The 72,089-nt window shown below is 38.5% G+C and overlaps 1 protein-coding gene and 1 long non-coding RNA gene across 2 annotated transcripts; one reads left to right on the top strand and one right to left on the bottom strand.

Annotated features, from left to right (window-relative positions):
* Positions 1-52,481: 52,481 nt before the first annotated feature.
* On the bottom strand, positions 52,482-55,265 carry LOC107782166 (uncharacterized). The gene is made up of 2 exons (XR_012698202.1): positions 55,038-55,265; positions 52,482-52,974 (listed from the first exon to the last, which is right to left on the bottom strand). It is a non-coding gene; the product is annotated as an uncharacterized LOC107782166 (long non-coding RNA).
* Positions 55,266-65,459: 10,194 nt separating this feature from the next.
* Positions 65,460-66,416, top strand: LOC107782168 (uncharacterized). Its single transcript, XM_016603011.1, has one exon. It carries the CDS (start codon positions 65,460-65,462, stop codon positions 66,414-66,416), a length of 957 nt encoding a protein of 318 aa, XP_016458497.1.
* Positions 66,417-72,089: the final 5,673 nt, after the last annotated feature.

The raw sequence follows: 72,089 nt of genomic DNA, 5'->3' as shown, positions 1-72,089 counted from the left end.
GAATGAATAGGGTGACTCATATAATCCCTACCATGGCGACCTGCAGCTGGGGCACGGGCACCGGAATAATGGCCCGACTCTCGAGACCTCTTGGCCTCCCTCTCCTCTCTCTCCCTATCATGCATACCCTCAATCCTCCTAGCAATGCTCACCACCTGCTGGTAAGAAATATCCATCTCCAACTCACGAGCCATGCTAGATCTGATGCTAGGAATAAAGACCTCAACAAACCGACGAACCATCTCGCGGACAGTAGAAACCAAGGCTGGAGCATGCCTAGCCAAACTAGTGTAACAGACAGCATACTCTGAAACAGTCATAGCACCCTGGCGCAAATGCTCAAACTCTACACGCCATGCGTCCCTAAGGCTCTGAGGGACATACTCCCTCAGGAACAGATCTGAAAACTGAGCCCAAGTTAGTGAAGCAGCCTCATCTGGACTGTCTAACTCATAGGTGCGCCACCACTCATAGGCAGCCCCTTGAAGCTGGAAAGTAGTGAAAGAAACCCCGCTCGATCCTAAGATACCCATGGTACGGAGAATGCAGTAATAGTGATCAAGAAATCCCAGAGCATTCTTCGATACTAGACCACTGAATACAGGAGGCTTGTACCTCTTGAACCTCTCAAGCCTCAGTTGCTCCTCCTCACAAGCCGCTTCCCTGACCTCGGGCTGAACTGGCACTGTAGGAGGTACAGGAATAATCTCAGGGACCTGCTCAACATGCACTCGCTACTCAAGAGTGCGGGCGGCGGGAGTCTGTGCTCCTCCCCAAGCCTGGGATGTGGCTGCTGTCACACCTCTTTTTTCCGCACCCGCGAGGGTACAAGGGAGTTTTTTCCAATTAAAGGACAATCGAAACGGGATTAGTTTATTTATGTCAGAGTCGCCACTTGGGAGATTTAGGGTGTCCCAAGTCACCAATTTTAATCCCGAATCGAGGAAAAGAATGACTCCATATTACAGTCTGCGTACCAGAAATCCGGATAAGGAATTCTGTTAACCCGGGAGAAGGTGTTAGGCATTCCCGAGTTCCGTGGTTCTAGCACGGTCGCTCAACTGTTATATTTGGCTTGATTATCCGATTTTATACGAATATGAACTTATGTGCAAATTTTAACTTTTAACCGCTTTTATCATTTACTATTATTTTTGTCAAGAATTGCAACGTTGTGAAAGTGTATCTCAAACCACGTTACAATCAATGTACCCGTGGTCGTCGACACACTTTGACTCCGTCGAGATTTGGATTTGGGTCACATCAATGTGCACCCGAGTTTAAGGAAATTAAATTATTAAAGGCGCGCCTAAGGCGACTAGAGTATTTATTTTGGGTAGGACCGTGGAATTTTTCTAAAACGGTCTATCCCGAAATCTAAGCAATTTGAAAGCAAATATTTACTGAGGGCCCCGCAATTTTGTATTTTTATTTGGCGAGGCTCATCTCATTCTTATTTTTTAAAGGAATTTGCAACGTCGTGGACACGCATCTCGAATCACGTCACAATCAATGTACCCGTGATTAGAAACACATTTCGACTCCGTTGAGATTTGGATTTGGGTCACATAAATGTGCACCCGAGTTTAAGAAGGTAAGATTTATTAAGGCGCGTCCTAAAGAGACTAACGTATTGTTATTTTAGGAAGAGGCCGTGAACGTTCATTAAACGGCCAAATCCAAAGTCTAGTAAATGCTTATGTATTTATTGAGGGCCCCAGCGATGTGTGATTTATTTGGCGAGGCTCGTCTCATTTTTATTTTAAGGATAAACCTACAGTGACTATATTTTCTATTAAATTCGTCTCTAAAATAAAAGAAAATCTCTTAATTATTTACATGCTGAAAAACGTAACTTATTAGTTATTAGTTTACGGCTAATGCGAATGAAAAATTGCGATCGAGTTTGTACAAAGAAAAACTGCTTTCATTCTGTTATTTACTAATGCTAGAACATGAGATAGATACATAATAATATCAAAAACAGATTAATTATTCTCCGGTTAATTTAAACTAACATTATTAGATGAAGAAATTATACATATGCAACCTCATTACTCATTAATCATTCAACTACATTTTTATACAAAGAAAAGAAAATTATATTCAACCACAAATCTAAACAGGAGGAATTCAACAGGAACAAAGCCTGATTAATATTTCATTTTTTGCTTCAAGCCGAGATTGTACAAATGTGTACCTGGAAACAGCAGTACAAGAACAAAAGAAGGAGAGTCAGCAGCAATAATACCACAGCAACAGCAGATTCAGCAACACCGCAAACCAGTAACAACCAGTAGAATAACTCAGCAACGGATTGAAAAATCAGCAATGCCAAAGGGCAATCACAGTCAAAGCAGAAGCGAGAAAAGATACAAGATGCAGTAGTTTCTGACTTTGAATCACACTTGAGAAAAGACAAACGGAATTTATTCAAGTAGAAGTTCAAGTTGTCTTTCTCTTTTACTCTCTAACATTCTTGAAATTCTCCAGAATGTATTACTCTCAAAAATATTCTCCCAATAATCTCTAAGTCTTCCTTAATGTTTTTTCATTCAAGTCCTAAAAACTCTCCAAAATGAATTCTGCTCATGTATATTCAGTGTATCCAGAATGTATATCGGGTGTATACTTCTCACTCCGCCCCCTCTTTTTTCTTCTCTCTATCTAGTTTTTCCTCTTTTTTTTCCACCCCTTCTTCCTAAATTTTCTCTTCTATTTATAGCAAAATTTTCGAAATTTTCAGATTTGTTTTTTTTTATTTTATTATTTTTTTAATTAAAAGAAATCCCACTTACAAATTGCTTTTATTTTTTTAGAAAAAGAAATCCCACCTTTATTTACTTTTATTTTTAAAATTCCAACTTTAATTACTTTATCTTATTTAAAATCCCACTTTTTATTTTCTTAAAAGAGAATCTCACTTTATTTAACTTTTCTTTAAAAAACAAACCACTATCTTTTCTTTTTCTTTTAAAAATGCTACTTTCAATTACTTTAAATTTTTTAAATTTTCAGATACCTTTATATTTATTTTTTAATTCCAACCTTATTTTACTTTTAAATTTTTTAAAACTTTTTACTTTTTTTAAATTTTCTACATTCTTTTACTTTTTTTTTATTTTTTTATTTTTTATTTTTTTAAAATCATTAACTAAAATAAATATATATATATTTTTTAAAATAAAAATAATAAATAAAATAAAATATTTTCGGATTTTTTTATATATATAAAAAAACAAAAAATAAAACTATTAATAGTGATAATTCACTTTTTATTTTTTATTTTTTCGGTTTTGTTTTGTGTTGGACAAAAATGAAGAAGGGGTGTTGAGTTAATGGAGCGGACCGGATCGACCCGGTTTGAAACGGACCAGGTCATGGGGAAAGTTGGGCAATTATTTGGGCCTGTGGTTTGAAATTGAAGAAGTGGCCCAATCCGATTTTTCTTTGTATTTTTGTTCTCTTTTATTCTTTTATTTTTCTAAAACTAAATTATAAAAGTACTTAAATTATTATTAAGAACTAAATTAAGTTATAAAAGCGCAAATTAACTTCCAATAACAATTAACGCACAATTAAGTAATAATTAAGCATAAAATTGTTCATATGGGCATTAAATGCTAAAAATGCAAAAGATGCCTATTTTTGTATTTTTTTATTAATTTAACAAATAAACATGCATAGACAAACATACAAATAGTTACACAAAATATCAAAAAAATTGCACACCAAGAAAAATTATTTTATTTTTGAATTTTTTGGGAGTAATTCTCATATAGGGCAAAAATCACGTGCTTACAGCTGCAACAAGGGGAAACAACCCTGCCTGAGCCAAAGTGGTGTACATGTTCATGAACTATGCCAGAGTCTCCTAAAGTGCTGGAATAGTAGTAGTAGTAGGCGTATCAGGCGCCTAGACTCCGGCTGGAACTGCTGGTGGTACCTCGGTGGCAGCTCGCGTAGGTGCTCTGGCTGCACCACGTGCGCGTCCTCGGCCTCTACCCTGGTCATGGCCTCTGATGGCTGCAATAGGGGGCATAGGTGCCTGATCATCTTGGGTAGCACGTGTCCTCACCATCTATGAGAGAATAAAAGACAGAAGTTTAGAATTATGATGTCAAAATATCGCACGACAGGGAAATCAAATGAAGTGAAAATTTTCCTAACAGTTACATAGCCTCTCGTAGATAAGTACAGACATCTCCGTACCGATCAGCGAGACTCTAATAAACCGGCTTGTGATCCGTGACTCCTATGGACCTAGATCTCTAATACCAACTTGTCACGACCCCGGTTCGCCCTCCGTGAACCATCGTGACGGCACCTAGTCTCTACTACTAGGTAAGCCTAAACTTGCGGAAGAAAACCAAAACTTGCGGAAATAAAATAATTAAACTAGAAATAAGGCAATAATAGTGTTAAATGCGCCACTCGGCATACACCATATTTATACAGATCTCAAAACCAATATCTAAATCCAAGATCCGAAAATCCATAAATCACAAGCTAAGACAAGTGTTACATAGCTCTAACTCCGGAATGTCTAATAAAGAACATGAAAGTACAGAAGGGCTAAATACTAAAGGCAGGAATAGAAAGGGACTCCTTGGTCTGCAGACGCGGCAGATGTACCTCGGAGTTTCTAAAGCAGTCGCCTCCCTCAAGGATAGTAAGCCTGATCAGTGGTATCTGGATCTGTACATGAAAAACATGTGCAGAAGGGGCATGAGTACACCACATCGGTACTCAGTAAGTGCCAAACCTAACCTCGGTTGGGTAGTAACGAGGAAGGTTAGGGCCCTACTGAGACTAAATAAAATATAAGGATTAACAATGTGAAATAAAATGGTATAATTAAGTGCAACAGTAAGAATAACATAGATTGGAAAGGATAACAACATCTAGAACAGAGACAAATGAACCACGGAAAGAAATACAGCTCAACACATAAATAACAATCGGGGCTCCTTCTAGGATACCGTCCTATAGTCCCATTTATAACTATCCAATGAATCTCCTAGGATACCGTCCCGTAGTCCATCCTATATGTGTCTGAAGGATCTCTCGGGATCCCGTACCGTAGTCCAACTATCAATGCGCGGGAATCTACCGAAATCTCGATCCGTAGTCCCAAATGTAAATACCCAGTACTAAGGGAATCTACTGGGTGCATTCCCGTAGTTCCATATAACTGTGCAGGGGGATCTACCAGGAATCTAACTCGTAGTCCCAAAGTAAATATGTAGGGGGATCTACTGGGAATCTAACCCGTAGTCCCAAAGTAAACAGACAAGGGGGAGCTATCGGAATCCCACATCTGTAGTCCCAATGTAAATACACAACAGCAACAAGAAAATATTCAGAAAGGGAAACTTCATATTAAGGCAACAAATAATTCTAACCTAGCATGCTGCACAGAGTTCTTGTACATAGATTAAGCATTCAAAGCAATTAAATCATTTAGACACGCTTTCCTAAGCTAACAACATGCTTAATAGTACACGTAATGAAAGCAGGAGAAGAAAGTACTTAAAGAAAACTAGATTTCCAACAATTTGCACAAGTACGCACTCGTTACCTCACGTATAGGGCAATTCAATTACCAATTATACCAAATCCTAAGGGGAAGGTCCCCCACACAAGGTTAGACAAGCCATTTACCTCGAACCAGATCAAAATCAATCCGAAATGGCCCAAATCTATTCAATTCAATTGCATAATGTAAGTAACACTTTAAGTAACTGATTCTACAATTAAATTCTAAGCTAATACACGAAATTATGTAAAATGAACAAAACACCCTTCGGGCCCACATCTCGAAATCGGGTGAAATTTATATTTCCAGAAACCTCGCACTCTCACGAGTCTAACCATACCAAAATTATCGAAATCCCATAACATTTCGACCCTCAAATCATCAAATCTGTCCGAGAGGGTTTTGAAACTCTTCCAACTAAATTCATAGATTTATTGCCAAAACTAGTTATATATTCGAGTAATCTAACCAAAATTAAGTTAATAACACTTACCCTATTGTTTCTCTCAAAAAATCTCCCGAAAATCGCCTCTCCCGAGCTCCAAATTTGTAAAAATGGAAAATGGGAGAACTTAAAACATTCTGTCCAGCAAGTTTCGCATCTGCGACTAGATGAGCCGCACCTACGGTCCCGCAGGTGCGAGAAGAGATCTCGCTTCTGCGGCTGCTTCCGCATCTGCGGACAAAGAGTCCGCTTCTGCGGACACACTTCTATGATGGAGCATCCGGTTCTGCGGTCTATGATGGACCTCCCTTTTTTTTGCTTCTGCAGTGTAATAGCCGCTTCTGTGGCTCCGCATTTGCGTTCCCCAAACCGTAGATGCGAAAATACCAGAAGCAGCAAAGAAAAATACAACAGCTGCACATGTTCCTAATTCGTTAACCATCCGAAATCACCACGAGGCCCCGGGGACCTCAACCAAAAGCACAAACATCACCTATACCTTATTCAAACTCATACCAATCGTTAAAACACTTAAAACAACATTGAAACCTCGAATTAACCAAGTATTTAAGCCTAAGAACTCCAAATTTCCTCAAAATACACTTTCGATCAAAAAGTCTATCAAACCTCGTCCGAATAACCTGAAATTTTGCACAAACGTCACATTAAACACTAAAGAGCTACTCCAACTTCCGGAATTCCATTCCGACCCTCGTATAAAAAATCTCACTATCGGACCGGAACTAAAAAAATTTAATTTTCGGCATTTCATGTCTAAATTAGCTACGAACCTTCAAAACACAGTCCAAACATGCTCCTAACCCCGGAATCACCCAATGGAGCAAACAGAACCATTGGATTTCCATTCTGAGGTCGTCTTCACACCGTTCTGACTACGGTCCACTTTCCAACACTTAAGCTCTCATTTAGGGACTCAGTGTCCCAAAACTCTCCGAAAACTTAAAATTGAACATCCCGGCAAATCAAAATAGCAAAGATAAAATTGGGGAGAGCAGTTAATAGGGGATCAGGGCATAAATTCTTAAGACGACCGGCCGGGTCGTCACAGTAACCGCCAAAGGAAAATAATTATTGTGTCGATCCGCATCAACAAAAGAAAGAACAAGCGATCATTTGCCAAATATGTGGTAAGACTAATCATTCAGCCTTGGAATGTTGGAATTGGTTTGACCATTCTTTTCAACCCGAAGACCAACTTCCTAAGGCCCTTGCTGCAATGAAACTCGAACATGAATATTCTTCACTCTATGCTGATTCTGGAGCGACAACTCACATCTTAAACATTCCAGGTAAAGTTGCCAAAACTACTCTATATAAGGGCAATGAATCTATATTAGTAGGAAATGGTGAAAGCCTTCCCATTTCTCACATTGGTGAAGGAAAACTAAAAACAAGAAATGGTAGCTTAAGTTTGAAAAATATTCTCATTGTTCCTGATATAAAGAAAAATTTACTCTCTTTTGGACGATTGACTCATGACAATCTTTGTTCTGTTGAATTTTTTGCTGATGATTTTGTAGTTAAGTCACAACAGGGCAGGATACTTGCTAAAGGATGCAAAAGGGAGGAATTTATTCTCTTGAAGAAATAAATCAACAAACTCTCAGCGCCTTTAAGAATAAAACCTTGCAAAATATTTGGCACCAAAGGATGGGACATCCCCATTTGCGATATCTAAAGATTCTAAAGTCAAAAATTTGATAAATTTTTCGAGTTGGGAAAAAAGTCCAGCAGTTTTTAGTAGTTGTCGGAAAAAGTTGTTGAATTTCCTTTAATTTTCATTATCAAATAACATTAGGAAATTTTCATTGGATAAACTACATTGTGATTTATGTAGTCCAACACCCATTTTATCCTGGCAACATTTTAAATATTATGTTGTTATTGTCTACGACGGTACGAGATACACATGGTTGTTTCCTTTGAGAAAAAAAATTGATTTTCTTAAAATATTTCTTAATTTTCAAAATATAGTAGAAAATCAGTTTGAGCGTAAAATAAAAGTTCTTCAAAGTGATGGAAGCAGAGAATTTATTTCCACTAATTTTAAAAATCATGTGATTAACTGTGGAATTCATCACCAATTTTCATGGCCAAACACACCTGAGCAAAATGGTGTGACAGAAAGGAAACATCGTCATATTGTAGAAACAGGGCTCACCGCAGCGACCCAACTTGTCGTTTGAGAATTAGCATTCCATTCAGTGACTTAAGGTTTTGAGCAGCTTTGAAATGTGTATTATGACTTACGAGGGCGGTTAAGTTTGGTCTTCGGATGATTCAGGATTTAATTGAAAGAACAATTCTTATTTTGGAAACTTAAGTTGAATTAATTGACCAGATGGTGAATTATGTGTAAACGACCCCAAAATAAAATTCTGATGGCACCAATAGCCTCGTATGGTAATTTCGGACTTAGAAATGTTTCCGAATATTTACTTTGAGGTTCGTAGATAAATTAGGCTTGAAATGGCGTAAAATAGAAAATTTAAGTTTAGAAGTTTGACTGGGGAGTTGACTTTTTATTAAATTGGAACAGCTCCGATATGTCATTTTTGACTTGTGTGCAAAATTTGAGGTCAATCGAAATTGATTTGGTTGGTTTCGGCATCGAATGTAGAAGTTGAAAGTTCTTAATTTCATTAAGCTTGAATTGGGGGTATGATTCATGTTTTTGGTATGGTTTGACGTGGTTTGAGTCCTCGACTAAGTTCGTATTATATTTTCGGACTTTTTGGGTTGAATAATATGTTGGGGAGTTGAATCATTTCGACCTGGCGAAGCCAGGTTTGTAGTGCGCTAGACCATGCTATATCCCTCGCGAAGCCAGGTCTGTAGCTGTAACGACCCGACGGGTCATTTTGAGCAGTTGCACTTCACTCGGTTGTTTAAGGGCATGAGTAGCTCCATGTGATAAATTATGACTTGTGTGAATCGTCAGTTTTGGTTTTCAGGTTATTCGGAATTTATTTGGAAGAATGATTCTTAGATAGAAGCTTTAAATTTGAAAGGCTTGACCGAGTTTGACTTTTCGATAATTGACCTCGGATTGGATTTTTTTGATGGTTCCGTTAGTTCCGTTGAAAATTTTTGGACTTAGGAGCCCGTCCGGATCGTGATTTGAAAGTCTGTAGTACAATTTGGCTTGAAATAGAGAAAGTCGAAATTTTGAAATGTTTGACCGGGAGTGAAAATTTTGATATCAGGGTTGGATTCCGATTCCGGAAGTTGGAGCAAGTCCGTAATGTCAAATATGACTTATGTGCAAAATTTGAGGTTAATCGGACGCGATTTGATAGGTTTCGGCATTGGTTGTGGAAGTTTGAAGTTTCAAGTTCATCGTTTTTGAATTGAGGCGTGATTCGTCGTTTTCAATGTTGTTATATGTGTTTTGAGACCTCGAGTAGGTTCGTGTTATGTTAAGGGACTTGTTGGTATATTTTTACGTGGTCCCGAGGGGCTCGGGAATGTTTTGGATTAATTTCGGAGCATCTTGGAAATTTTGGCTAAGGTTTATTACTACTGGTTCTGGTGTGACCGCACCTGCGGCTGGTTTGCGCAAGTGCGATTGTCGCAAAAGAAACAGTGGAGTTGCAGAGGCGGCAAGTGGTGCATAAGCGAAGGCTATTGGCGCACCAGCGCGTGCGTAGAAGCGAAGGATATCCGCAGGTGCAGAAGGGCCAGCCTCCATGGACTTCGTAGATGCGAGTCATCTTCCGTAGAAGCGGAGGTCACAGATGCGACATTTTAACCGCAAATACGGAATAGTTGAACAGAGTTATAAAAATCGAGGTTTTGGTTCTTTCTTCATATTTTGAGATGTGGGAATCGGATTGAGGCGATTTTTGAAGCAAATTTCATCACAAGGATTGGAGTAAGTGTTCTTTACTCAGTTTTGTTTACATTCAGTGAATCTATCTTTATTTTGTTGGCAATTGGTTGATGAATTTTAAAGAGAAATTGGGGGTTTTGGCCTAAAGTTTCATAATATGAATTTTTGAGTTTTGAACACCGATTTGGAGTCAGATTTAAGTGAAACTAGTATGGTTAGAGTCGTGATTGAATGGTTGTAGAATTTTGTAAGTTTTGTCGAGTTTCGAGGCATGGTCCCGGGGTGTAATTTTTGGCAGGATTTGGGATTTGATCTTTATCATTTGGAATTGATTCCTTGGGCTTTATCTGATGTATTTGAGTTACTTTTGGCTAGTTTTGAGCCGTTCAGAGGTCGCTACGCGCGTGATGGCATTTTTTGAGCATCGCTTGGCTTGCTCGATGTTGGAATTGGCTTGTTCAAGATAAATAACTCTTCTAAAGTTAGTGCTGAGGGTATGAAAGCCCAAATTACGTGTTGTGTGATTGGTATTGAGGTGACACACATGCTAGGTGATGGGTGTGTGGGTGTGCACCATAGAAATTGTGACCTGGGTGATTTCATGGAACCGTTTAATGACTCTATCTTGTTGATATCCATGTTTTCATCATGTGATAAAGTAATTGAGATGTAAATCATGCTAGTTATCATGTTTAGGATCTATGCCGGTATTGTTGGGACCCTTAGTGGTCGTTTCTTGCTGGCATTTCACTATTTCCATTAATATTCTATACTCAGTCATGTTCATGCATTTTTATATTATATCTCAGTCTCATTAATTTATTGATTCATCATATCATTGTTCCGGGTTTGTTTTCATGATATTGCGAGCCCGTGGGCGAGACTGGAGAGATTGATGACTGAGTGAGGCCGAGAGTCTGATATGAGTGATAGTTATGGGATCGAGCTACATGCCACAACGGTTATATTGATGATTATGATAGCGCTTGGGTTGTAGGAGCTCCTCCTAAGTCTGTAACACACCCCCAGTGAGCGCGAATGATACTATTGAGAGATGAATTTCCCTAGACAAGAATTTGTCTAAAGTACTTGATATCTGGAGATGGATTTCTCCACAGGGTTGGATTGCCCTTTTCTTCAGTATTGAGTGATCGATGATCGGTGATGTATATACCCTGGGATGGATCTCCCTAGGCCACATGGGCCATATACAGTACCGAGTGGTTGAGCATTGATGAGTGAAAATGCGAGATAGTGAGATTGAGTACTCTGAGAGCGTGAGTACATGATTCATCTCTGGGATACATGGTATCTCGTCAGCCATGATTTTTACACACATTGATATATGGGTACAGAGAGGTACAATTTCGGTAAAGGATTTGGATTTTCATTGATATTTCTTGAAAAACAGGGCTATCTTTCGGAGAAACTATGAAAAACTTAGGCATTTTATCTCTGAGTTACTCCATTTATTATCTGCTTTACATTTATATGATATACTATTGGTTATTGGTGTTGGAACTGACCTATATTGCAGATCGCCACTATTTTTAACCTAAGGTTAAGTTTGTTACTTATTGAGTACATGTGGTTGGTTGTACTCATACTACACTTCATGCGCATTGTCGGATGCCAATGTTGCTGTGTTCGATGGGAGCTGGATTGAAAAATGTACCTGCATCCCTGTTGTAGCTGCTTCTTGTTCATGGTAGCCTTAGATTTTAAAACTCTGTTTATGTACTTTTCAAATAGAAGGTGTATTTAGTTCATATAAGCTTTGTAAACTCTATTTTTAGAAGCTCATGATTTGTACTACTAGTCCTTGGGAAATGTATAAGATTCAGAGAATTCCTTTGTTTAATTATCTTATTAAATATTGAAATTGGATAGTGTTTAGTTGGCTTACCTAGCGGGTTTGGTTAGGTGCCATCACGACTAGTGGATTTTGGGTCGTGACCGATTGGTATCAGAGCTCTAGGTTCTTAGGTTCTACAAGTCATGAGCAAGTATTTAGTAGATCCTTGTGGATCAGTATGATGATGTCCATACCTATCTTCGAAAGGATACATGTCATTTAGGATATATTTCTCATCTTTCTTTCCTTATCGTACGACATCGATTCAGCTTGAAGCGATTAGCTGTGCATTGACGGCTTGTTATTTTACTGGAATGAGTGCGAGATGTGAGTTATATGTATTGATGATGGGCCAGTCTGGAGGACTTGAGGCCAGATTTTGACTGTAGCTTGAGCACAGAGGTGTTAATTGTGTGAGCATGTGTTTTCGGATTTATATGTCCGGTAGTGTCCCTATTGGCGGAATTTGTGTCTAGATGGCTACGTGATAAGTATGATGTGACTGCGAGATGTTTTCATATGGTTTGAACATGACGAGAAGGTTTTGCTTGAGATGTAGGGGCTATTCGGTGCTTGATTTTTGTCTTTATTCGACGTATAGTCTCGAGTTATGGACGTGTTAAAGGATCTTTCATGTTGTTTAGTTGTAGAGTGAAGTAAGTTTTCAATGTCGTGATATGACTTCAGACTCTGGAAGACTAAGTGATTGCGTAATAGTTATGATTGTGGAAGGGAATATAGAGATGTCAGTTTGAGGCAAAGCAGATGGGTTATCTCCTGCAGGGTGTCCTGAGGTTTGTATGATCCCTATGTTGTTTTGTAGCGAGTTATCTTTTACCAGTGAATTATATGTGTTGCAATTTGGGTTTGGATTGCTTATGAGAGTTGGCTTGACTGTTACAAGGGTGAATGCGAGATTTACAACTGATTTGAGATATTAGATGGTTTGTGTTTCATGAGCTTATCAAGGATTCAGTTGAATTTCACTGCGGTATTGTGGCGGTAATGGTGTATAGAAATTGTAGGTTGTAAAATGCTTTACTCCTCATGTGATGATCGTGTATGAGAGATGTGTCAGATATGGTGATTCATGTGCTCTATGGGTTTGTGTCGCGCCCCCCTTTTCTCTCGAAATCGGGTTTATGACATTTGGAGGGACAACTCATTCCTTTTGGGAATTGGGTTTGCATTTGAAGAGTCGCCACCTAATGATTTAAAGTGCATTAGGACACCAAAAGAGTTTGATTTGAATAACCAGAGATAGGGTAAGGGCTTGAAATTATTCTAAGGGGAAGGTGTTAGGCACCCCTCAGAATCCACTAGTGTGGTTCCCGGCCAGACAATTTTTGTGAATTTGGTACAATTAACATGTAGACAAATAAGGCTCAAATAAGAGGGGATTTCACATAATGGTTTGAAAGTAAACAAAGTTTGAAAGAACAAATAGAAAGTTGATTTTTCAAAAGAAAGAATTGAAATGCTAAAAGAAAAGAAATAAAGAATAAAGAGAGGGGTCCTAGGATTATTAAAAATATGGATCACCCCACACAATGTCCGGTAATCACTCCTCAATGAGGGGCTACACTTGACATTATCGCGTAGTCGTCATATCCATATCTACCCTTCCCACCCTATTAAGGTATTTAAAGCGCGGAATGGTCTCGATTACTTATTGCATGCTATTACCCGTCCCAATCCTATCAGTCCCGGAGGCACTTAGGGTTACTAATCCTAAAAGGGAGGGATATTAGGCTTATTTGTAGTTTCAAAGTTTAAAACTCTAAGGCGACATACAAAACACATATTGCATTTTTTTGGGGAAACAAAACAAGGCTCAGGTATACCTCCTTGAACAGAAAAACACATAATAACATGTCTTGAACATACTGTTTAAGTCTGATTTAAAAGCATTAAAGAAGAGGGAGATGAGATTATTGAGGCAGTTTTAGTTTATTGCATAACTCAGATAAGAAGTCCGAATCAGGCCTGCCTGATGGTTATAATGATTAACAGAAGCAGATTCAGTTTACAGATATTACCCTAAGGCTTGCCTAAGTGTTTGGGCAAGGGTCCTATAGGCATGGTATCTACTGGATTCAGAAGGTGTTAAGACAGTAAAACTTGAAATGAACTATTTGTGATCCTATAGGCATGCTTACTAAACTTTGTTAAGTAAAGGACTCAGAGTATTAAAAGAGATGCAGAATATACAAAGTTAACTAAATTGGTTACAGGTTCTGCGGGTGATAGCATCTAATATTACTGATTTTATAGCTAACACTGAGTGAAGCAAATAAGATTCATTTAGAAACTCCTATAGGCATGCTTTCTATGCATTGTTGATTTTAAAGCCTTATAGACGTAGTGTCGAAATGCAGAAAACCTTGTAGACATGGTATCTATATATAGAAGCCTTATAGACATGGTATCTATATATAGTTGAATATGCAGAATTAGAACATTCCTATGGGCATGATTTCTATATGGAGATGAATATGCAGAATTAGAACAGTCTGTAGGCATGATTTCTATATGTAGTTGAGTATGCAGAAATTAAAACATTCCTATAGGCATGGTTTCTACCCCTTGCATGTATAATTACCCACACTTTTTCACTAGCTAGCCCAAGTTTTATTACAACTTATTACAAACTAGAATAATAGATTACATCAGAAAAGAATACAAATAAAGTACAACCAGAGGAGGCCTGATTCTTGACTTCATCTCTGAATTACAAGATAAACCAACTCAAAGACTATTGATCCAAAACCTTTCTTCAATTTGAGTGTGTCAGAGTTCCCTAAGAGCCTCAATGGGACTCCGGGCAGTGCTCACACCCAAATTATATTACCAGAATAGGGACAAGTGCAGTGTGGAAGTGTCAGCCCTCAAGTGTCCAAGTTCAGAGGAAGCTCATGGGTCCCAAGGCAAGGCTCACAAGAGGGGGGGGGGAACTTATGTCTAAGAGAGAGTGCAGGTGAAGAAACAGACCAAAGAAGAGGGAAAGAGGTGCTGTAAAACAGTTACAGAGTTAAGGACTTTACACAAAGGGGTTCAGGAATTGGGGATTGCGAAGGGCCTATGCACTTAAGCGTTAGTTAATTTCGGGCATGCACAACAATAGGGAGTGCTGTTATGCTTACAAATCAACCAGAATACACAATCACACAATGGTAACATAAAGGTTATGATCTTAGGGGAATCACATTTGAGTCATAGACAACAATACTTAATACTATCATGCCTCAAACAAACCATCAGTATAAAACACATTAGGGCAGGGGTTTAGGACATATAATAGATTCAAAATAGGTAGAAGGAAATTACAACATGCTAAAATAAGTACTGGGCTAAACACAAGCAGTAGGTAGACAAGAAGGCAAAAGTATTAAGTAAACATAATGTTGTGATGCTGAAATCTTAATCAGAACATACCAGTTCAAAGAAGCAAAATACAGTAAAATCAAGTAGCAGGACTTTGAAGATAGGCCACAGTACGAGTAGCAAGAGAGAATATTTTGAGTCTAAGTGATTTCAGAACTAAGTGTGTTCGTATTTTGTGCTAATGAAAGAACATGGTACTTATAGTTTGAAAATAGGCAGAAAATAAGGCAAGGATCATAGTTTAGCAGTAATTATGGAACTATGTACCAATTAAAATCAAATCACTATAAGGACCTCCTTTAATTAAGGAGTTAAAACTTAAATGGTAATGGACAGAAAACTTTTAAGGAAAGAAATCAAGTAAGCATCTTGTGCAAAGTAGGCAATTAGGGGTAAATACATAGGGGTTTAATTAAGGGAAGAATCTTTGAAATACTCGGTTAACCAAATAAGGTAAGAAAACAGAGTAAAGTTGTAGAATATAGAGGCAATCAGTACATAGTAAATCAAGGAGTCAGGCATTTGAAATTACTGATTTGGGGAGAATAACAGGGGTTCCCATGAATAAAAAAATAAACCAAGTCAGAAACAGGAAAATTGAAAGTCTAAGGAAAGTTTTCAAATCAACCCAAGAAACAGGGAAATCAGTAAAACAAGGAAAGAATCAATCAGAATTACACAAGGAGGTTTGAAATCAGTCTATAATTGAAGGTCATTTCAGAGGGAAATTCAGCATATAAAAGAGTACATAAGTATTAGGCATGCAAGGCTGAATTTATGACAAAGAGAAGTGTCATGCAATCACAAAATCAGTAAGTAGTGGACTACCGAAACATGATAGTCACATAGGCCAATTTCAGTAATTTAGTAATAGAGAAGAGAGAGTATCAAATAGCATTGCAAATGGGTCAAGTGAAAAGACCTTATAGAGTTTAGTAGGAAGTCAGAATCATATAAAGAAACAAAGATTTTGAAATTCAGTTGAGCAACAGGTGAAGCAACTTCAGAAACTTGAATAGGTTTAAGGGAATCAGGGTTTTGAAACCCATCGCATTCGGAGTATGAAGAACGAGTAAATCACATAGCAAATAGTCTCAGGATTCGAATGAACCCCAAATTTTAGGGTTTTCACCATCACTCGAGTATTGAGATGAAAAACAAGTAAATCAGGCAGACATATCAACAAAATAAAATCAGAAAACTCAAGAAGGAACTAAGACTTTTAATCATGCAAAGTCCAGTAGAAGAACAATATAAAGAAACATAGTAGAACATGCTAAAGATCAAAGAAAGCTTCTAAATAACTTAACCAAACCCTAAATCGGAAAAGATAAAGGTTTTGAAAGTAAAGTTTTGGAATAAACTTTGAGAAAACGTTTAGAAGTTTAGAGTAAACACAGATCTATAACGGATCTAAAAGAATCGGAAGAACCTCAAAGGTTAGGGTTTCAGAAGAACCCCAGATGGTGAGAAAGGCTTGGAAACCATTGATCTAAGCAGGAGAAGTCAAGAGTCAGGCTTGAATAGCCATGGCTGGCAGGAGCAAAGTCGAAGATGATCGGAGACAACCATAAAACTGAAATCAACCCAGGTCTGGACCAAAACTTTTTCAAGGTCTGGCCTTGAAAACATGATAACCAGGCAGGTAGAAGTCATAGGAGGTAGATACAGGCCTTTAATGGCTTTGGAAGCCATTGATTCAGGCGATTTTAGGGTGGTGGTTGAAGGTGGCGGCTAGGGTTTGAGAGAGAATGGGGAGAGAAGGGGGGTTCGAAGGTGGCTGCAGATGAGAAATGACTAGGGTTTGGGGGTAATGAGGAAATATAAAGGAAAGGTTAAATGGTGGTCGTTGATCATTTTGATCAACGGCTTGGATTAAGTGGGGATCTGGGCGGGTTGTTTAAAAAGGGTCATGGGTTTGGTAGATTAGGATTTGGGTCAGGGTAATTGGGCCTCAGGTTGGGTTTAATTGTGGTGCCAAATCCGGCAAAAATTGAAATGAAAATGGGCTAACATTTAAATAGCCACGTTTCCCTTATTTATTTTATAAAAAATAGTAAATATAATTTCTATAAATACATTAAAAGTACTAAAATGATTAAAAATGCATAATTATTAAATTAAAAATATTGGAGTTAATTTTATAAATACAAACACAATTAAATCTTAAAAGAGGCTAATATTGCAATTATATGTGATTTAGCTTTAAAAATACTAAATAAATTTGTAAAAATATGCAAAAATTATTATAGCTATATTTTAGTATAAATATGAGAATCAAATAAATGAATCATCCAAAATAATAATTTTGTGGATAATTATTGGGTTTTTCTTGATAAAATAGGGCAATAAATTGATTTAAAAATCTTTAAAAATTAAGGAAAATTAATAAAACATTGGGACACACTTATATATGTATATAAATGCTATTTTTAAAGTGTTTTGCATATAAAAAAAATACAGAGAAAAATTGGGTATCAACAGTTTGGAGACTGGGAGTTCTCATGAGTAGATCATTTCGTGGTTGTGGACTGTGAAAATGTGGCCAAAGCTAGTTAGAAAATGGTATGTGTTATGGGTAAGTCATTGTGGTTCTTCGGAGGGTCGTTTATCTATTTATGGATGACCAGAGTCGATTTGGGGGTCCATTGGTAGGCCCAATTAGGATGTGTATTCTACACCGGGTCGGATTGGTTGGCTCCATACTGTTATTGTTGAGGGATGTGCCATTCGGTTGTTGCCGAGCTTATTCATGTTCTGAGTGATTTGTGAGTTACTCTTCTAAGCTACAAGGAGTTGTGATTCGTTAGCTATATGCACATATGGTGCGGTTCTATTTGGACTTTATAGCGGAATTTGAGCGACAAGAGCATTGGGTATTGCTTGATTGATGGCGTATTGGTTATGCTCTTTTGGGTTTTGTGTGGCATTGTGTCATTTGCTTCTCCGTGGTTATGGTAATGCACATTGGGTGCTTGATGTCGAATTTTGCGTGGTTATTGATTTTGAGCAGGGTGGCTTGGGGTATATAATATGGACTAGCATTTGGATAGATAGCGCATGGTGGCAGAGTTATGTTGAGACACGATCCTTTGTGTTAGATTTATGTGTTTTAGTTATACGGTGTGTAATAGGTTCTTAGCATTGCATTTTGGCGGTACTTGTTAAACTGGCGGGACAGTTCTCTCATTTGAGTCATTTTCATGATTGAGTACATTTGGAATGTTGCAAATTGTTGCACGGGTTATGGTTTTAGATTGTATTAATGTGTCATGCCACTTGAGCGGACGAGTTGGATGAGATGAGGTCATTGAACCTAGAATGGATACTATCAGATTTGATTGTGGTATATTTGGAAGGATAATATCGAAAGTCGGCTTTCAAATCTACTATAATTCTTGTCGGAGGAGAAGGAGCTCCATGACTTGTTGATTTGGTGAATGGTTATGAGTTTCTGCATATTTATTTCATCATTGGAAGTGTATAAAGGTGTTAGAATGATGCTTTGTTTGATAAGAGGTTTGTTACCGGTATTGGATTGTTTGGAGTAGCTACTATGATTAGAAGATATCGTTATGAGTATTTGAGTTATGCGGTATATCATGTGATTACATCTTGGGTCATGGTGAAGACTTGATACAACTTATTCAGACTTGTACAATGTGTAGATGTAAGATTCAAATCTTATGGAAATTCCGGAAGTTGGAAATTGGATTCTAAGGCTTATGGGTTAAGGTTGGAGTAATGATTTTCAGTTATGTTGTGCTATCAAACCTATATGAGATAGGGTAACATGGGATCACCCCCGGGTATGTGCATGGTAAGGTTACATTGCGGTTGATGGCTTTGGGAACAATTCTTGGCACATTCGAGGATAAATGTATGTTTAAGTGGGGGAGGATGTGACAACCCGACCGGTCGTTTTGAGCAGTTGCACTTCGCTCGCTTATTTAAGGGTATGAGTAGCTCCATATGATGTATTATGACTTGTGTGAATCGTCGGTTTTAGTTTTCAGATTATTCAGAATTGATTTGGAAGAATGATTCTCAACTAGAAGTTTTAAATTTGAAAGGCTTGGCCGAGTTTGACTTTTTGGTATTTGACCTCGGATTGGATTTTTTTAATGGTTCTGTTAGCACCGTTGTGGGATTTTAAACTTAGGAGTGCATCCAGATCGTGATTTGGAAGTCCGTACTAGAATTAGGTTTGAAATGGCGAAAGTTGGAATTTTGGAAAGTTTGACCATGAGTGGACTTTTTGATATCGGGGTCGGATTCCGATTTCGGAAGTTGGAGCAAGTCCATAATGTCAAATGTGACTTGTGTGCACAATTTGAGGTCAATCGAATGTGATTTGATAGGTTTCGGGATCGGTTGTGGAAGTTTGAAGTTTCAAGTTCATCGATTTCGAATTGAGGCGCGATTCGTCGTTTCGAATATCGATGTTGTTATTTGTGTTTTGAGACCTTGAGTAGGCTCGTATTATGTTATGGGACTTGTTGGTATGTTTGGACGTGATCCCGAGGGGCTCGAGCATGTTTCAGATTAATTTCGGAGCATCTTGGAAATTTTGGCTAAGGTTTATTACTACTGGTTCTGTTGTGACCGCACCCGTAGCTAGTTTGCGCAGGTGCGATGGTTGAAGAAGAGACAGTGGAGCCGCAGAAGCGACGAGTAGCGTAGAAGCGAAGGTTGTTGGCGCACCAGCGCGTGCGCAAAAGCGGAGGATATCCACATGTGCGAAAGGGCTAGTCTTCATGGGCTTTACAGATGCGAGGCATCATCCGCAGAAGCGGAGGTCACAGATGCGACATTTTAACCACAAATGCGGAATAGCTGGGCAGAGTTATAAAAATCGAGGTTTTGGTTCTTTATTCATATTTTGAGATGTAGGACTCAGATTGAGGCGATTTTTAAAGAAAATTTCATCACAAGGATTGGGGTAAGTGTTCTCTACTTAGTTTTGATTACATTCCATAAATCTATCTTTAGTTTTTGGCAATTGGTTGATGAATTTTAAAGAGAAATTGGGGGGTTTTGGCCTAAAGTTTCATAATATGAATTTTTGAGTTTTGAACACCAGTTTGGAGTTAGATTTGAGTGAAACTAGTATGGTTGGACTCGTAATTGAATGGGTTGTCAGATTTTGTGAGTTTTCTCCAGTTTCGAGGCGTGGGTCCGGGTGTGATTTTTGGCCGGATTTAGGGTTTGATGTAAGCTTCGATCTTTATCATTTTGTAATTGCTTCCTTGGGCTTTATCTGATGTATTTGAGTTGCTTTTGGTTAGTTTTGAGTTGTTCAGAGGTTGCTACTCGCATGATGATATTTTTGGAGCATCGCTTGGCTTGCTCAGTGTTGGAATTGGCTTGTTCAAGATAAGTAACTCTTCTAAACTTAGTGTTGAGGGTATGAAACCCCAAATTATGTGTTGTGTGATTGGTATTGAGGTGACACACATGCTAGGTGACGGGCGTGTAGGCGTGCACCATGTGAATTGTGACCTGGTGTTTCTATGGAACCGTTTAGTGACTCTATCCTGTTGATATCCATGTTTTCATCGTGTGCTAAAGTAATTGAGCTATAAATCATGCTAGTTATCATGTTTAGGATTTATGTTGGTATTGTTGAGACCCTTAGTGGTCGTTTCTTGCTGGCATCTCACTATTTTCATTACTATTCTGTACTCAGTCATGTTTGTAAGCATGTGATTTTTGCTTTACCAGCAATCGCTCCGAAAGAAAATAAAAATAGTGACAAATGACTTCGCTATACAATGTTTCGAGTTTTCCGTGACATGTGTCGTTAATCATTTGTGGGTCTGTCCATTTTGCATCTAATCTTACCGATCAAAATACAAAGCATGTATGTCAGGGTAATTAAAATCATAATTCGGTCGTTAAAAGAAAATCCACAAAAAATATGAAATACATCTAGGTTGTGATTTAAACCTACTTAAATATTTCAATATGTGTGTGGTAACTGTGTTAAAGGTTTAAATTAATGATTGTTTTAATGTCAGTTTTATTATTTCTATTTATTTAAAAAATTAGAAAAAGGAACAAAAAGAAAAGAGTGCAAGATTAACCGGACTTGGGCCTGTTTGTTTTGAATATTCTAAGCCCAAAAGCAGCCCAAGTCAGCAGCCCAAGCGACCCATTCCCCAGGCCATCAAAACGACGTAGTTCAACACCAAAACTACGTCGTTTCAGGGATGGTTAATCTGAGCCGTTCATTTCCAGTGATCCGATAGCCTTTATTGGCCCTCATGACCCGACCCGTTCCCATTTTAACCGACCCCCTACTTAACCAAACGGCACCGTATGGATTAAGCCTCCCCAATCCTGGCCATCAATTGTAATCAATCCAACGGCCAGGATTGAATCAGCCTCCCCGTATATAAACCTTCTATCGTATCCCACGCCCCCTATCCGAACCCCCCCTCCACCCATCGTCTTCACCAAGCACCGAAACCCCCCAAACCCTAGCAGCCGCCCTAGTCTCCTTCGCCATTAAAGCCGGCGGCACGAACGCCGGTAACCACCCCCTTCACACCCCTAAAGCATCCAACCACCCTGAACACGAATCCACTAACCATGAACCTCGAATCACCTTCCTTCGTCTCGAATCTTCATTTGAAGATTCGAGCCGAACCCGGACCTATACCAAACCACCCCATCTTCATACCAGACACTCCCCGGACCCTCCTCGTGACCAAGCCAAACTTGGTTTGGTCCGAATCTACCCACAACTCCTAAAAAACCAGATCTGAAAATCCAGACCTTAGAACACATGCACCTGGGGAATCCGGCCAGTCTTAACAGGGGTTTGAGGTCTAATAGACCTTAGTCAAGGTGTTCTCATGTGAGAACACCCTGATTAAAGTTTGTTCGGCCTCAAGAGTTCGAAGTTGAGTCAGATTTGGGTCATTTTGATTTCAAACTTTTTCGGTAAGTTTTCCTTTATCTTTGTTTTAGTTCTAATTAAGTTGTCAGCATGTTTCGTTGTGTTTGTTTGTTATTTTGTTATTTTTCATTCGGATTTCTTCCATCTCTGTCAAAGGCCTCTTATTTGGTCAATTGTTTTCTGTTTGTGTTCTGAATGTACCCCATGACAAACATGTTCGACTAGATTAGTCGACGCGTAAATAGTTCATATAGGCTCCCAATAATTGAACAAAAGTTGTTTGATGCCTGTAGGTCCCTGTATATGTTTGTTTATTTGAGCGACTGATTATTACCTGTTATAATTAATATAGTCGACTCGATAAACGTCGTCGATTAGTTTCCTATAACTAATGGATCGAATGAGCTAATAATGTCACATGACTAATTGAACCTTGTCACTGACTTAATGCCCAGCATTGTCTGAAATAAGTTTCTTTGCATTGCAAAAATGACTGAAAAGGTTCAGTCCAGGGCAGTCCTGAATTTGAACCTTCATCAGTTCAAAATACCCTGATGATGCAATGGGCAGGGCAGTAATAATCAAGGTTAAGCATGGGTATTCTGGGGTGTTAAAAAGAACAGAAGTAATTAGTTTAAGTGAGCTGACAAGTAGGGTACTAATGTGGGATTAAACTAATACCAATGGGGAACAAGACACAAGAGTATGGGTTTAATATAAATACTTAAAATGAACCCATAACTCTTGATTAAAGAAAAGCCAGGCGTGGGGAACAGAGGGCTGGCACCAAAAGATGCTTAGGCATGGGCTTAAAAGAGTATGGGCAGTCTGCAAATAGGAGAGAGGCAGCTTAGCTGCACTGGGTCATTTTGGCTTATAAATAGGCCATTTGAGAACTTAAAAAGGGCGGGAACTTTTAATCTGAGGAGAGGTCTAGTGAGTTTAAAGAAAACTGAAAAACATAAGGTAGTTTCCAATAAACATTGTAACCAAACACTGCCTGAAAGTTGTATAAGAGTGCATATTGGTCAAGCTGTCTTGGCCAAGTTCTGTTGTTTGCATTGACTGAGCTGTTGGTGGTTGTTGAACTGGTGGTGTTGCTGCATTGAACACTCTGTTATTGCTTTTGTTTCATTACTCTTTCCTGGGATTGCTCGTTTGGTGCTCGACTATTTGCTGGTTCTCTTTGTTCTGGGAAATATTGTTGTTTGGCTGTGGGCCGTGGAAAACACTTAGGTTGTTGATTTGTTGCTGTGTTGTTGCTGTGTATCTGCTGTTGCTGTTGTTTACTGCATACTGCCCAGCTGATCATTCCTTTCTTCTTTGTCCTCTATACCAGGTACACAACCAATGCACTGTCAAAAAATGTAATTGGAAAATTTGAGCATGAATACAAATGAAAGTCCTGAAGAATGTCTTTTATACATAGATTTGTACATTAAATATTCATGTAATGTGTAATAGTTTGCATTCTTGTTTAGATACTGAAGGTAGCCTGTGTGCCCAGTAGATGTAAATATGTGGTGATTGAATGCTAGTTTGTATATGTATGTTAATAGATAAAAGGGTCTCTAATGCAGTAGGTTGTATCCTAGGTTTTATATGATTAGCATGTCCTTAAATACATAGAACTATCCATGTTAGTTAATTTCATGCCCTTTTGATAAATTGTCTCCTCATAATTGACAAACCATTGCCTTAAAATAAACGGCGCAAGTCTGCACTTCTCAACCTCACGAAGGTCGAGCCCGGATCAAACGAACCAGCAGGCTTTCATCGGAAAGGCATTGGCCCAGGTCCAGCCGATACTGTGTGGGCTGGGTTTGGGCCCACGATGCTCGATTAGCTGCCCATGGACATGGCTATGTTTTTTTTTATTCTGCAAAGGCACTCGGAATTCCATTATAATAACCAGCAAGCATGTAATTGAATAGGGTCATTTTTATTCTCAACTAGTAGAGACAAATGCGAAGAGAAACGTAGTAGCTATAGGATATCCTCTTAAAATAAAGCCGAGATGAGCCTCGACAAACAAAAACGCACAAGATGCGGGGCCCTCGTTAAATGTATATTATCGAAGCATTTAGTTTCCAGGACGGGTCGTTTAGCAAATCTCACAACCCTCCTAAAATAACAACACGTTAGACTCTTTAGGACGCGCCTTAATAAATCTTACCTTCTTAAACCCGTGTGCACATTTATGTGACCCAAATCCAATTCTCAACGGAGTCGAAATGTGTTTCTAATCACGGGTACATTGATTGTGACGTGGTTCGAGATGCGTGTCCATGACGTTGCAAATTCATTTTAAAATAAGAATGAGATGAGCCTCACCAAATAAAATACAAATTGCGGGGCCCTCAGTAAATATTTGCTTTTAAAATTGTTTAGATTTCAGGATGGACCGTTTAGTAAAATTCCACGGTCCTACCCAAAATAAATACGCTAGTCGCTTTAGGCGCGCCCTTTAATAATTTAATTTCCTTAAACTCGGGTGCACATTGATGTGACCCAAATCCAAATCTCAACGGAGTCAAAGTGTGTCGACGACCACGGGTACATTGATTGTAACGCGGTTCGAGATACATTTTTGCAACGTTGCAATTCTTGATAAAAACAGTAAATGATAAAAGCGGTTGAAAGATAAAATTTGCACATAAGTTCATATTGTATTTAAAATCAGGTAAATAAGCAGAATATAACAGTTGAGCGACCGTGCTAGAACCACAGAACTCGGGAATGCCTAACACCTTCTCCCGGGTTAACAGAATTCCTTATCCGGATTTTTGGTACGCAGACTGTAATATAGAGTCATTATTTTCCTCGATTCGGGATTAAAATTGGTGACTTGGGACACCCTAAATCTCCCAAGTGGCGACTCTGAAATAAATAAATAAGTCCCCTTTCGATTGTCCTTTAATTGGAAAAACTCCCCTGCGCCCCTCGCGGGTGCGTAAAAAGGAGGTGTGACAGCTCTGGCGACTCCACTGGGGAATGTCCAGAACCACTGGTTCAGGGTTCAAGAATTCGAGCTTAGAATAATTGTTATATTTGGCTTTATTATCTGATCTTTATTACATGTTTTTGCATAACGTGCCAAATGTTGTCTTTTACCGCTTTGATATTATCTGAACTGTATATAAACTGTGCCGAAACCTTTCTTTCCTTACCTCCGGGGAGAAGCTCGCTGGTCGAGACTCCCTATTCTGTTAGTGTCTATACCTGAAATAAGAAAGAGGTCGGACAAGTTACAAAGCCAGACGATCTCGCGGGTCCCCGGTACGTAGCCCCCTCCTCGACTCGAGTTGTCCGCTCGGGTACACAGTCTAGAACAAACGCCCAGGTTATAATCCTAGTATAACGAAACTTCATGCCGGATCCCTAGTAGGAACGTTTATCTGCATCATGTTGCATCTGACTTAGGGGGCTCAACACAGGGGTTGGGCCCGTCTAGGACAGGCAACCTGAAATGAAAAAACCACCCTGATGCATCCTATTTGTTTTGTGCATTTATTTGCTTCGGTTCCGCATGCTGACCGGTTTCTAAAAAGGGAAAATAGCAGCGTAGGGAGATAATTACTTATTTTGGAAAAATAAAACCAATGTTCAAGTATTGTCAAAACCTCGCCGAAATTTTTCTAAAAAACAAAGAGAATAAAAACAAAATTTGTCTTCTTAGTTTGAATTATTAAAAAAAAATACAATTTTTTTTTTCTTTCATGTCCAAAATAAAAAAAAAAGGTGTTTATTTAAAAAAAAAATGGAAAATTCATAATTCAAAAAATGTGTTGTTTCTTTTGTAGTACCCCTTTTATAAATTCAGATTAATAGTCCAAATATTTCCTAAAAAAATATATATTTTCTTTAGTCTTTATCTTTTTTTTTTAAAAAAAAAATAATAAAAAATACTTACTCTTGATTTCTAGGTTTATTTGATTTTCTCTATTCATGATATGCCCGAACTACGCCGGTTTGATTCTCACCGGATGTGAGATACCTAGGCAACCCTCGTCGGGTTCAACCCCATTTTTGCTAAAATAGCCAAAATAAATAAGTCAGGTGATGCTGTTTTGTCATAAATAGTCGAATGTTCCCGAAAGGGACGCCGGAAGGCTGACTTTGCATAAACAACCACCTTTGGGTCTTGTTTAGTATTGTTTCCAGTTGACCCACACGGCCTTAAATCTTCATCCCCGAAGTACTTAAAAGGTCGTGTTCAAAACTTGATCCCATTTGTTAAAATATTATTGAGTCAAGTCATTTTGTTAAAACCACCTTAATAAATGTGCAGGATGAGCACGATGCAAAATGAACATTTTTCAATAATGACCAAAATCCCTTTCAAGTTACGGCTATGGTGGAATGACCTAGGTGTTGAAGGACAAAATGAGGTCAAGAAATATTTGAAAGGTCTCGTGGGTTTGTTGGAAATCCAACCTTGGGGAGATATCATAAGAGCTTTGGTTACCTACTGGGACCCGGCGCACAATGTTTTCCATTTCTCTGATTTTGAACTCACCCCGACTTTGGAAGAAATGGCTGGGTACATCGGAGTTGCTGAACTTCCATTAAAGCAAAAATACCTGGTCGCCCCAAGAGCTGTCACGGTGCATCGGTTCCTCGATTCACTGAAGATACCCAGAACGGTCCACAACCCGGATCTGGCTGCCGGTTTTTGCACTCCATGCTTCATATATGATAGGTACGGTCATGAAGAGGGATTCAATAATCCAATCAACAAACTGTGCAGCAAAGATATTCGTCAGAAGTGGGACAAACACAGACGAGTAGCCTTCATGATGATGTTCCTGGGCCTTCTGGTATTTCCAAGGAAAGACGGAAACATCGATTTGAAGATATCCGGGGTCGTCAGCACTTTACTCACGCAAAGTAACAGTACTCTAGTGCCTATGGTGATATCAGACATTTTCCGAGCCCTCACAGCTTGTAAAGCTGGGGGAAAATTTTTCGAAGGTTGTAACTTGCTCCTACAAATGTGGATGACCGAGCACCTCTGCCGTCGTTCCGAGATTTTGAGCCATGGCTCCCTGGAGAAGACGTGCATAGAAGAATTCTACACGAGAATCAAAGAGATTAGTTTGCCCAAAGGAGTCCTGGCATGGACCTCGTTCTTTCAAGCTCTTACTGCCAGCCAAATACAGTGGACGCTGGGATGGTTGCCTGTTGATGAAGTCATATATATGCCGGCGGCTAAAACTCATCTCTTACTGATGGGGCTTAAGAGCATTCAACCTTACACGCCCTGCCGAGTTTTGAGGCAGCTCGGGAGATGCCAGACAGTACCTCATGAGGAAGATCTTAGCAATCAAGCAATTGAGATAAGTCCTGACGGACGGTTTCCAGAAGCAAAAATTCGCCAAATCTGGAGTGAGTGTCAATATTTGAAATCAGATACTTGCGTACGGGATCGAGCCAAAGGAGTGACGGCACCAAGTTACCTCGCATGGTATAGAAGGGAACTTAAGCATGAAAGACCAGCTAAGAGACCCCACATCCTGAACTTCGCTGAAACATCGCAAAAACAATGGGATTGGCTAGCAAAAGAAAGAGGGTATTGCGCCGAAATCAGCAGGTTGAAACAACAGGTGGAAAGCTTGAAATATGATCACAATGTGCAAGTTGCCGCCAATCTGGGAGAGCGGAACAAGTTAATTCAGGAAAACGAAATGCTCAGAGCCCAGATCAAACAGATAAGGGCGGATGCGGATAAACAGCCAAGGCGTCGATCAGACGAGCAACTGATTAAAAGGCTAAAAAAATGAAATCAGGGAATGGCAAGATGGTTTGGAGAAATCCGAAAACAGCATAGCAGAGCTCAGGGCACAGTGGGATACAAGAGTAGATGAGCATCGCCGATTCTTGAACCAATTGAAACGTGACCACGAGAAGACTGTTGCCAAAATAAAGAGAAAGATGGCTACACTTGAGTTTAAAGCAGTTAAGCGGGCCAGGGATTTCCACTGGGAGAGTAAATACTGTTACGACTTGTTGGCCCAAATGAAGACAGAAGTGCGGCAGCTGAAGAATCAGCACATACAAGACTCACAGGTATTCAAGACGTGCAGTGATCAGATAAGACACCTACTCGTAGAGAAGAAACAAACCAGAGATAAGATCAGGGCCATTGCCCATGCCATCATCAGACGGTGTCGGCGGTGCGAGAACATGACCTGCGTTACCATTCTCTCAGCAGTGATGGGTTATGTCAAACAGACCATGCACGAGTTGGAGCAGCTCGAAAGGGATCTCGCACCTGGAACCGCGAAAAGGCTGAATGATGCCTCGCGGGTCCCTAAGTTGTAAAATTAACCTTTGGTCGAGTTTTGTCTATTTTAGGCTTCGATGTTTTCCCATATGTTGTTTTCTGTTTTTTTTTTCCTTCAATCAAATAGGGTCAAAGAACCGTGGAGTCTGTATTGTTTCTATTCCTTGTTTGAAGTAATTTGTAATAGCAAGATTTTGAGAATGAATTTAATGATTTCACAAGAATTTTGTATTTTTTTACATTAAGGCAGAACTACGCCTGGTCTGATTCACGCGGGGACGTGATACGTAGGCAATCCCCATAAGATTCGACCGCTTTTAATAAAGAAAGAAAAGAAATAAAATAAAACACAGGGTTCCCAAAGCACTTTAAAAGGGGACAAATGAGCAAACCGGGATGACGCATATTGTTTGAAGCAAGGCATGTAGAAACGGTTAACTGCCTAGGTGCATTGCATCCTCTATGTGTTATGATCAAATCTGTTAAAATCTAATGCTAACAAAGTTTGTTGTTGTCTGACCCAGACAAGTTAGTTGTTAAAGAACTCTGGCAACACACTCCTACCAAACCAGATCTAAAGGACCGGTAGCAACAAGCATGACTACTTCAGAGAATAGTAATGAGGAAGAAAGGCCAATGAGCCAGTTGCTAAAAGAAGCGATGGAAAAGATCGAAAGGATGGGACTAGAGATGAATGCAATGCAGCTAGCCCTAGCCAAAACACAAAATAGCCCTGAAACACTGGGACACATGCCGGAATACCCTCACTCTGGCCCTTCCACAAGCCGTCCAAATCCCCTTTATCATCAAGAAAGAAGCCCTCATGATTCCCAAACTCCACCACCCCATCAACCTCTCCCAACACCCAATATTCCCATTTTTGTGGGACCAACATCAGCCCCTTTGCAGAGAACGACCAGTGAGCCATTGTTTCAGGCTCACGATACACAATACTATCCCCCTGAGCCTACATTCCATGCGCCCGAGCCTTAGGCTTACAATCCACATTTAGAAGTACCGACAGAGGTTGAGAAGCCGGTTAAGGCCCCTGAGCAGGATGAAGTGTTGAGAAAGTTCAAAAGCCTGGAGCAGTCCTTCAGGAACTTCCACGGGCTGGGCAATCAAGTCAGCGTGGCATACAAAGATCTGTGCCCTTTCCCAGACGTCCAACTCCCGGCTGGGTTCAAGATGCCCAAGTTTGATTTATATGAAGGGCACGGTGATCCCATGGCACATTTGCGGGGATTCTGTAGCAAAATGAGAGGGGCAGGCGGCAAGGATGAGTTGTTGATAGCTTATTTCGGCCAAAGTCTGAGCAGATCTGCACTAGAATGGTATACCAGGCAGGATTCCAGCAGGTGGTATATGTGGGATGATCTGGCGCAGGCTTTTGCAGGTCATTTCCAGTACAATCTCGAGATAGTCCCTGACCGTCTCACATTATTGAGAACTGGGAAGAAACCCGGGGAAAGTTTTCGCGAGTTCGGGTTCCGCTGGAGAGAACAAGCAGCTAGAGTCGATCCTCCCATGAGAGAGGGAGAAATGGTGGACTATTTTTTGCAGACATTGGATCCAACCTACTTTGGTCACTTGGTGACAACGGTTGGAAAATCTTTCAACGAGGTGGTCAAGATAGGGGTCATGATAGAAGAGGGTTTGAGGTCTGACAAGATCTTGAACTATTCGGCACTCAAGGCCACAACCCAGGCTATTCAAAACGGCACGGGAGGTGCGTTGAGAAGAAAGAAAGAAGAGGTTGCCACGATCGAGGCAGGCAGTTGGTCCAGGGCTGGCAGGCCACACTACAACCAACCCAGACCTCACAGGTCAGAATACCCATACAGCCCACCACAAAATTTCTATCCACCTCGAGAACCACATTGTTCCGTACACCAAGCCCAGGCATACACTCAGCCTCCGGTTCGCCCACAATGGCGCGCACCGGCTCCCCAGAACATATATGCACCACCACAAAACACCTACCCTCCACCAAGGGCATATAGAAACCCTTCAGGGGTAGGCTTTCGGGGAAATCCAGATGCTAGGAATGACAGGTTGCGGAAGCAGAGAACCTTCACGGAGCTGGGAGAAACCTACACCGCTTTGTTCCACAAGCTGCGGCAATTGGGTTTGGTTAGTCCTGTCCAGACTCGAGAACCAAATCCCCCACCTTAGAATTTGGATCGATCAATCAGTTGTGAATACTGTTCAGGGATGCTCGGGCACGATACCGAGAAGTGCTGGAAGTTAAGGCATGCCATACAGGATCTTATTGACACCAATAAGATCGAGGTCCAGACACCGGAGGCTCCTAACATCAACCAAAACCCACTGCCAGCGCACTACGAAACTCACATGATTGAGTTGGTGTGTGAGGGAGGAGAATTAAGAAAACCCTCACAAACAGTGATGATGATCCAAGCCGCCCCGAAAGAAGTCTTAACCAGTGGAGGAACGAGTGTACAGTCGCAGGGAGGAGGAGTCAAGCCGGTAGTGATATTGGGAAAGAGCCCGTCCGCCATAACAAGCAAACCCGAGCCAAGCAAGTTGGTAATACCAGGGATCCTGCCCACACCGGCAGTCGTGTTGAAAGGGGTATGTAGAGAACGGATGACCATAAAGCCTGTGGTCTAGCTGCCGATGATTGACAGCAGGGCTGTGCCTTGGAAATATGAAAAGGCGGTGGTGATGTACAAAGGAAAACAGGTGGAAGAAGTCAGTTGTGAAGCGCAAGGGCTGACTCGATCAGGTCGATGTTTTGCTCCGGTGGAGCTAAGAAGAACCAACCCAGTTGCAACCAAGAAACCTGTGTCCGAAGAAGAGGCTGAAGAATTCTTGAGGAAGATAAAAGTACAAGACTATTCTGTGGTCGAGCAGCTGAGAAAAACACCGGCCCAGATCTCACTGTTGTCATTACTGATCCATTCTGAGGAGCATCGTCGGGCCTTGTTGAAGATATTGAACGAGGCTCATGTACCCAGTGAGATTTCTGTAAACCACCTGGAAACCATTGCCAGCAAGATTTTCGAGGTGAACAGGGTAACATTCTCAGATGATGACCTGCCGGTGGAAGGTACGGAGCACAACAAAGCTCTATACCTAGCCGTCAAATGTGAAGACTCGGTGGTGACTCGAGTATTGGTGGATAACGGCTCAAGCGCCAATATTTGTCCATTATCCACTCTGGACCAGTTAAAGATCGACCGCGGAAGAATCCGGAAGAATAGCATCTGTGTCCGGGGGTTTGACGGAAACGGAACAGCCACTGTGGGGGATGTTGTACTTGAACTGACCATTGGTCCAGTCCTGTTTACCATGGAATTCCAGGCGTTAGATGCCACAGTTTCTTATAACCTGCTGTTAGGACGACCCTGGATTCATGCAGCCAAAGCGGTGCCTTCCACCCTACATCAGATGGTAAAGTTCGAGTGGGAAAGACAAGAGGTCGTGCTCCACGGCGAGGATACAGCGTGCACCATGGGCGGAACCATTGTACCTTTCATAGAGACCGCTGATGACAAAGGTCCTTGGGTCTACCAGATTTTCGATACAGGGTCGGCCAACAAAATTTCTGAAGGAGAAATCATCCCGCACCCTAGGGTAGCTGCCGCAACAGTCATGATGGTCTCAGAAATGCTGGGTAATGGATTTGTGCCGGGAAAAGGCCTGGGAGTCGAGCTTCAAGGGATTGTCCAACCTGTCTCCCTTCCTAAAAATCTGGAAACTTTCGGATTGGGGTTCAAACCAACCGCAGCAGACAGGAAGCAAGCGCGAAAAATGAAGAAGAGGGTCTGGTTTCTGCCTAAACCAGTGCCACGCCTCTCAAGGTCTTTTGTCAAAGCAAGTGCCAAGGGGTCGCCGATCCCAAAGATTCGAGGACCTTTGATCGGTATAAATGAAGACCTGAATCAGAGTTTTGAGAGGCTATTCGCGGATGTCAGTGTGGTGGAGGCTGGAGAAGGGTCCAGCAGAGCAGAGATACAGTTTGTGGGGCCTGAGCCCAAGACCAACAATTGGACGGTTATTCCTCTTCCTGTCCGAGGGGAGTCTTGGTAGTAGGATTTGATTTATGTTTTGTTTGTTTGTTTGTTCGAATTATTCAAGTGTGTAATCCAAATTTTACTTTCGTTTTTGTAAAAGTGTGAACCCTTTTATCCCGCAAGTTTAATAAAGTTCTTTTCTTTTGTCCCATCTTAATTTTGTTTTATTCTTTTTTTTCTTTCTGAACAGTTCTCTTTTTGCTGGTTCTAATGACATGGCATGCACATCGGATCTTCGACCTAGTCTAATAAATCAATCTGAATCCGACTCAATGATGCAAGAGGTCGTTTGTGATGATGAATCTGAATGTGACGAAGGTGAAGCCTTCGAAGAGATAAACCGAGAATTGTGCCAATTTGAAGAGAAACCCAAGCCTAACCTAAATGACACTGAGGCTGTGAATCTAGGAGACGCTGATAACGTCCAAGAGACCAAAATTAGCATCCACATTGAGCCGAATGTCAGAGAAGAATTGATCAAAACCCTCATGGAATTCAAAGATGTTTTTGCATGGTCATATGACGATATGCCTGGATTAAGCACCAATTTAGTGGTTCAAAAATTACCCACTGACCCGGCATACCCTCCGGTCAAACAAAAATTAAGGAAATTTAAAACAGAAATGAGTGTAAAAATCAAAGAAGAGGTGATTAAGCAGTTGCAGGCAGAGGTCATTCGGGTCACTCGATATCCCGAGTGGTTGGCCAATGTGGTACCAGTCCCAAAGAAGGACGGAAAAATCAGGGTGTGCGTTGACTACCGCAACCTCAACAAAGCAAGTCCCAAGGACAATTTTCCGCTACCCAATATTCATATCCTGATCGATAATTGCGCTGGGCGCGAGATCGGATCCTTTGTGGATTGCTATGCGGGTTATCATCAGATCCTAGTGGACGAGGAGGACGCTGAGAAGACAGCGTTTATTACGCCATGGGAAACCTACTGCTATCGGGTAATGCCGTTCGAATTAAAGAACGCCGGGGCAACGTACATGCGAGCAATGACTGCCGTGTTTCATGACATGATACACAAAGAAATCGAGGTGTACGTCGATGATGTGATAATCAAATCTTGGCGTCAGGAGGACCATGTGGCAGACCTAAGGAGATTTTTCCAAAGACTCCGAAGGTATGATATCAAACTTAACCCGGCCAAATGCGCATTCGGGGTTCCATCAGGAAAGCTGCTAGGATTCATCGTCAGTCGACGGGGGATTGAGTTAGACCCATCCAAAATTGAATCCATCCGAGATTTGCCACCGCCAAGGAACAAAACAGAGGTAATGAGTTTGCTGGGTAGACTCAATTACATCAGCAGGTTCATCGCTCAACTCACAGCAACTTGTGAGCCCATATTTCGGTTGCTGAGAAAGGATGCTGCGGTAGGTTGGACAGCAGAGTGTCAGGAGGCCTTCGACCAAATCAAAGGATATCTGTCTAATACACCCGTATTGGTCCCGCCGAAGCCTGGGAAGCCCCTAATCCTTTACCTGACGGTCTTGGAAAATTCATTTGGTTGTGCACTGGGGCAACATGATGACACGGGAAGGAAGGAGCAGGCCATCTACTATCTTAGCAAGAAGTTCACGGTGCATGGGGTCAAGTACACTCAACTCGAGAAAACATGTTGCGCCCTAACTTGGGTAGCTCAGAAGTTGAAGCATTACCTGTCTTCATATACCACGTATCTCATGTCCCGTTTGGACCCATTGAAATATATATTTCAGAAACCTATGCCCACGGGAAGGTTGGCAAAATGGCAAATTCTGCTCACAGAGTTTGATATCGTCTATGTGACGAGGACAGCCATGAAAGCCCAGGCGCTGGCCGATCATTTGGCAGAGAACCCCGTTGATGAAAAGTACGAGCCTTTAAGAACATACTTTCCCGATGAGGAGGTAATGCACACTAATAAGATGGAATTAACTGAGGAACCGGGTTGGAAGCTTTTCTTCGATGGAGCTGCAAACGCAAAAGGGGTTGGAATAGGAGCGGTACTCATTTCTGAAACAGGACGCCATTATCCTGTTACGGCTCAACTACGCTTCTATTGCACCAACAATATGGCCGAGTATGAGGCTTGCATTCTGGGTCTGCGCTTGGCTGCTGACATGGATGTCCAAGACGTCTTGGTTTTGGGAGACTCGGACCTCTTGGTACATCAAATTCAGGGTGAATGGGAAACCCGAGATCTAAAACTCATACCATACCGACAATGCTTGCATGATCTGAGCAAGCAATTTCGATCGGTGAAGTTCAAACACATCCCGAGAGTTCACAATGAGGTTGCGGATGCCTTAGCCACCTTAGCATCAATGCTGCACCACCCTGACAAAATGTATGTTGATCCTCTACACATCCAGGTCCGTGATCAGCACGCCTACTGCAATGCCATAGAAGAAGAAGCAGATGGCGAACCCTGGTTTCATGATATCAAGGAATACCTCAGGATGGGGATATATCCAGAACATGCCTCTAGGGACCAAAAAGAGCCCTTCGGCGTTTGTCGAATGGTTTCTTCCTCAGTGGGGGAATATTGTACAAAAGAACCCCGGATTTGGGATTGTTGAGATGCATAGATGCCAGTCAAGCAACGACGGTTATGGCAGAGGTACATGCTGGAGTTTGTGGGCCACACATGAGCGGGTATGTATTGGCAAGAAAAATCCTCCGGACAGGGTGTTATTGGCTCACCATGGAACACGACTGTATCACTTTCGTGAGGAAATGCCATCAGTGCCAGATACACGGAGATTTGATTCATTCTCCGCCAACAGAGTTACACACGATGTCAGCACCCTGGCCGTTTGTGGCATGGGGCCTGGATGTCATTGGGCCCATCGAGCCGGCAGCATCTAACGGTCATAGGTTCATTCTAGTGACCATTGATTACTTCACCAAATGGGTCGAGGCTAAAACCTTCAAATCAGTAACCAAGAAGGCAGTGGTGGACTTTGTTCACTCCCATATCATCTGCAGATTTGGGATCCCAAAAGTGATCATCACGAATAACGGTGCGAATCTTAATAGCAGCTTGATGAGAGAGGTATGCCAACAATTCAAGATTACACACCGCAATTCCACCCCATATCATCCCAAGGCGAATGGAGCAGTCGAAGCAGCCAATAAGAATATCAAGAAGATACTGCGAAAGATGGTGGAAGGTTCCAGACAATGGCACAAGAGATTACCTTTTGCTTTGTTGGGTTACCGCACCACCGTCCGAACTTCCATAGGCACAACTCCTTATTTGTTGGTGTACGGAACTGAAGCCGTAATACCAGCGGAGGTCGAAATTCCATCCCTCCGAATTGTCGCTGAAGCCGGGATTAACGATGATGAATGGGTAAAAGCTCGATTGGAACAGTTGAGCTTGATAGATGAGAAAAGATTGACAGCAGTGTGCCATGGTCAGCTGTACCAGAAGAGAATGGCAAGAACATATAATAAGAAGGTGCGCCCCAGGAAATTTGAAGTAGGGCAGCAGGTATTAAAGAAGATCCTCCCACATCAGGTCGAGGCAAAAGGCAAATTCGCCCCAAATTGGCAATGGCCTTATATCGTGACCAGAGTATTGTCCAACGGTGCTTTGTGTTTGACAGATGTCGAAGGTAGATGTGTCGACATGGCTATCAATTCAGATGCAGTCAAGAGATATTATGCGTAATTTCTTTAATTATGGCAATTTTTGGTTTATTTGTTTGTATTTGGCATTTATTGGATAATGAGATGACGGAGGCAATTCTTTCTTCTATCCAAACACTTTTAACCCTTGCTTCCCCCTTTTTGAGCCTTAAGTTATTCTTTCATACCCCTCTTTTGGAATCACTAATGGAAAAGTCCTGGAAAAAAAGAAGAAGATAAAATCATAAGAAACACAAAACCCTGGGAACTACGTTTGACCTGATTCCTCGAAGAGGATACGTAGGCGCCTCACGGCTCGGTCATAGTATGCATCATAGTGAATATAGGATGCATAATGTACATAGTGTGCATAATAGGCACAATGTGCGTAACTCACATAGCTCAACATAAGTGTAAAAAATAATAAATCCCCCAAGCAAGAAAACTGGGGCAGAGGTTATGTTTTAAGTCCCAACAAAGGTTTGATTCCAAAAGTTGTAGCACATCACCCATCAAATTGTTTTCATTTTTATAGCCCTTCTTTAACTCCCCACCAAAACCAACATCAACGTCCAGAAGACCTCCCGATCAATGTTCAAGAGATGTCGAGTCAGGCAAATAAGGCCGAGAATAATACACCGATCCCCGGCAAAGAAGAGGATCGTAAGACTGGGAGCGAATCGATGGTCAAAGGAATCACCAGAAGAGAGGGTCATATCTACAACGCCCCGATTCCTCGAAAGAAATAAAATGAGAGAGTCTTATCGGTGAAAACCTTCATAGGCACCGAGAGGCGATGTGAGATGAGGGATATGAAATGAGAGAGTCTTATTGGTGAAAACCTTCACAGGCACCATAAGGCGCCGGGAGATGAAAGAAAGGAGAGAGTCTCATTAGTGAAAACCCCTTGAAGGGAACTATGAGGCGACAAGACAGATCAACAAAATCGACCACATGGACAGTCAGTCATCATCCCCAGCAAGTCAGACCATCGGGCAAATCGATTGATACAAATAGACTGGGTCGGGAATCTATGGTGCACGTCATGATCACGGGGACCAGTCATATCCTCCAGATAAGTTCTTTTGGGTTTCTTCCCCACCAAAATATTGGTTCAGAAAGACTTTCTCCTTTTTCTATCTTTTATTTCTTTTCCTAAGATGTGTCTTGAAAGGATTTTTCAAAGCTTACTACCAGAAACAGGAGGGGAATTCATCCAATGCAGGATAATACAAACAGTCCTAAAGGCCAATCCCAGGCAATGCAGTGATCATGCCCGACAATGTCGGAGGAAGTAAGCTCATAAAGGGAGTGGTTTCGGGAGTTAAAAGCAGACTCCCACAGCACGTGTTTAAAGAGAAAGCAGAAAAGGGGATTCATTGAAGGCCAATCCCCAGCAGGCTAGAGACCCCCAGCAGGCAACTTTGCCCACTAATCAATTACGGGACATAGAGCAAGAAAAGAGAAGAAAGGAAAAATCATCCGCCAGAAAGGCACCCTCTGCCACCACGATGAAAACTAATTAAATCCCTTTGTCTGCTGCAGGAAAACAAAGGATTGATGATGGCAGCAAGATGCAAAACCAGGGAAGTCACCAAAAACCGGGGCAGAAAATTTTCTGCCGATTGTCGAAAATTTTCTCGGAAGAACGGGGAAGCGATTTCAATACATTTAAGTTCTAGGTCGCCCACCAGTATAATGCGGGAATACATTTAAGTTCTAGGTCGCCCACCAGTATAATGCGGGAATACATTTAAGTTCTAGGTCGCCCACCAGTATAATGCGGGAATACATTTAAGTTCTAGGTCGCCCACCAGTATAATGCGGGAATACATTTAAGTTCTAGGTCGCCCACCAGTATAATGCGGGAATACATTTAAGTTCTAGGTCGCCCACCAGTATAATGCGGGAATACATTTAAGTTCTAGGTCGCCCACCAGTATAATGCGGGAATACATTTAAGTTCTAGGTCGCCCACCAGTATAATGCGGGAATACATTTAAGTTCTAGGTCGCCCACCAGTATAATGCGGGAATACATTTATGTTCTAGGTCGCCCACCAGTATAATGCGGGAATACATTTAAGTTCTAGGTCGCCCACCAGTATAATGCGGGAATACATTTAAGTTCTAGGTCGCCCACCAGTATAATGCGGGAATACATTTAAGTTCTAGGTCGCCCACCAGTATAATGCGGGAATACATTTAAGTTCTAGGTCGCCCACCAGTATAATGCGGGAATACATTTAAGTTCTAGGTCGCCCACCAGCATAATGCGGGAATACATTTAAGTTCTAGGTCGCCCACCAGCATAATGCGGGAATACATTTAAGTTCTAGGTCGCCCACCAGTATAATGCGGGAATACATTTAAGTTCTAGGTCGCCCACCAGTATAATGCGGGAATACATTTAAGTTCTAGGTCGCCCACCAGTATAATGCGGGAATACATTTAAGTTCTAGGTCGCCCACCAGTATAATGCGGGAATACATTTAAGTTCTAGGTCGCCCACCAGTATAATGCGGGAATACATTTAAGTTCTAGGTCGCCCACCAGTATAATGCGGGAATACATTTAAGTTCTAGGTCGCCCACTAGTATAATGCGGGAGTACTTTTGGAATCAGTAACCCCACCTGAAGACGGACGGTTACAACAGAGATCTCTCAAGCAGGAAACAATAAAATCATCCAGCACCAAGAAGCAGAAGGCCACAAAGGCAAGCGCGCAGTTCAAAGGAAGAAGGGACGTGTCTCAAAAGAAGCAGTTTGGGAATGTTATAGCATGCCCAACATAACAATTTTAATGAAAAGCCATACCACTGAAGAAACCATTAAAAGATTTAAAGAGGAAAGCCATGTTCCCAGCAAATCAAGCAAAGTGATGAAAACTGGCATCCAGAAAAGGCAAAGGACCAACATCATCTCCCAATAAGGGCACCAGAGGAAAGCGTTAGCCGACAAGAAAGCAAGGCAACAAGAACAAGTTGAAGATAAATGAGATCTCACACTCTAGCTTAGTTTTTTTTCCTTTCAAGAACAATGTAACAAGGAGATCGGTTGAGCGGTAGCATCCTACAGCGGCAGGCAACAGCGCACAACAACAGCAAGCACTACAGTGACACGGTAGTCCCAGCTACCAAAGTTTCCCGAACTACATTGACCTGATTCCTGTTTAGCCCAGGATATGTAGGAAACCTCTGAAGCAAAGGTTCGGTCAAGTCGTTTTCAAAAATGCTTCACAAGGAGTACTCGGACGAGCAAAAATCGCCTTCTTTATCTTTGCGCGAAAACCCTTCGTGTCCTCGTGCAAAGAGGGGCAGCTGTAAGCACGTGATTTTTGCTTTACCAGCAATCGCTCCGAAAGAAAATAAAAATAGTGACAAATGACTTCGCTATACAATGTTTCGAGTTTTCCGTGACATGTGTCGTTAATCATTTGTGGGTCTGTCCATTTTGCATCTAATCTTACCGATCAAAATACAAAGCATGTATGTCAGGGTAATTAAAATCATAATTCGATCGTTAAAAGAAAATCCACAAAAAAATATGAAATACATCTAGGTTGTGATTTAAACCTACTTAAATATTTCAATATGTGTGTGGTAACTGTGTTAAAGGTTTAAATTAATGATTGTTTTAATGTCAGTTTTATTATTTCTATTTATTTAAAAAATTAGAAAAAGGAACAAAAAGAAAAGAGTGCAAGATTAACCGGACTTGGGCCTGTTTGTTTTGAATATTCTAAGCCCAAAAGCAGCCCAAGTTAGCAGCCCAAGCGACCCATTCCCCAGGCCATCAAAACGACGTAGTTCAACACCAAAACTACGTCGTTTCAGGGATGGTTAATCTGAGCCGTTCATTTCCAGTGATCCGATAGCCTTTATTGGCCCTCATGACCCGACCCGTTCCCATTTTAACCGACCCCCTACTTAACCAAACGGCACCGTATGGATTAAGCCTCCCCAATCCTGGCCATCAATTGTAATCAATCCAACGGCCAGGATTGAATCAGCCTCCCCGTATATAAACCTTCTATCGTATCCCACGCCCCCTATCCGAACCCCCCCTCCACCCATCGTCTTCACCAAACAACGAAACCCCCCAAACCCTAGCAGCCGCCCTAGTCTCCTTCGCCATTAAAGCCGGCGGCACGAACGCCGGTGACTACCCCCTTCACACCCCTGAAGCATCCAACCACCCTGAACACGAATCCACTAACCATGAACCTCGAATCACCTTCCTTCGTCTCGAATCTTCATTTGAAGATTCGAGCCGAACCCGGACCTATACCAAACCACCCCATCTTCATACCAGACACTCCCCGGACCCTCCTCGTGACCAAGCCAAACTTGGTTTGGTCCGAATCTACCCACAACTCCTAAAAAACCAGATCTGAAAATCCAGACCTTAGAATACATGCACCTGGGGAATCCGGCCAGTCTTAACAGGGGTTTGAGGTCTAATAGACCTTAGTAAAGGTGTTCTCATGTGAGAACACCCTGATTAAAGTTTGTTCGGCCTCAAGAGTTCGAAGTTGAGTCAGATTTGGGTCATTTTGATTTCAAACTTTTTCGGTAAGTTTTCCTTTCTCTTTGTTTTAGTTCTAATTAAGTTGTCAGCATGTTTCGTTGTGTTTGTTTGTTATTTTGTTATTTTTCATTCGGATTTCTTCCATCTCTGTCAAAGGCCTCTTATTTGGTCAATTGTTTTCTGTTTGTGTTCTGAATGTACCCCATGACAAACATGTTCGACTAGATTAGTCGACGCGTAAATAGTTCATATAGGCTCCCAATAATTGAATAAAAGTTGTTTGATGCCTGTAGGTCCCTGTATATGTTTGTTTATTTGAGCGACTGATTATTACCTGTTATAATTAATATAGTCGACTCGATAAACGTCGTCGATTAGTTTCCTATAACTAATGGATCGAATGAGCTAATAATGTCACATGACTAATTGAACCTTGTCACTGACTGAATGCCCAGCATTGTCTGAAATAAGTTTGTTTGCATTGCAAAAATGACTGAAAAGGTTCAGTCCAGGGCAGTCCTGAATTTGAACCTTCATCAATTCAAAATACCCTGATGATGCAATGGGCAGGGCAGTAATAATCAAGGTTAAGCAGGGGTATTCTGGGGTGTTAAAAAGAACAGAAGTAATTAGTTTAAGTGAGCTGACAAGTAGGGTACTAATGTGGGATTAAACTAATACCAATGGGGAACAAGACACAAGAGTATGAGTTTAAAATAAATACTTAAAATGAACCCATAACTCTTGATTAAAGAAAAGCCAGGCGTGGGGAATAGAGGGCTGACACCAAAAGATGCTTAGGCATGGGGTTAAAAGAGTATGGGCAGTCTGCAAATAGGAGAGAGGCAGCTTAGCTGCACTGGGTCATTTTGGCTTATAAATAGGCCATTTGAGAACTTAAAAAGGGCGGGAACTTTTAATCTGAGGAGAGGTCTAGTGAGTTTAAAGAAAACTGAAAAACATAAGGTAGTTTCCAATAAACATTGTAACCAAACACTGCCTGAAAGTTGTATAAGAGTGCATATTGGTCAAGCTGTCTTGGCCAAGTTCTGTTGTTTGCATTGACTGAGCTGTTGGTGGTTGTTGAACTGGTGGTGTTGCTGCATTGAACACTCTGTTATTGCTTTTGTTTCATTACTCTTTCCTGGGATTGCTCGTTTGGTGCTCGACTATTTGCTGGTTCTCTTTGTTCTGGGAAATATTGTTGTTTGGCTGTGGGCCGTGGAAAACACTTGGGTTGTTGATTTGTTGTTGTGTTGTTGCTGTGTATCTGCTGTTGCTGTTGTTTACTGCATACTGCCCAGCTGATCATTCCTTTCTTCGTTGTCCTCTATACCAGGTACACAACCAATGCATTGTCAAAAAATGTAATTGGAAAATTTGAGCATGAATACAAATGAAAGTCCTGAAGAATGTCTTTTATACATAGATTTGTACATTAAATATTCATGTAATGTGTAATAGTTTGCATTCTTGTTTAGATACTGAAGGTAGCCTGTGTGCCCAGTAGATGTAAATATGGGGTGATTGAATGCTAGTTTGTATATGTAGGTTAATAGATAAAAGGGTCTCCAATGCAGTAGGTTGTATCCTAGGTTTTATATGATTATCATGTCCTTAAATACATAGAACTATCCATGCTAGTTAATTTCATGTCCTTTTGATAAATTGTCTCCTTATAATTGACAAACCATTGCCTTAAAATAAACGGCGCAAGTCTGCACTTCTCAACCTCACGAAGGTCGAGCCCGGATCAAACGAACCCGCAGGCTTTCATCGGAAAGGCATTGGCCCAGGTCCAGCCGATACTGTGTGGGCTGGGTTTGGGCCCACGATGCTCGATTAGCTGCCCATGGACATGGCTATGTTTTTTTTATTCTGCAAAGGCACTCGGAATTCCATTATAATAACCAGCAAGCATGTAATTGAATAGGGTCATTTTTATTCTCAACTAGTAGAGACAAATGCGAAGAGAAACGTAGTAGCTATAGGATATCCTCTTAAAATAAAGCCGAGATGAGCCTCGACAAACAAAAACGCACAAGATGCGGGGCCCTCGTTAAATGTATATTATCGAAGCATTTAGTTTCCAGGACGGGTCGTTTAGCAAATCTCACAACCCTCCTAAAATAACAACACGTTAGACTCTTTAGGACGCGCCTTAATAAATCTTACCTTCTTAAACCCGTGTGCACATTTATGTGACCCAAATCCAATTCTCAACGGAGTCGAAATGTGTTTCTAATCACGGGTACATTGATTGTGACGTGGTTCGAGATGCGTGTCCATGACGTTGCAAATTCATTTTAAAATAAGAATGAGATGAGCCTCACCAAATAAAATACAAATTGCGGGGCCCTCAGTAAATATTTGCTTTTAAAATTGTTTAGATTTCAGGATGGACCGTTTAGTAAAATTCCACGGTCCTACCCAAAATAAATACGCTAGTCGCTTTAGGCGCGCCCTTTAATAATTTAATTTCCTTAAACTCGGGTGCACATTGATGTAACCCAAATCCAAATCTCAACGGAGTCAAAGTGTGTCGACGACCACGGGTACATTGATTGTAACGCGGTTCGAGATACATTTTTGCAACGTTGCAATTCTTGATAAAAACAGTAAATGATAAAAGCGGTTGAAAGATAAAATTTGCACATAAGTTCATATTGCATTTAAAATCAGGTAAATAAGCCGAATATAACAGTTGAGCGACCGTGCTAGAACCACGGAACTGGGGAATGCCTAACACCTTCTCCCGGGTTAACAGAATTCCTTATCCGGATTTCTGGTACGCAGACTGTAATATAGAGTCATTATTTTCCTCGATTCGGGATTAAAATTGGTGACTTGGGACACCCTAAATCTCCCAAGTGGCGACTCTGAAATAAATAAATAAGTCCCCTTTCGATTGTTCTTTAATTGGAAAAACTCCCCTGCGCCCATCGCGGGTGCGTAAAAAGGAGGTGTGACAATGTTCATACATTTTTATATTATATCTCAGTCTCAGTTATTTATTGATTCATCATATCATTGTTCCGGGTTTATTTTCATGATATTGTGAGCCCGTGGGCGAGACTGGAGGGATTGATGATTGAGTGAGGCCGAGAGCTTGAGTATGAGTGATAGTTATGGGATCGGGCTGCACACTGTAGCGTTTATATTGATGATTATGATAGTGCTTGGACTGTAGAAGCCCCTCCATAGTTTGTAACATACCCCAGTGAGTGTAGATGATATTATTGAGGGATGGATTTCCCTAGACGTGGATTTGTCCGAAGTACTTGATACCTGGAGATGGATTTCTCTGCAGGGTTGGATTGCCCTTTTCCTCGGTACTGAGTGATCGATGATCAATGATGTATATACTCCGGGATAGATTTCCCTTGGCCGCATGGGCCATATACAGTACCGAGTGGTTGAGAATTGATGAGTGTAAAGAGTGAGATAGTGAGATTGAGTACTCTGAGAGCATGAGTACATGATTCATCTCTAGGATACATGGCACTGACATGCATACATGACATACATGCATAGAGACGAATTTTCCTCATGCTATACGGTATATTGTCATTTATGATATTTACACACATTGATATGTGGACACAAAGAGGTACAATTTCGATAAAAGGTTTGGATTTTCATTGATATTTCTTGAAAAGTGGGGCTATCTTTCGGAAAAACTATGAAAAACTTGGGCATTTTATCTCTGAGTTACTCCATTTATTATCTGCTTTTCCTTTATATGATATGCTGTTGGTTATTGGTGTTGGACCCGACCTATATTTCAGCTTGTCACTACTTTCAACCTAAGGTTAGATTTGTTACTTATTGAGTACATGGGGTCAGTTCTACTCATACTACACTTCCTGCACATTGCGTGCAGATTTTGGATGCCGACGTTGTTGTGTTCGATGGGAGATGGATTGGAAGATATACTTGTATCCCTGTTGTAGCTGCATCTTGTTCATGGTAGCCTTAGATTTTAAAACTTTGTTTATGTTCTTTTCAAACAGAAGGTGTATTTAGTTCATATCAGCTTTGTAAACTCTATTCTTAGAAGCTCGTGATTTGTACTATCATCCCTTGGGAGATGTATAAGATTCAGAAAAATCCTTTGTTTAATTGTCTTATTAATATTATTAAAATTGGATAGTAATTAGTTGGCTTACCTAGCGGGTTGGGTTAGGTGCCATCACAACTAGTGAATTTTGGATCGTGACAGTAGCGCGCTAGACCGTGCTATATCCCTCGCGAAGCTTGGTATTTAGCCCACTATAGAGCTCGTGAAGCCTCGTATTTAGCTAGCTATAGAGCTCGCGAAGCCTGGTCTGTAGCTCGCTATATTGCGTGCATAGCCTAGCCTATAGCCCGATCGGGATTTTTGGAGGATCCATTCTTATATTGTTATAACCCGACCCTAGTTCTTATAAAATGATCTTAGGGTCATTTTGGATGGTTAATCTGATATTTTTAGACAGGGGAAAGTTCCCTAGAGTGAGAGGAGGAATTCCTAGGCCCTTGTTCATCAAGTCATGCTCAAGCCTTCAAATCCAACAAGAGATCCCTCAAGTTCTTTATCTAAGAGGTAAGGTTCCATACCCTAATTTTTAATTTCGGATTTGGGTGAAAGATGGTTAGTTGGGAGTGTGATTCTTGGTAGTATTAATTATACATACATGTACCAATAAGTTTGAGGAAAGACTTTTGAGTTCAAATGGGTAAAGGTTGGGTTGAAAATGGTAGAAAGCTTCAAAGACTTTAATTGAAGATTTGAGGGTCGAGTTGATGTAGGAATTTGGTAAAATTTGTATGCTTGGACTCGTGGTTGGATGAGCGTTCATATTCCAGAAATTTTGTTGGGTTCTGAGATGTGAGCTCCCCTAGCAATTTTTGGGTGTAATTTCGAATTTTTGTTGGGAAAATTATGTAACGACCCGATGGGTCGTTTTGAAAATTTAAGTTCCGTTCAGCAACATAAGGTCTTGTGCAACTTCATATTATATATTATGACTTACGCGCGTGGTTGAGTTCTGTTGCCGGATGATTCGAAGTCAAATTTGGAAGAAGGATTGTAGTTTTGGAAGCTTAAATGGTAAGAGTTGACCGAAGTTTGACTTTTGTAAAAACGTTCCCGAAATAGCTTTGGATGATTTCAACAGCTTCGTATGCTAATTTTGGACTAAGGTGCGCGTCCGAATTTGGATTTGGAGGTCCGTAGGTTAAATTGAAGTAATTCGGCGAAAGTTGGAAAAGTTGAACTTCGGAAGATGGAGAAGTTTGACCAATAGTTGAATTTTATGATATCGGGGTTGCAATGCGATTTTGAGAGTTGGAATAGCTCCGTTATGTTATTTCGGACTTGCTTGCAAAATTTGGCATCATTCCGGGTTGATTTGATAGGTTTTGGCGCGAGTTTTAGAAATTGAAAGATTTGAAAGTTCATAAGTTCGATTCATGGTGCAATTCATAGTTTTGACGTTGTTTGATGTGATTTGAGACCCCAAGTGAGTTCGTGTTAGGTTATGAAACTTGTTGGTATGTTTAGACGGGGTCCTCGAGAGTGTTTTCGGTGAGTTACAACCCATTTCCTTTTATGTTTGGATTGCTGAACTACTGGTGTCTGGTTACCTTAATCGCGTTCGCGTCATTCCATCTACGTTCGCGTAGTGTAATTTTGGAGGGTGAATTAATTGTTCTTCGCGTTCGCATGACTTCGTTCACGATCCCGAAAGTCTGCCTTCTCCTTCTTCTTGTTCGTATAGTAGAAACTAGGAGCAGGGCACTAGTGACCATTTTCCTCTACGCGTTCGCATTCCATTGTCCGCGAACGTATAAGTATGACTTTCCCCCTTTCGCATTCGCGTAGCTTAGTTCATGTGCCAGCAAATTTTCCTTCTTCGCGATTGCACAAGTTTGTTTGCGATCGCGTAGCACTAATTTTGGGCAGTGGCCATTTACTCTTCGCGATCACATCTCCTTTTCCGCAATCGCGGTGGACAAATATCTAGGCAGAATATAAAAGTACTCTATTTCGAGGTTTAGCCATTTTCACCATTTTTTGAGTTCTAGAGCTCGGTTTTGAGCGATTCTTTTTTGGGGTTTTCAACCAAAACGATTGAGTAAGTGTTCTTCACCTAGAATTTATTATATTCCATAATTGTATCTTTATTTTTATCATTTAATTAGTGTTTTAAAGTGAGGAAAATGAGGATTTTTGACAAAAAACTTCCAAAATGAAAAATCATGATTTGAGGGGCGAATTGGTATCGGAATTTGATGATTTTTGTATGGTTCAACTCGTGAGTGAATGGATGTTCGGATTTTTTGAAATTTATCGGGTTCCGAGGTGCAGGCCCGGGGTTCGACTTTTGGGTTTATTTTTGGATTTTGATAAAAATTGAGGCTTTATGATCCATAATAGTTTCTTATGAGTTTTATTTATGCTTTGAATTTATTTTAGCTAGATTTGAGCCGTCCGAAGGTTATTTCACCTGAGGAGTTCATTTTTGAGAATCAGATTATCTTCTTTGAGGTAAGTATCTTGCCTAATCTTGTGCGGGGGAACACCCCTTAGGATTTGGGTCTTCTATGCTAATTGTAGTCCATGTACGCGAGGTGACGAGTGCGTGCTCGGACTTATTTGTAGAAAGTTGGCCTTTTAGGGTTCTTTGGTCCATATATTCACTGAGTACGAAGTTGTTCTTGATATGATTGAGTTTCCTATGTACAAGTTTCACCTTTATATGCTTTAATTGGAATTAATTGCTTTATGATTTACTCTTATTGCCTATTTGACTCTTATTTGACTTAACTGAAGATTTGTATCTCTTATATTGCCATGCTATCCTTTCATAACTGCTTATCTTTATTTGAAATTATTATTATCTCATCCTGTAATTGTTTAGTCTTCATAACTGAAGATTTGTATCTCTTATCCGTTGCTTATCCTTAATTGAATTTGTTGTATCTTCTTCATAGTTGTCCAACCTTAAAAGAAGTTTAAATATCCTACATCTTAGTCGGCAGGTCCTTATTTAGAATTATTTGACTCGTGTTAGCTCCCTTGTTGTTGAACTGTATATTATGGGATTGTTGTTACATATTATTTCCTCCCTTGTTGAGGCCATAAAAGTAGATCAAATCTTTAGAGCATAATAGAATCTAACTTCAGATTTCTAAAGAAAATCATTTCAACTATTTGCATTTTGAACTGCAAATGGCCCACGTCAGTTGAGTGTTTGATGGCCTATCTCTGGGAATTTTGTTGTGTATACAACTGATCAGAAGCGATTTGTAGTTCCTTTGGCTTATCTACAACACGAGATAATCAGACAAAAGAGTTTGGACTTCCGAATGATGGCCCTATTACATTACCATGTGATGCACTATTCATGAACTACATCATATCACTCATTAGAAAAGGTGTACGTAGATATCGATCTTCAGAATGCGTTGCTTGTATCAAGTTGCTTCTAGTCGATGCTCATCTGCTTTATACGTTCAATAACTAAGATACACAAAATTACTAGTTTGTTGATCCAAGATCTAATTGTTCATCAAAACTCCATATTCTTGTGGTTATATCTGATTTATCACAATAAACAATAGTATTTTGTGACAAATACTTCAGTTTTCTTATTGTTAATGTATCTTTTGAGTAAAATTTGTCCACGGTGTTACTCAATTCCAAAAATAAAAAAAAAAAAAAATTGTTATAACAAAAGCAGAATAAGACTAGACAAGATGACAATATAAAGATCCCTTATCTACATGACAAAGAAAGGAGCAACACATGGTTTTTGCCTGTTACCACAAATATTTTATTTAATTTTTTCAAAGTATTGGCATTGGTGAGAAGTCTAATTATGAGCTGATATCATAACTAACTAGTATTAGTATCCGCGCGGATGCGCGAAACTAATCATGTCAAATATTTAAGTTATTTGGTTTATATGTAAATAATCTTAAATTTTACACTTTCTCAGTAAATATAGATAATTATTGAATATTAACTACATGAAAAAAAATTAACCATTTCTTCTATTTTTCTATTTTGATACCATTCTTGTCGGTGTCATTAGATCCTAAAAATAGTCAGGAAACAAAATAATAACTCATATTTATGGAAAAACAATCAAATGTTGAGACAATGAATGACTTTTTGGATAAGACTTAACTCTTTTACTACTACTTGAACTCTTATTTGGTGTGTTGATATCTCTTAAAAAATATTTCTTTCTTAAATTTCAGTTTCTAAAACATTATTTTTCAATACTAATTATTTTTATAATAATGTAATTGAAAATATTATTCTTAATTCAAAACTCATTTTAGTTGGCTATCTAAAAATATAAAAAATTCTTTAGCTAGTGAATTATTTTACTCCACTTTGATATTTGACATTAACCATGTTAAATATCTGAGTTATTTGAATTATATGTAAATAACCTTAACATTTAAACCTTCTAAATAATTATAGATAATCGTCAGATATTAATTAAGAAACACTACATGAAAAAAGACTAACATTTTCTCAATTCTTGTAGCGATAATTTTATTTTTGCACTATTCTCATAGGTGTCATTGGAACCTAAAAATAGCCACAAAGTGAAATAATAACTCATATTTATGGCAAAGCACAAAGGTTGACACGATATAAACGATTCTTTGATTACGACTTGACTCTTATACTATGACTTGAACTCTTATTTGGTATGATTTTATCTTTTAAAAATATTTCTATTTTAAATTTTGTGTGTGTGTGTGTATATATATATATATATATATATATATATATATATATATATATATATATATATATATATATATATATATATATATATATATATATATATATATTATAATAATAATGATTATCTTTATATGCAAGTGAAGATATTATCCTTAATTTAAAATTCACTTTAATCGGCTATATAAAAATTTTAATTTGAATTATATGTAAATAACCTTAATATTTAAACCTTCTAAATAATTATAGATAATCGTCAGATATTAATTAAGAAACACTACATGAAAAAAGACTAACATTTTCTCAATTCTCGTAGCGATTATTTTATTTTTGCACTATTCTCATAGGTGTCATTGGAACCGAAAAATAGCCAAAAGTGAAATAATAACTCATATTTATGGCAAAGCACAAAGGTTGACACGATATAAACGATTATTTGATTACGACTTAACTCTTATACTACGACTTGAACTCTTATTTGGTATGATTTTATCTTTTAAAAAATATTTCTATTTTAAAATTTCAATTTCTAAAACTTTATATATATTATAATAATGATTATCTTTTTAATGATGCAAGTGAAGATATTATCCTTAATTTAAAATTTACTTTAATCGGCTATCTAAAAATTTTATGATGCACGTGAAGATATTATCCTTAATTTAAAATTTACTTTAATATTCTTTGGTCGGATTTATTTCAGTATGACTCCACTTTAAGTTTATCGATATCTCTAGCCCAGAATTTGAATTTTTAATACCCTATATATATATATACAAAAAATTTATTCTTTGAATCATTAAATGTTAAACTAGTTGATTATTATTATAAAATATTGCATATATTGTCTTAAAATTGTCAAGTAGTTTATTTTTCGGCAACATATTTGGTTTAACCTCAATGCAAACTACTCAAATTGCGTTCCAATTCAAATTCGAATATCATATCAGCTTGTTAGTAATAGTGATTTTTTTAAAACGACACACAATGTAAATTAAAAAAATATTCGAAGATATTCTTATCTTATAATCTATGTATTTGAGTTGAAAAAAAAATATTTGAAATTGATGAGATTAACTTTCGAATTTTTTATACTCATCAAAGATGAAACATAAGAAGAAATTTGTTGTCATCTTTTATTTCTCATTTTTAGATCTTTCTAACATTTTTTTCAATATTTATTGTCTTTTATCTTATTTTTTATGTCAGTATTTCTTCTGTTACAAAAAATTAATTTATTTCATTGTAAAAGGATGAGTTTTAATAAAAATTATCTACATATGAACTTTAATTATATTTTTAGTCTTTGGTTGAAATTATTTCATATTTTTCTTTTGGCTTTATCTAATCAACCTAAATAGGTGTTCACCCGACCACTTAAATTAAAAAAATTGAATGATGTGTAATTTATATATAATCCATATATAATATGTGTATAATCGTGTGTTGTCGGTATATTATCTATTTATATTAACAATAAAAAGTAAATAATAAATATGGTCGGATATTATGTAAGTATTCCATAAAATTTCGGTTTTTGAGTTTATCCATGATATAACCTCTATTATAATAATTTTAAAACTCTCTATTAATGTTCAAAAATATCTTATCTTTTTATTATCTTTGAATTAAAAAGAGCGAAGAGGTTTTTCGAAATAATCTGTTTACATTAAAAAAAATATATTTCACGTCATACCAATTTTTATGTATAATCCATATATAATATGTGTATAATCGTGTGTTGTCGGTATATCATCTATTTATATTAGCTATAAAAAGTAAACAATAAATATGGCCGGATATTATGTAAATATTCCATAAGATTTCTGTTTTTTGAGTTTATCCATGATATAACCTCTATTATAATAATTTTAAAACTCTCTATTAATGTTCAAAAATATCTTATCTTTTTATTATCTTTGAATTAAAAAGAGTAAAGAGGTTTTTCGAAATAATTTGTTTACATTTAAAAAAAAAATATTTCACGTCATACCAATTTTTTCTTTATATATAATCCATATATAATATGTGTATAATCTTGTGTTGTCGGTATATCATCTATCTATATTAGCTATAAAAGGTAAACAATAAATATGGCCGGATATTATATAAATATTCCATAAGATTTCGAATTTTTGAGTTTATCCATGATATAACCTCTATTATAATAAAAACTCTCTATTAATATTCAAAAATATCTTATCTTTTTATTATCTTTGAATTAAAAAGAGTAAAGAGTTTTTTCGAAATAATTTGTTTACATTTTAAAAAAAAATATTTCACGTCATAACAATTTTTCTTTATATGTACTTTTTGTTACACTTAAAAATCGCTATAAAAACTATCAATTAGAAACCAATTTATCTCTTGTTAAGTTTGAAAAAAAAAACCTTTCACATAATCTAATGATTCAAAACTAATATTCTTCAACGAAAAAAATATTATACCCTTGTAATTTTGGCTTGACTGCAGCTAAATGGAGGGGTTTCAGCTTATACCCTTCAATTCCTTGAATGTGCTAAATTGAAATTAATGATAGCAATTGTATATCCAAACACTACTAGAAAATGGCTATTTTGCGACTACAAAAAGGGTCAGAAAGTGGTCAGAAAATGCTAATTTCTGACTACATTCAGACCAAAAAGTCGTAGTCGCAAAATAGCTGGTGAAATGTTTTGTGACCGAATCCGTCCATAATTTGCGACTACAGCGGCCGGAAAGTCAAAATAGAAAAATGACTAATAAATATGGTAAATTTTCGACTGACGCAGTCGCAAACAATTTAAATTAAATTTTAATTTGATATTAACTTTGTCACTACTTCAGTCACAAACGGTATACATAATTATAATTATTATGTAATTTTATTTGAGTTTCCCACTATTGTGGTCGCAGATCTAATTTAAAAATATTTATTTGTTTATTTATATTTGCGACTACTATGGTCGCAAATCTAATTTAAAATGATTTATTTATTTATGTTTCCGACTACACTAGTCGAAGATGTTCCTGAATTTAGATAATTTTGATGCATTTTGCAACTACTATGGTCGGAAAACTAGAAATTTTTTGTCAAATTCCAGCTTTTTTAAAGCAGTACCACCTGCCAATTCAAATATACAACAACCAATTAATCCACCATGCCAACCAATTATTCCACAATGCTAACCAATCAATCCGCCATTTCAACCAATCAATCCACCATTGCACCTAGTCAAATCCATAAAATGCCAAACATAAATTTTGTAACTAAAAGATCCAAAAAGAGTTAAATATTCTAGCACCATTCAATCTAGTCTAAAATATTATAATCATAGTCAAGTGTAAACATTACCAAGTCTAAACATCCAACTACAACAAATAATAATGTCTCAAACATCATAACCATAACAAACTAAAACTCATTATCCCCACCATCCTCGCCATTCAAAGGACCAAATGGACGTCCGCTCATAAATTTCTCCACTAGACTTTGCAATTTGTTAAAATTTGCGCGATCTTCTTTCCGTTCCTCCTTCAACTCTTTAACTTCTTTTCGTAATGCTTCCACCTCTTCGTGATCTTGCGAATAACTCGCATCACCAGACAACAATGTCGTAGAACGACCTACGGAATATTGTGATCCAAGACCGTAGGTTCTACCTTTATTTGCGCCACCAACCACCTGCGACCATATTGAAGCTACATCATTGAGTGATACTTGGGTTGAGCTACCATCTTCGGAATCGGTTTGACGCCATTCCTCAAAAAGTTGCTGATAGGCTTCCTGAAATTAACATGACACAACCAAATCTTAGGTGTAAAATGAAGTAAATAGAGGAAGGAAAAAGGTATATACAAGTCCACAGAAAAATTCACTAAGCTACTAGTATGTTTGTCATCAAAATCTCTGGCATCCCTGTTTGAAAGCAAATTATTCTCAAAATCTTAGAATTAGCACATACAACAATAAAACAAACACACAGCATCAACGTCAGAATGGCAACAACAATGAAATGGAATGAGCATCGACCAGAGGCATCACCTCCAAGTAACATTTTAAACATCAATTGCTCAGCAAAACAGATCCATTAGAGCAATTTATGGCTTGATATGAGTTTTATTTAACTGCAGCCATTAAATGATAAAGTCTCAACAGTTTCTGATCTGTAAAACAAACATGTACTGGTAAAAGAGCAATGACGATATTGAATGTCAAAACATCCATCACATTATAACTTGAAACAACTGCACCTAAAAAAGCAGAATCTGCATGGACCAAACAAAATGAAGCTTAACAAAATTCCAAAGATTTTAACTCATCTTACAGCTACTTGTCAAAGAAAGAGGGAAAAATATATGGGCAAAAGCAGGTCAGAGCTGAACTTTTTGACAGCAAACAGACTGAAATCAGGAGATTTTTTTTCACCAAATTAAGTTCAAAACTAATGAGCAAAGAAGTATAAGTCAACAGCCAAAAACGAGAGAACCCAAGAGAACAACTCATGATAGCATTTCGTCCAACCTAATTTTCTCAATAATATTACACACTTATGTATCCAGAATAGCTCAACCAACTAGCTTGAAATAGCTAGTTCATAAAGCTGAGTGACCACTACTAATGACTCTTTTTTACCCTACAAACAATGTTAGATCACATTTGATACCTTGATAGAACAGTAAATGCAGGTATACCTGCATATATCAAATAAGATATTTTCTGCAAGCCTACTTATATGATACATAATGACACCTCACAACTGAAATCGAGATCTTATGCTAACGGCACATTTTCAATGTAGTCCTGAAATTGTGATCTTATGATAACAACAACAGAGTTGCAATGTAGCCCCCTTGACTTGCTTAGAAAGCAGGGAAATTCTTTTAAATATTAAATGAAAAGTTACTTTGTTTTATCTTCATCTCATCACTGATTAAAAAAGAAAAATTTATTCTGACATAAACTACACGCAAAGTGATTAGCACTATCAAAAAGAAGTTGCTCCATACCAATTCAATCTACAAAATACTAACCTATCCAAATATTGGACCAAATGCATACAAAAACATACTTGTAGTTGATAAAACGAAGTATCAGGCAATTGTGGGAGCAAATCTAAGATAGAGCTCCATTGTCCCATTTAAAAGAGATATACTATTCGGTATTCAGTTCTTTAAGGTTCTTTTTTAACAAACCTTAGTCTAAATCTACTTAAACAAATATAAATCTACTTAAACATATGCTTATCATGGAAACAACCCTTAGTTACAAAATAATGTACAGGACGAGGAGGTTCCGCCGGGAACACATTCTGAATGTCACTGGGTTTACCGGTGGCGGCTATAGTCAACTGGAAACCTTGTTGGTGATATATATATATATATATATATATATATATATATATATATATATATATCTTTAAGAGCATGTTTGAATCTTCTTACAAAATGTTCAAGGGAAATGGAAATCCAACCACTATAAAGCTTGTATCGACAGCATAAATCCTTTTAAAAAGTGAAATGAAAGCACTATCATCTATGTGAAGGAACCTTCTTCTTTGTCGCCACATCCCCTTTGGGAAAAAATTAAAATTAGTGTCAAGTAAACGAACTAAGTGAATCATTACAATGAGGAGATTAGAGAATCTAGTTCAAAACGAGGCCAAATTTGAGACTATATACATATTCAGGATGCGTTCAGTGGGGAGATTAATATTGCTAAGTGCCGACCGATTATGATCCTCCAATTTCAGATGAACAAGCAGTAAGATGGAAAAATTAAACAGAAAAGGGAAAAAGAACTTACCTGTACGAGAAGAAAGAGAGAGAGCTGAGTGATTAGTGATTTACCTTCAAAAAAATGGGAAAATAGGGATCGGTCGAGCAGAGAGAGGGGTTATCGGTCGAGCAGATAGAGTGAGAGAGAAAGAGGAAATTGGGGAAATAGGGTTTGTGCGTGAAATATTAGATTAAGGTTAGTGACTACTGTAGTCTCAAACCCGCTTAACATTCTTTTATCATTTTAATTTTAATTTTGCGACCGACGCAGTTGCTTAGAGGGTCAACATAAATTTTTGATTTTTTAATGTCCGACCGAATCAGTTGCAAAAGTGAAGGTGGGAAGTTGCCGCCCTGTTTTCCCGCTGCCTTTGTCAGAATAATAGTCAATTTTCTTTTTTAAAAATAAGTAATAAAAATTCAATCATTTTCCGACTACTGCGGTTGCAAAAGTAGTCCCATTAGCGACTGCTTCATTTTCAGTCAGAAAATTCGGTCACAAATTGATGTTTTTCTAGTAGTGATTAAAGTTTTATTATTTGTTTTATGTCCATTTATGCAAATTGACTCTTCAAACAAATATCCTTCAAGAAGAAAAAAGAAACAACTTTTTTTTTAATATTGACTGATTTTGTGATGTTTCTTTCTCCAACATGTATGTTTACTTTATTATATAAGTAAGTAAACTTTTATTAGGTTTTGTAAACTCTTTTTTGTTATTTAGATAAACATAGACGTGTACCCTATATATTGCATTTGTTTTAAAAGAATTTTATTTTATACAAATCTAGCTACAGTGTTTCAAAGAACTATACTTATAGGATTTTAAATGTGAAAGGGTTTTATAGTTATATGAAGTAGTTTCTTTTTGCTAGAGGCGAAGTAGTATTTAAATAATTAGAAAAAATAACAAAAGTTCCTAACATGATTGCATATGATCATTAACCGAATTAAGTATGATAACATGATAAAAAAAGATAAATTTTATTTTTAATTTAAATTCGAATTTTAGAACTTTATCTATAAATTCAAAATTATCTTTAACATGATAACTTATCTATAAATTCAAAATTATATTTTAATTCAAATTCCGTATATATATATTATATTTGTATTTAACTAAAATAGTCAAATATAGAATAAAGTTACCATATACTATTGATATTTATTAGCTTGCCACTTGGCTTAACCATAATGTCAATTATATATGGTAACTTTCTTGCTTTAATATATATATAGATATATAGATTTCAATTTATATTATATTATATTATATTATATTATATTATATTAACATGTAGCTAAATTTAGTTAAAGCAACAACAACAACAACAACAACAACAACAACAACAACAACAACAACAACAACAACCCAGTATAATCCCACACGTGGGGTCTGGGGAGGGTAATATGTACGCAGACCTTACCCCTACCCCGAAGGGTAGAGAGGCTGTTTCCAGGAGACCCTCGACTCAAAAAGCAACAGAAGCCGATATATTAGTACCATAAAAATGCATAATAAAATAACAGCAATACAATAATAGCAATACAATAGATATGAAATACAGATTACGACATACGAAAAAGATGACTGGTATAGTAAGACTAGCAGGTAAAGCCCTGCATCAATAGATGACCAATGACATTCTTAGTCTAACTCCTAACTGGCTAGTCTCACTCTATTGTGATGTAGAAATATTTACAACTCTCCCCTAACCTACAACCTTAATACTCGACCTCCATAATTCCCTGTTAAGGGCCATGTCCTCAGTAATCCGAAGTCGCGCCATGTCCTGTCTGATCACCTCTCCCCAATACTTCTTAGGTCGTCCTCTACCTCTCCGCGTGTCCACTACAGCCAGTCGCTCACACCTCCTCACCGGTGCATCAGTGCTCCTCCTCTGAATGTGCCCGAACCATCTGAGTCTTGCTTCCCGCATCTTGTCCTCTATGGGGGCCACGCCCACCTTCTCTCGAATATCTTCATTCCTAATCTTATCCATTCTTGTATGCCCGCACATCCACCTCAACATCCTCATCTCCGCTACTTTCATCTTCTAGATGTGTGAGTTCTTTACCGGCCAACACTCAGTTCCATATAACATGGCAGGCCTAACCACTGCTCTATAAAACTTACCTTTTAGTAACGGTGGCACTTTTTTATCACACAAGACTCCCGACGCTAACCTCCACTTCATCCACCCCACCCCTATACGGTGTGTGACATCCTCGTCAATCTCCCCGATCCCCTGAATAACCGATCCAAGGTACTTGAAACTACCCCTTTTGGGAATGACTTGAGAGTCAAGCCTCACTTCAACTCCCGCTTCCGTCGGCTCAACTCCAAATTTGCACTCGAGGTATTCCGTCTTCGTCCTGCTCAACTTGAAACCTTTAGACTCAAGAGCATGTCTCCAACTCTCTAGCCTTATATATTTTCTTGTAGTATATATTATATGTTATGTATATACATTACCTTATATATTTTATATTATATTATATTATATTATATTATATTATATTATATTATATTATATTATATTTGTATTTAACTAAAATAGTCAAATATAGAATAAAGTTATCATATACTATTGACATTTATTAGCTTGCCACTTGGCTTAACCATAATGTCAATTATATATGGTAACTTTCTTGCTTTAATATATATATATATATATAGATTTAATTTAAATTTAAATTGAAGTGAAGAAATGAAGAAACTTATTATTTTCCATCATTTCAAACTTATTATTTAAGGTCCCATATCAACATGACCGACAAGCGGATCCAGTGCATTAGTGATGGGTTTCAGTAACTTTTGCCTAGATTCGGTATTTGTATTAAAAAAATTCATTAAATGTATAAGAATATCTAGCTTGGAACTCAGTCCGTTAATCCAATTATTATTGCATATTAACTTGAAATTTCTGTAGGAAACCCATAAACTTAAAATTCTGGATTTGTCTCTTGCATCGACTAAAATGTCAGTATTCCACTTAATTTTTAAATGAAGTAATTCTAAGGTGGAAGGTATTTCAAATTTACGGGTGCGGTATTTGTAGGACCTTTGAATGTGAGACAAATATCCAAACCCGTTTCATACGTATATTTGCTAGAGATTTATTTCTTAAACAATTTATGTAACTGATAATTAATCCAAGGCCATGGCACCGAGGGTGTATTAGGGCTCAAGTGATTCACCAAAGCGATGAGACCTTGAAAGCTGGTTTTTGTATGTATTAGTAGCGAAACGTTTTGTCAATCGGAGAAGGTTTCTGCTGATAAGACCTGAAGATATCAGAAGTGTTGAAGATGAAAAGCTCATTAATTCACAGAAGAAGAATGATTTATAGAAAAGGAATGAAGAAGAAGAAGAAGAAAGGGCGAAGAAGTCGAAGTGTGGAAGCCTGGGTTCGATTTAGAGACTTCGGACACTACTATGTAATGTCCTCACCCTTATGTCTCTAAATGTGTAGGTGAATTCCTACACGTGTCAGCATCACACAACACAAGATGAATTGATCAAGAATAGATCTCAACCGTTTGTTTTTGCTGAGTTGGTAAATAATAGAAGCTTCCTACACATGATGAGCACATGTAGGAGAATAAAAATTTGTTAGGAGGTTATACATGTAAGCAATAAGAATAGTACAAGTGTATAGGAATATTGTTTCATTTTTTCATTTATCTTAGATACAAAAATACTTGTATAAATAGGGCTGTGTACAGTGAATACAATCAGAGAAAAATTTCACAAATCACTCTATCTTTCTTTCATGGTATCGGAGCATCAGTAGCTCGATCTATCATAATTTTCTCTCAAAATTCAATCATTACTCTTCTCATCTTCACATCTGTTCTTCAGCAACGATAGGAACAGAAGCAACACCTACTCTCACTGCCACTGGATCCACCAGCAGTGGGAGCACCCCTGATTCCAATCACCCTTACTATCTACATTCTTCTGATGCTCCAGGGATGTCTCTAGTTAGATCACCATTTGACGGAAGAGGTTTTCTAGGCTGGAGAAGATCTGTACTAATTGCGATTTCAGACAAGAACAAGCTTGGTTTTATCAATGGAACTTGTGGTGAACCAGCTTTGAATGCTGCAGAACACTCACAATGGAGCAGGTGCAACGACATGGTGACCTCTTGGTTGCCGAATTCACTGACCAAGGAGATAGGAGATAGTGTGATTTATTCTAGAACTACAAAAGATCTCTGAAGCAGCCTCGAGCACAGGTTTGGCCAATCGAGTGGAGCAAAGCTCTATCACCTACAGAAGGAGATCTCAAAGTTAGCCCAAGGAAATAGCAGCATAGCAGGCTATTTTACAACTCTACAAAGACTGTGGGATGAGTTGGATTCTCTCAACTCACATCTGGGATGCACTTGTGATTGTACATTTGATGGAAAGAAGAAAATTGCAAAGTTCATGGAAGATCAAAGAGTTATTCAATTCCTTATGGGATTGAATGATGTTTATGCTCAAGCAAGAGGAAACATACTTTTGATGAGTCCACTCCCAGGCATTGATCAATCCTATTCTCTACTGTTGTAGGATGAGAGCCAAAGGGAATTATACATGAATCCTTCATAGCCCATTGATGTTGCATCATTCATGGTGGGAATACAGAACAAAACCCCATAGAGAAACAATCAGATCCAAAGAACTTGGAATCCAAAGCAGAAGCAAGGGAACACACAACAAAAATTCAAGGCAAAGAAGACTAGGTACAACCCAAATGTTACCTGTTCTCACTGCATGAGGACAGGCCATGCCAGGGCAGACTACTACAGGCTCAATGGGTTTCCAGATGACTTTTAATTTACCAAGTCACACTTCTCTCAAGGAGCAGTGAAGGCCAATGCACTGGTTCCAGCAACATAAACTGATGGACAAACAAATAGATGCACTAAAGGAAATTCAAGCAATCAGAATCATTTTTTCAGCAAGGAACAAGTCTCTGACTTAGTAAACATAATCAAACAAGTGCAGATTGTAAATGGAGGAAATGAAGGAATAGAGATCAATGCTAATTCAGTAGCTGGTACCATTCTTAAATACTCTGGAACATGCCTAGCTATTTTTAAAACTAACACCTGGATTATTGACTCAGGTGCCTCTGAGCACATGTGTTTTGACTCAAAATCTTTCTTAGAACTCTGTCCATTTCCTATACCTTTGCACATAAGTTTGCCTAACTCATTTCAATTGTTTGTTACACATATAGGAAGGGTAAGCATACAACCAGATATGATTCTGGAAAGGGTTCTATATGTCCCTTCTTTCAAATATAACTTATTATCAGTCCATAAGTTATGTAGCCAATTCAGTTGTTTTATCAATCTGACTTCCAACAAATGTCTGTTGCAGGTCCCTTTAATGAGGAGGGGACAAGCTTTTGGTGAAGTGAGGGATGGTCTATACCTACTCCAGCCTAGTAGTTTAGAGTCTGGGATCTTGTTCAAACAAAATGTAGTTTCAATTTCAAAGGGAAGTAATTCCAGTTTGTTTTCTACTAGTGTTCCTTTTTGAGCACCTGTGTTTGCTAATGCTATATCTAATGTAAGAGAATGGAATGTCAGATTGGGGCATTTGCCCTTTGCAGCTGTGAAAAATCTCAGTTTCATTCATTTTCCTTCAAATTTTGATTATGTGATGTATGTCCTCAAGCCAGGCAAACTAAGCTACCTTTCCCAATTAGTCAAATCAGATCTTCAAGCATATTTAATCTTATTCATATAGATATTTGGGGACCTTTTAAGACTAGTACATACAATGGATACAAGTACTTCCTAACCATAGTTGATGATTTCAGTAGAGCAACCTGGACCTTTATCTTGAGTACTAAAAGTAATACATTTTCAGTTTTGAAGTGTCTTCTTACTATGATGGAAAGACAATTTAACAAGAAGGTGAATAAGCTAAGATCTGACAATGCTTTGGAATTGGGAAAGGGGACACAGGAATCTATATTTCTGCATTCACAAGGTATACAATATGAAACATCTTGTGTAGCTACTCCACAATAAAATGGTGTTCTGGAGAGGAAACATAGACATCTTTTGAAAATTGCAAGGGGCTTATTATTTCAATCAAGGGTCCCTATTCAATATTGGGGAGAATGTATATTGACTACCACATATCTAATAAATAGATTTCCTTCAAAAGTTCTGAAAGGGAAGACACCATATTAAGTACTGTTTAAGAAGCCACCCAAGTATGATTGTCTAAGATCTTTTGGATGCTTATGTTATGCCTCCACTCTAGCTCAAACTAGAGGGAAGTTTGAACCAAGAGCTAAGAGTTGTGTGTTTCTAGGTTACCCTCACAATCAAAAAGGGTACAAAGTTTTGGATATGAACAACAGGAAAGTTTTTATTTCCAAAGATGTCAAGTTTCATGAGCATTGTTTTCCTTTCATCACATCAGTCTCACCATCTGATTTTCCTTTCTATCCTGCCCCCTGCAGCCCAAGCAGACTCAACAGGAAATGCGCATGTTGATTTCACAACAGAACCACGTACTACTTTCACTCAGCCACCCAACACAAATCACTCAGACTCCCCTGCTACTCCTATCACTATGCCTAGAACCAATTCACACACTAGTGTTATTCCATTCTCTACTGATAGACAATCTCTTTTTCATTCTACAGTTCCAAGTTTGTCTAAGAGTCCTATTCCCATTCCACCTCCTCCAATCAGAAAGTCAGAAAGGATCACTCAGAAGCCTACATATTTGAATGACTACGTCTGCAACACTATCATTCTTCCTGACCTTACCTCTTCTTGTTTCATTCAACCTTTCAAGCCTAGTGTGTTTTTTTTTTATGCTCTTTCACTCAACAACCAAAAGGTTCTTCAAACACTGTCTAATATTTCAGAACCAAATAGTTATGCTCAAGCATCTACACATCCAGGTTGGAGGAAAGCTATGGAAGCAGAAATTAAGGCACTTGAGCTTAACCACACTTGGGACATTGTGGACTTGCCACGGGGAAAGAGAGCCTTGCCTTGCAATTAGGTATATAAAGTGAAACACAATTCTGATGGAACAGTGGAGAGATTAAAAGCAAGGTTAGTAGTGAGGGGGGACATTCAAAGGGAAGGCATAGACTATTTTGAAACATTTTCATCAATGGTGAAAATGACTACCATTCGATGTCTTTTAACAATGGTAGTAAAGAAAGGTTGGAAAGTCTCTCAATTAGATGTTAACAATGCTTTCTTACATGGGGACTTACAGGAAGAAGTGTACATGAGATTTCCTGCGGGACTTCTTCCCCCTAAGCCTAATCAAGTCTGTTTATTAAGGAAGTCTCTCTATGATTTGAAGCAAGCATCACGACAATGGTATTCTAGGCTTGCCGGAGCTCTGAGTTTCAAAGGCTACTCCGGTTCTCTCAATGACTATTCCATGTTCTATAAACAGAAAGATGGCCTATTTTCCATTTTAGCTGTTTATGTAGATGATATACTATTTACAGGTAATGACACAAAGGAAATTGATCACATTTGCACGTTTCTCAATACAGAATTCAAAGTCAAGCATTTAGGTGATATACACTACTTTTTGGGGATGGAAATTTTAATTTCATCATCAGTCAGAGACAATTTACCTCAGAATTGCTGCAGGAGTTTGATTGCTCAAGAGCAGCAGTATCTTCTCCTTTGGATCCATACTGCAAATTACAGGCAGACCAAGGTACACCATTAGAGGATCCAATTATTTATCGACATTTAGCTGGTAAATTGAACTACCTTATGAACACAAGACCAGACCTTTGTTTCGCTGTCTTGTGTTTAAGTCAGTACATGCAAAGACCATGTTCTTCACATTTTTCAGCGGCTTTGCGTGTCTTGCGAACAGATCTTTATAAAGTTTTTGAGGAAAGTAACATCCCTTCTCATTTATGGACCTACATTTGTTGTCACTTCCTATCCGCGCAAAGAAAAATAAGACCATAGTACTGCTTTTGATTAGTACAACTGTTGACAAAGAAAATTACTGGGATATTACCCTTCGTTTTCTTTGTAGCTTCATATATCTGCTTGTACTTTCAGTTGTCCCTTGTGTTTACAGTGGAATTTGGTGCAGGGAGGGTGGTTGGTCTTTGAAGGAATTTCCTACTTCCTTCTATTACAATGATAATAATAATAATAATAATAATAATAATAATAATAATAATAATAATAATAATAATAATAATAATAATAATAATAATAATAATAATAATAATAATCAACTAATGTAGAGCATTAAGAAGAAGCTTCACAAAAAAATCCTACTATTTACTTTCTATTAGGAGTAATCGAAGGCAGATCTAAAATTTTGAGAAGATGGGTGCACTGTGACGAAGAGGTGAATCCACGATATAAATTTTATGGGTTCAACATTTGGTTTTGCAACATTTGGATATAAATTTTATGGGTTTGTCTTTCATTAACAATCCTATCAGTTTCTCTGGGATGTTTCAAACATTATGACACTGATTTTGGACTGCACCTTCTAACTGAACCAGGACCCTTATAGCTCTGAGGCTGAAAGTGCTCTTCGTCAATGCATTTCTGCATATAAGGAGGTATGAGCAGTTTAGTTTTATATTACAAGTTTAGTTTAGTCAATTCATTTATGCATATTAGTCAATGATCAGCATTTGAACTTTGTTATCTTGATCTTGTGGCTTTACTGGTTGTTACCTTTTCTTCTTGGTTCTTGCACCACATGGAAGCTTAGAATACACCAATTATAAAATCCCAAGGATATATAGTATAGTTGAGGAACTTCTGTTTCTATCTCTAGATATAGTCAAATTCTCCTTTGGATGTCAAATGTTTGGTTATCAATTATGTGTCATGCTATGATAGGCAAAGCTATGTCCTTTCTGGATATTGTTGAGGTAATAGCTAGTGTGCTTTTAATGATAAATTTACAGGTTCTGTATATTAGTGTTTTAGGACAGAGAAAGTAAAGTACAAGGACTTCAGACCTGTCCAGGCTCTCTAACAGGAAAATTAGATGTCATAATAGCTATGTTCCTCGGACTCTCCGAAAATATCGATGGGTGTGTGTCGGATCCTCAAAAAACAATGTATTTTTGGAGGATCCGATACGGGTGCGGCAGCTGTTTTGGAGAGTCTGCGCAATATAGCACAATAGCATCTTAGAGGATTGAGGCAGCATATATTTCAATTCTTATTTGTGCAAACCATGACATAGTTTGTTTTTTGGGCGTATAATGTTTTTTTTTTAAAAAAAAAGGAAGAACATATATTTAGAAACTACAAAATTGTAATTACTCTGCTCAAGCTGGTTCCCACAATCAAGATTTTGAAATATGCAAAAGTAAGACTTTTTATTTGAACTTACGGGCAAATCTATTCCCAGTTACTCTACATCTAAATATGACATCGGTAAGGGGCATGAGCCTTTTCTGATTTACTGTTGAACTATTTTGGAATCTCATCAAGTGTTTTTACTTTTAGTTGACGAAATCTGTACGATGTATATTCTGTCTTATGGTTTTATCTTTGTTGTTGTGTAGTTTGTTACTGACAAGTCATTGTCTGATGCTCCTGGAGTAAAAGCTGAATACCTCTTGTGCTTGAAGCATCTATTTGATCAATTAAGTGATAACAAGACCTCGAGCACTGATCGATCTAGCAAGCCTGCTTTACAAGAGTTGAAAGATGAAATTAAGCGCGTAGAAGTTGAACTCTCGAAGAAAGGAGGGCGTAGAAGTTGAACTCTCGACGAAAGGAGGGCATAGAAGTAAGCAACTATATGTATAAGTCCATAGCATGTGCAATAAAAGATGAAGAAGCAAGTGGAATGTTAAGATTAGAACTAGAATGTAGTTATTTAACTATTAGCCACATTGTCTACAGTTAGTTAGTTAGGCTGTTAGTGCTAGTTTTGTAAGTAGTTAGTTACATTCGTTAGCGAGTGTCAGTGAGTAGTTTGTATATATGTATAGGTGCACTACTATTTCCTAATTCAGTTCAATGAGAATATTTACTCTCATTCCAAAAGATCTCGAACCTTCTCTTTTCTCTCTCTTAGCTTCATGACACACAACCATGGCAGATGAGCTCTAGCTCAAACACTCTCCTCGATAATGTTCAATTTTGTCATGGTATCAGAGCAAGGCTTCATCTACTGAGGTAGCTTGCGATCTTCTGTCTCGTTTTCTCTTCAATTCACAATTGAAGTTTTAGGTCTTTCTCGAAATTGTCATTCACTATTCTCTCTTGTGAAATCCTGTTCAAAATTGCATTTTTTGCTATGATCTCGTTTGATTGCAACAAATCATAGAAACTTTAAGTGTTCTCGAAGTTTTTCTGTTGAATTCTCGTTTCCTGTCTTCGATTCACGATTTAAATCAATCGAGATCTGTAGTTTAAGTAATTGCTGGAGATACTGCGAACAAAGACACTTTAGATACTTCAAGTCCCCTATACATGCATCCGTCGGAAAGTGGGTTCTATGTTAGTTCATGTACCGTTTGATGGCACAGGATATAGATCATGGAAGAGAGGTGTACTTAGAGCCCTCTCAGTGAAGAATAAGGTTGGCTTCATAATAGGGAAGTGTCAGAAACCAGTAATTGGACATACAACTTTTGATCAGTGGGAACGATGTGATGATATGGTGACTTCGTGGATTCTGAATTCTCTTTCAAAAGACTTAGCGGACAGTTTACAATATGTAAATGATGCAAAGGAGTTGTGGCAGGGATTAGAAGATAGGTGTAATCAAACAAATGGTGCAAAACTCTATCAACTCCAGAAAGAAATTAATGATCTAAGTCAAGGAACTGTAGATATAACAAGCTATTATACTAAGATGAAGAAACTATGGGAAGAATTAAACGCATTAAATGCACATGCACAATGCAGTTGTCAATGCATCTGTGGTGCTAAGGCTAGTATACAGAAAGCTGAGCAAGACAGAAGACTAATACAATTTTTGATGGGGTTAAATGAGGTATATATTGTTGTAAGAGGGAGTATACTGATGATGAATCCTCTTCCAAGCATTGCACAAGCATTCTCTACCCTCATACAAGAAGAGAAGCAAAGTGAAGTTAGGCCACACAATCAACAGTTGGTAATTGAGTCTACATCACTGAATGCCAATGGCCCAGGAAATAACAGTTTTAAAACCAATTTTAATCAACACAAGAGTAATTCCTCTGGTGGGAACAATAGCTATGGAAGAGGTTATATGGGAAATAGACCTAGGCCATTCCATGATTTTTGCAAAAGACCAGGGCACACCAAGGACAAGCGTTACAGAATCTATGCTTATCCACAAAACATGAAGTACAATAATGGTAATAGGGGAAGAAAAGTGGTAGCAAATATATTTGACACAACTGACAATGGAGCAGCTTTGACAGGGGAAATTCTCAGGAGCAAGGTAGAACCATGCAGCAGCTAACAAAGGAACAATATGGACAACTGCTGAGCATATTGGAAAGCTTCAAGAGTGAAAATAATGGAGACAACTCAAGAAACATCAACATGACTGGTGGTGTTGTAAACTTTGCAGGTATGACTGCTTGTAACACTTCTGTTGATCCAAATACACAGTCTTATGAAAGTATTAAAGAGAATGCTAATTCTTGGATCCTTGACTCAGGAGCCACTAACCATATGACTTATAACAAAGCCTCTTTGAATTACATCAAAACTCTTGTTTATCCTTTCCTAGTTTCTTTGCCAAATGGATATAAAGTAAGAGTGACAATAGTTGGAGATGTCATACTCAGTCCTCAATTTACCCTAAAAAGAGTCTTATATGTACCTAGTTTCAAGTTCAATCTTGTCTCTGTTCACTCATTGGCAGTTCAACTTGATTGCATCATCATATTCACTAAGTTTTCTTGTATCCTTCTACATGGCCTTTCACTGAGGAGGCCTCTGGAGATTAGTAAAGTCAGAGACAGCCTCTACCTTCACTATTCAAATTCAAGAAAGAACAGTTCTTCTATCATACCACTCACACACAGATCTGCACCTAGTGCATCCACCTCAGGTAGTCATAGTATCAATAATGTACATTGTCAGCACCATCTCTGTGATTCTGCACCTAGTGCATCCATTCCTCTTCATGTTTGTGATAATAAAAGTGTACAAGTTCCTTTGGATTCCAATAGAACTTCTTCTGACAAAATAGATTCAGTGTGTAGTACATATAGACCTGGTGACAATCATGTGGATCTCTTGTGGCATAACAGGCTAGGCCATGTACCTTTTATCAAGATGAAGGGTATCAATTCCATACATATAACCTTTGCAAACAAACAACCTTTTATATGTTCTATCTGTCCTATGGCTAGGCAGAATAAATCTCCATTCCCAAAAAGAACCACTTCCACCACCAAAGCATTTAAACTCCTCCATATAGATATGTGGGGCCCTTATCATGCATCAACTCATGACAATCACAGATATTTCATCACCCTAGTTGATGACTATAGCAGATGTACTTGAACACATCTCTTGACTAGTAAAAGCAATGCCCTATATGGCATAAAAGCCTTTTGTGCAATGGTACAAAACCATTTCAATACCTCAATAAAAACTATCAGAATTGAGAATGGTCTGGAGTTTGTGAACACTGAAACAACTATGTTTTTCCAAGCCAAAGGGATCTTACACCAGAAAACTTGTCCCTATAACCCTCAATAGAATGGTATAGTCGAAAGAAAACATAAGTACCTCCTTGAAACTGCAAGAGCATTGTTGTATCAGTCCAAAATCCCCATAAGATACTGGGGAGAGTGCATCCGAACTTCTACCTACCTGATCAATAGATTGCTATCCTCACCCCTCAAAGGGAAATGTCCTTTTGAGGTTCTATATAAGAAGAAACCAAATTATTCACACTTTAAGAGTTTTGGATGTCTATGCTTTCCTATGAACCTAAAACCTCACAAAGATAAATTTGAACCAAGATCAAATCCACATTTTTTTATAGGATACCCTTTTGGATCAAATGGATATAAGGTTCTTAGCCTAGCCACAAGGAAGATTCATGTATCTAGAGATGTGACTTTTCATGAAACAATCTTCCATTTGCATTGCATGCACACGAACATTTATGTTTTCCTTCTCCTCACATAGGAACCAGTATGAGTATTTTTGATGTTGCTTGTAACACTCCTCAAATTTATAAAAGTTTCGAGACACGCTAATTATAAAACTAAATTATTATTATTACTATTATTTTTTTCTTGCCTATAGTGAAAATATATATATGTTGTGTATGCATGTATACACACACACTTAAATAATTGGATATACAATTAGAAAAATATTAATAATTTTAATATTATTAATTATTAAAAGTAGGTATCATTAGTTGCTAATTAACTCAAAAAAAAGTAAAAGAAAAAGGGCGTGCAAGCCAAGCCCATAAAGGGCTCTTGGCTGGAAAAAGGCATAAGCCTTAGGAACAAAAAAAAGGAACAGAACCCCACGTTCTGTTGCCAAGAAACACAAAATACTCACGAAAGATTCTTGGTTTCATTGCGAATCACTAATTCTTGAACTCAGGTATATAAAATTTCTTATTGTCAATTATCCTACAGTAATTTTAGGTAAGAATTGAGTAGTTAATTCTCTTCTTCCTCTGTATCAACAATATATTGCATATTTAGGTGTAGTACTTTAAAATTGATTAAAATGCACTGGTTGTTGTAGAATCAATTGTTTGACTGGTTTCAATTGGACTGGGGTCTACGTATTGGTTCAAGGAGTTTTGAGGTGAGTTGATATAACCCTTTACTAAAGTGGTTTAACTCACAAAAGCACGCATACAATGTGTTTGATGAATTGCTTAAAAGAGCTTATATTTACTTAATTGAAGCGAGTGAGTACCTATTAACATAGAATTGTTCTAGCAAAAGTTTAGATGATTTATTATGATATATGTGTGTAAATTTTCAGATTTTTGTGTTATTCTTATATGTTATTTTCATGTTGAAAATTTATGAAGAAGCAAGAATTTCTAGAAACAATTTTACATGTTTATTTCATTCTTCTGTCATGCTTTACATTTAAGGATACCAACATGAGCATGTACATGATGTTCTATAAAGAAAAGATTTAGACTTGAAAGGTCACAAGAAGAAGTTTTAGAAAGAAAAGATTTTTGGGAGTATCCTTTATTCTGAGAAGGGGTCATCGTCCAGGCTGAGGGTCCTAACCAAGGCGTTGACTTCCTGAAACTACTTGTGCCAAAGTAGGGAGCACACGAGCCGAGGGTCTCGTTGCTGAGAATTTACTTAGCCAGGCTAAGGTATGATACATGAGCGCTGAGAACCATGAAGCGAGTGGCACCTCGTGGATTGGGCCTATTCGATCAGGTTGGGATTGAACCCGTGCCAATCACACGGTGACTGAGACAGAATTAAGTCAGGATAGTTGGAACTCCCAAAGTATAAACTGAAGTATTTTTTTATTAGAAAGAAAAAGAAAAGAATTTCTTTTAGAATATTCATAAACTGCTATTATGCAATTATTTAGAATTATTCTTATAAGCTTTATGTTTTACATGCATTTAGAACATTTGCTCGTAATGTATATGTTATTAAAGTTTCACCCCCTGTTGTTGAGACTCATTGAGTACAATGGATGGTACTGACGTTCTCTTTTGGGAACCTACATTGGTCTACGGTACAACGTAGGAACCGATTTTGCAGGCGAGCAGGCTACTGGTTAGGACTTCCTTCTCTTTCAGTGCTATTGGTGAGCTCCGCTATTATTCGTAGAGTATTCCTTAGAGTCATATTTATTTAGTGATTTCTTTGTTTACGTAGAGAACTGTCCAGGAAATCTCATGTCTTGAGTAGTGTCAGTTTATCAGTAGAGGCTTCATAGACATAGTCGCTGGGTTAAGATTCAGATGTTTTTGATAATAACTTGGCAGTATTTCATTGGTTACTATGAATAAAGTTTTGGAGTTGATTTATTTAAATGTATAAATTAATCAAAAGTATTTGGTTAGAGTATTGCCTTGTTGCATATAAAGTTTGGAGTTATAATAGATTTGATAAGCATAGATGGTTCGCTCGGTCATGTTTATGATCGAGTGCCGGTCCCGACTTGTTCAGAAAATGGGTCGTGACATTGCTAATCCTACTGTCACCAGTAACAGTGAGAGTCCACATCAACAACTAATGTCACCTGAACTTTCATTTCGCAATGATATTAATCCTATCACTCATGAATCTGGTTCACTAGGATACCAAAGTTCTCCCACTTCAAATAGAACCTCAAACACATCACTTGAGCCTAGTTTTCACTCACAGGATCAACAACAATCCGTTTCAGATAATTCACCAAGGTCAATACAATCAGAACAGACCATAATCCTAACTCACAATAGACTCCAAAGAACACTAAAACCTCCAAGTTATTTGAAAGATTACATTTGCAATGTGCCCACTCTCAATACCACTCACAATACCACTAAAGAACAAACTACATAAATTGATCATAGCTCACCCTCACAGTCCTTTTCTTTTCACACACATGTACCCTACTTGCAACTTATATCCTTAAGTGCTCTAAGTGGAAGCAGTCAGCATTTGATTGAAAAGCTTTCTATTGATTGTGAACCTGAGTCATATGAAGAGGCATCAGCTATACCTACTTGGCAACAGGCCATGAACCAAGAATTTGATGCCCTCTATTCTAATCATACCTGGGACCTTGTCCCACTACCTGCAGGAAAGAAAGCAATATGATGTAAATGGGTATATAAAATCAAACATAAGGCAGATGGAAGTGTTAAAAGATTTAAAGCTAGACTAGTTGTCAAGAGTTACACTCAACAAGCGGGAATTGACTACACTAAGACTTTCTCTTCAGTAGTGAAGATGACTACTGTGAGAGCATTAATTGGTATTGCAGCAAAGAAGAATTGGGATGTTTTTCAACTTGATGTGAACAATACTTTTCTACATGGAGACCTAAATGAAGAAGTGTACATGCAAGTACCATCAGGGCTATTAGTAGAAAACCAGAATTTGGTGTGTAAACTAAACAAATCCTTGTATGGTTTGAAGCAAGCAAGTAGACAGTGGTATGCTAAGTTGACAGAGGCCCTATGCTTTAAAGGATATGTGCATTCTATGCTAGACTATTCTCTTTTCTACAAGAAGGAGGGTAAATCAATTATTTTTGTAGTAGTAAATGTGGATGATGTCCTCTTAACAAGAACAGATTTGGAAGAAATCAAGGCATTGAAGTCTTTCCTACATGAGACTTTTAAAATAAAGGATCTGGGAAGACTACACTATTTCCTAGGACTGGAGATACTGTACAAACATGATGGAGCAATAGTCACACAAAGAAAGTTCACAAATGATCTTTTAAAGGAGTTTGAATTCTCACACTACACTCCCATGGCCTCTCCACTTGATCCCTCAACAAAGTTGAAAGCCACTGAAGGTACCCTACTCACAGACCCCACTCAATACAGAAAGCTGGTGGGAAAATTGAACTTCCTCTCCAACACACGACTTGATATTACCTACAGTGTCCAACATCTAAGTCAGTGCATGCAAAGTCCTCGAGTCTCTCACCTCAAAGTTGCCATGCATGTACTCGGATATTTGAAAAGTGACCCTGGTATGGGGATTTTTTTGTCGAACAATGGAGATTATAGATTAAGAGATTTCTGTGATTCAGATTGGGCAGCTTGCCCTGAGACTAGAAAATCAGTTAGCAGTTATATTGTATTACTTGGAGACAATCCAATTAGTTGGAAATCGAAGAAACAGTCCACTGTGTCACTGAGCTCTGCAGAGGCAAAGTATAGGTCTGCAAGAAAGGTAGTTGCAGAGCTTGTTTGGTTGTCTAAGCTTTTGGGGGAACTAACTGTACCCTTGAGTCTTCCCATTCCAGTATATTGTGACAATCAAGCAGCCCTGCACATCGCCAAAAATCCAGTGTTTCTTGAACGAACAAAAAACATAGAGATCGACTGCCATTTTGTAAAGGATAAGGTCATTGAAGGATTGATCTCCCTACACTATGTCCATACAAACAACCAGCTCGCAGATATACTCACCAAATCCCTGACAGGCATCAAACATTCGTC

This window comes from Nicotiana tabacum, chromosome 13, assembly GCF_000715075.1.
Source record: "Nicotiana tabacum cultivar K326 chromosome 13, ASM71507v2, whole genome shotgun sequence".
NCBI classification, from domain to species: Eukaryota; Viridiplantae; Streptophyta; class Magnoliopsida; order Solanales; family Solanaceae; genus Nicotiana; species Nicotiana tabacum.
This window is presented reverse-complemented; position numbering and strand designations above follow the sequence as displayed.

Coding starts and splice junctions, on each gene's coding strand:
- LOC107782168 (XM_016603011.1), top strand. CDS start 65,460: ATGTTAGTTCATGTACCGTTTGATGGCACAGGATATAGATCATGGAAG.